At 39.1% G+C, this 72,089-nt stretch overlaps 1 protein-coding gene across 2 annotated transcripts; it reads right to left on the bottom strand.

Annotated features, from left to right (window-relative positions):
- Positions 1-26,351: 26,351 nt before the first annotated feature.
- LOC133643546 (trichohyalin-like) lies at positions 26,352-51,533 on the bottom strand. 2 transcript variants are annotated; one of them, XM_062038181.1, is made up of 3 exons: positions 51,348-51,533; positions 30,750-31,175; positions 26,352-28,803 (listed from the first exon to the last, which is right to left on the bottom strand). In XM_062038181.1, the coding sequence occupies exons 2-3, from the start codon at positions 31,168-31,170 to the stop codon at positions 27,851-27,853; spliced, it is 1,374 nt and encodes a 457-aa protein (XP_061894165.1). In that variant the 5' UTR covers positions 31,171-31,175; positions 51,348-51,533; the 3' UTR covers positions 26,352-27,850. The 2 variants fall into 2 exon arrangements, with proteins under 2 accessions (XP_061894165.1, XP_061894164.1); XM_062038180.1 differs by lacking the exon at positions 51,348-51,533 and adding an exon at positions 35,443-35,583.
- Positions 51,534-72,089: the final 20,556 nt, after the last annotated feature.

The following is a 72,089-nucleotide window of genomic DNA, read 5'->3' as shown; positions in this document are numbered from 1 at the left end:
TTATATTTGGATGTAATTGTTGGTTTATATGATATCATTAAGTAAGACTACGTATTATGTTGAAGGGGGCAGAAAAATTAAAAGATTTTTCTTTATCCTGCTCCTTCTCAGGCATTGGTGTGTAAATGTATAATTGAATAATTGAGGTATAATTGTCTATCGACCAAAGATGCACATCAATGAAGGAGATAAATAAAAATGAAATGAAATAAGACACGTCGGGGTGCCCCTGTGCTCAACAAAGAAATATTGCATCAAAAATCGTCTCTGTCTGGAGCCAACGGGAGGGGGAGTGGGAGGGGGGCGGCTCGCCGTGGAGTTTACAGTTACGGTAGCACAATTAGCCCCGAACGGGCTAACTTCACCACTATTGTGTTACACGTCTGATTCGCCCAGCGACTCTCTGTCGGAGTATCAGCGCTGGGGTCCAGTGCACCACACTTTTGTATTGTCGCTCGCTCCTTCGGCGGAGTGCTCGTCTTCCCCGCCCGCACTGTTTACAACGGGGGCGGGAGCGAGCAGGCGAGCGAGCGAGGGCGGCAGAGCGTGTGCGGGTGTCGTGAAAAAGCGGCAAAATGTTTCTCTGCTTGCATCACGCAAGTGACGTCAATGCATACTTGCCAACCTTGAGACCTCCGAATTCGGGAGATGGGGGGGTTGAGGTTGAGGTGTGTGTCGGGGGGTTGAGGTGGGCGGGGTTGGGGGTAGCGGGGGTTTTTGTAGCCCGGAAGAGTTAGGGCTGCAAAGGATTCTGGGTATTTGTTCTGTTGTGTTTAGGTGCGGATGTTCTCCCGAAATGTGTTTGTCATTCTTGTTTGGTGTGGGTTCACAGTGTGGCGCATATTTGTAACAGTGTTAAAGAATAAATAAAATAAAATATGACCACCCTCAGTGTGAAATGTATGGCTGTTCTTCAAGTATGTGTTGGAGAACATACTTGAAGAACAAGCCTCACACAACATGTGTCTGGGCCGGCATGCTGTTAATATGGAGATGTTAGTATGGTGAAAAAGATGATGCGGTGACATTTTTTAGAGGACACTAAGGACGCCCTCAAGAGTCTGATACCACACCGTGATTGGTAGAATCCTTCAGCTCCGCACACAATGCTGACAAGCGGCATTCATTTAAAACTCGCGGGCCGCACTACCATTAAACTGTCATATGAAGGTGGGGGCCGCAAAATAACGTCTCGCGGGCCTCAGTTGGTCCGCGGGCCGCGTGTTTGAGACCCCTGATTTACGGGTTTAGTCGGGACTCCTGATGACGTTTTGAGACATCTCCTACAACTACAGCACCAGAATTGTGCTGCTGAAGCAAGTCCGTTTTTTGGCATTTTTACGACAGGGTCCCCCCTTACGACATTTTAGCAAAAAATGTTTTTCTTAAAAAATGCATTTTCTTACATTTACGGGTTTAGTCGGGACTCCTGATGACGTTTTGAGACATCTCCTACAACTACAGCACCAGAATTGTGCTGCTGAAGCAAGTCCGTTTTTTGGAATTTTTACGACAGGGTCCCCCCTTACGACATTTTAGCAAAAAATGTTTTTCGTAAAAAATGCATTTTCTTACATTTTCGGGTTTAGTCGGGACTCCTGATGACGTTTTGAGACATCTCCTACAACTACAGCACCAGAATTGTGCTGCTGAAGCAAGTCCGTTTTTTTGAAATTTTTTTACGGCATTTTGCAAAATATTTTTTTTCCGTAAAATATGCATTTTCTTCCAATTTCTTCCATTTTCGGGTTTAGTCGGGACTCCTGATGACGTTTTGAGACATCTCCTACAACTACAGCACCAGAATTGTGCTGCTGAAGCAAGTCCGTTTTTTGGAATTTTTTTTACGACATTTTGCAAAATATTTTTTTCCCGTAAAATATGCATTTTCTTCTAATTTCTTCCATTTTCGGGTTTAGTCGGGACTCCTGATGACGTTTTGAGACATCTCCTACAACTACAGCACCAGAATTGTACTGCTGAAGCAAGTCCATTTTTTGGAATTTTTACGACATTTTAGCAAAAAATGTTTTTCTTAAAAAATGCATTTTCTTACATTTACGGGTTTAGTCGGGACTCCTGATGACGTTTTGAGACATCTCCTACAACTACAGCACCAGAATTATGCTGCTAAAGCAAGTCCATTTTTTGGAATTTTTACGACATTTTAGCAAAAAATGTTTTCCGTAAAAAATGCATTTTCTTACATTTTTAGGTTTGTCGGGACTCCTGATGACGTTTTGAGACATCTCCTACAACTACAGCACCAGAATTGTGCTGCTGAAGCAAGTCCGTTTTTTGGAATTTTTACGACAGGGTCCCCCCTTACGACATTTTAGCAAAAAATGTTTTTCGTAAAATATGCATTTTCTTACATTTTCTTACATTTACGGGTTTAGTCGGGACTCCTGATGACGTTTTGAGACATCTCTTACAACTACAGCACCAGAATTGTGCTGCTGAAGCAAGTCCGTTTTTTGTAATTTTTACGACAGGGTCCCCCCTTACGACATTTTAGCAAAAAATGTTTTCCTTAAAAAATGCATTTTCTTACATTTACGGGTTTAGTCGGGACTCCTGATGACGTTTTGAGACATCACCTACAACTACAGCACCAGAATTGTGCTGCTGAAGCATGTCCGTTTTTTTGAATTTTTTTACGACATTTTGCAAAATATTTTTTTTTCCCGTGAAATATGCATTTTCTTTTAATTTCTTCCATTTTCGGGTTTTGTCGGGACTCCTGATGACGTTTTGAGACATTTCCTAAAACTACAGCACCAGAATTGTGCTGCTGAAGCAAGTCCGTTTTTTGGAATTTTTACGACAGGGTCCCCCCTTACGACATTTTAGCAAAAAAAATGTTTCGTAAAATATGCATTTTCTTACATTATCTTACATTTACGGGTTTAGTCGGGACTCCTGATGACGTTTTGAGACATCTCCTACAACTACAGCACCAGAATTGTGCTGCTGAAGCAAGTCCGTTTTTTGGCATTTTTACGACAGGGTCCCCCCTAGCGACATTTTAGCAAAAAATGTTTTTCTTAAAAAATGCATTTTCTTACATTTTCTTACATTTACGGGTTTAGTCGGGACTCCTGATGACGTTTTGAGACATCTCCTACAACTACAGCACCAGAATCGTGCTGCTGAAGCAAGTCCGTTTTTTGGAATTTTTACGACAGGGTCCCCCCTTACGACATTTTAGCAAATTTTTTTTTCCGTAAAATATGCATTTTCTTACATTTTCTTACATTTACGGGTTTAGTCGGGACTCCTGATGACGTTTTGAGACATCTCCTACAACTACAGCACCAGAATTGTGCTGCTGAAGCAAGTCCGTTTTTTGGCATTTTTACGACAGGGTCCCCCCTTACGACATTTTAGCAAAAAATGTTTTTCTTAAAAAATGCATTTTCTTACATTTACGGGTTTAGTCGGGACTCCTGATGACGTTTTGAGACATCTCCTACAACTACAGCACCAGAATTGTGCTGCTGAAGCAAGTCCGTTTTTTGGAATTTTTACGACAGGGTCCCCCCCTTACGACATTTTAGAAAAATTTTTTTTTCGTAAAATATGCATTTTCTTACATTTACGGGTTTTGTCGGGACTCCTGATGACGTTTTGAGACATCTCCTACAACTACAGCACCAGAATTGTGCTGCTGAAGCAAGTCTGTTTTTTGGAATTTTTTTTAGTAAAAAAAAAGTTTTCCTAAAAAAAGCATTTTATGCCATTTTTAGGTTTTGTAGGGACTCCTGATGACGTTTTGAGACATCTCCTACAACTACAGCACCAGAATTGTGCTGCTGAAGCAAGTCCGTTTTTTGGAATTTTTACGACAGGGTCCCCCCTTACGACATTTTAGCAAAAAATGTTTTTCTTAAAAAATGCATTTTCTTACATTTTCTTACATTTACGGGTTTAGTCGGGACTCCTGATGACGTTTTGAGACATCTCCTACAACTACAACACCAGAATTGTGCTGCTGAAGCAAGTCTGTTTTTTGGAATTTTTTTTAGTAAAAAAAAAGTTTTCCATAAAAAAGCATTTTATGCCATTTTTAGGTTTTGTAGGGACTCCTGATGACGTTTTGAGACATCTCCTACAACTACAGCACCAGAATTGTGCTGCTGAAGCAAGTCCGTTTTTTGGAATTTTTACGACAGGGTCCCCCCCTTACGACATTTTAGCAAAATGTTTTTTTCGTAAAATATGCATTTTCTTACATTTTCTTACATTTACGGGTTTTGTCGGGACTCCTGATGACGTTTTGAGACATCTCCTACAACTACAGCACCAGAATTGTGCTGCTGAAGCAAGTCCGTTTTTTGGCATTTTTACGACAGGGTCCCCCTTACGACATTTTAGCAAAAAATGTTTTTCTTAAAAAATGCATTTTCTTACATTTTCTTACATTTACGGGTTTAGTCGGGACTCCTGATGACGTTTTGAGACATCTCCTACAACTACAGCACCAGAATTGTGCTGCTGAAGCAAGTCCGTTTTTTGGCATTTTTACGACAGGGTCCCCCCTTACGACATTTTAGCAAAAACTGTTTTTCTTAAAAAATGCATTTTCTTACATTTACGGGTTTAGTCGGGACTCCTGATGACGTTTTGAGACATCTCCTACAACTAAAGCACCAGAATTGTGCTGCTGAAGCAAGTCCGTTTTTTGGAATTTTTACGACAGGGTCCCCCCTTACGACATTTTAGCAAAAAATGTTTTTCTTAAAAAATGCATTTTCTTACATTTACGGGTTTAGTCGGGACTCCTGATGACGTTTTGAGACATCTCCTACAACTACAGCACCAGAATCGTGCTGCTGAAGAAAGTCCGTTTTTTGGCATTTTTACGACAGGGTCCCCCCTTACGACATTTTAGCAAAAAATGTTTTTCTTAAAAAATGCATTTTCTTACATTTTCTTACATTTACGGGTTTAGTCGGGACTCCTGATGGCGTTTTGAGACATCTCCTACAACTACAGCACCAGAATTGTGCTGCTGAAGCAAGTCCGTTTTTTGTAATTTTTACGACAGGGTCCCCCCTTACGACATTTTAGCAAAAAATGTTTTTCTTAAAAAATGCATTTTCTTACATTTACGGGTTTAGTCGGGACTCCTGATGACGTTTTGAGACATCACCTACAACTACAGCACCAGAATTGTGCTGCTGAAGCATGTCCGTTTTTTTGAATTTTTTTACGACATTTTGCAAAATATTTTTTTTTCCCGTGAAATATGCATTTTCTTTTAATTTCTTCCATTTTCGGGTTTTGTCGGGACTCCTGATGACGTTTTGAGACATTTCCTAAAACTACAGCACCAGAATTGTGCTGCTGAAGCAAGTCCGTTTTTTTGATTTTTTTTTACGACATTTTGCAAAATATTTTTTTTCCGTTAAATATGCATTTTCTTCTCATTTCTTCCATTTTCGGGTTTAGTCGGGACTCCTGATGACATTTTGAGACATCTCCTACAACTACAGCACCAGAATTGTGCTGCTGAAACAAGTCCGTTTTTTGGAATTTTTACGACAGGGTCCCTCCCCCCTTACGACATTTTAGCAAAAAATGTTTTTCGTAAAAAATGCATTTTCTTACATTTACGGATTTAGTCGGGACTCCTGATGACGTTTTGAGACATCTCCTACAACTACAGCACCAGAATTGTGCTGCTGAAGCAAGTCCGTTTTTTGGAATTTTTACGACATTTTAGCAAAAAATGTTTTTCGTAAAAAATGCATTTTCTTCCTTTTTTTTTACATTTAGGGTTTAGTCTGGACTCCTGATGACGTTTTGAGACATCTCCTACAACTACAGCACCAGAATTGTGCTGCTGAAGCAAGTCCGTTTTTTGGAATTTTTTTTACGACATTTTAGCAAAAAATGTTTTTCGTAAAAAATGCATTTTCTTACATTTTCGGGTTTAGTCGGGACTCCTGATGACGTTTTGAGACATCTCCTACAACTACAGCACCAGAATTGTGCTGCTGAAGCAAGTCCGTTTTTTTGAATTTTTTTTACGACATTTTGTAAAATATTTTTTTTCCGTAAAATATGCATTTTCTTCCAATTTCTTCCATTTTCGGGTTTAGTCGGGACTCCTGATGACGTTTTGAGACATCTCCTACAACTACAGCACCAGAATTGTGCTGCTGAAGCAAGTCCGTTTTTTGGAATTTTTTTTACGACATTTTGCAAAATATTTTTTTCCCGTAAAATATGCATTTTCTTCTAATTTCTTCCATTTTCGGGTTTAGTCGGGACTCCTGATGACGTTTTGAGACATCTCCTACAACTACAGCACCAGAATTGTGCTGCTGAAGCAAGTCCGTTTTTTGGAATTTTTACGACAGGGTCCCCCCTTACGACATTTTAGCAAAAAATGTTTTTCGTAAAAAATGCATTTTCTTACATTTTCGGGTTTAGTCGGGACTCCTGATGACGTTTTGAGACATCTCCTACAACTACAGCACCAGAATTGTGCTGCTGAAGCAAGTCCGTTTTTTTAAATTTTTTTTACGGCATTTTGCAAAATATTTTTTTTCCGTAAAATATGCATTTTCTTCCAATTTCTTCCATTTTCGGGTTTAGTCGGGACTCCTGATGACGTTTTGAGACATCTCCTACAACTACAGCACCAGAATTGTACTGCTGAAGCAAGTCCGTTTTTTGGCATTTTTACGACAGGGTCCCCCCTTACTACATTTTAGCAAAAAATGTTTTTCTTAAAAAATGCATTTTCTTACATTTACGGGTTTAGTCGGGACTCCTGATGACGTTTTGAGACATCTCCTACAACTACAGCACCAGAATTATGCTGCTAAAGCAAGTCCATTTTTTGGAATTTTTACGACATTTTAGCAAAAAATGTTTTTCGTAAAAAATGCATTTTCTTACATTTTTAGGTTTGTCGGGACTCCTGATGACGTTTTGAGACATCTCCTACAACTACAGCACCAGAATTGTGCTGCTGAAGCAAGTCCATTTTTTGGAATTTTTACGACAGGGTCCCCCCTTACGACATTTTAGCAAAAAATGTTTTTCGTAAAATATGCATTTTCTTACATTTTCTTACATTTACGGGTTTAGTCGGGACTCCTGATGACGTTTTGAGACATCTCTTACAACTACAGCACCAGAATTGTGCTGCTGAAGCAAGTCCGTTTTTTGTAATTTTTACGACAGGGTCCCCCCTTACGACATTTTAGCAAAAAATGTTTTTCTTAAAAAATGCATTTTCTTACATTTACGGGTTTAGTCGGGACTCCTGATGACGTTTTGAGACATCACCTACAACTACAGCACCAGAATTGTGTTGCTGAAGCATGTCCGTTTTTTTGAATTTTTTTACGACATTTTGCAAAATATTTTTTTTTCCCGTGAAATATGCATTTTCTTTTAATTTCTTCCATTTTCGGGTTTTGTCGGGACTCCTGATGACGTTTTGAGACATTTCCTAAAACTACAGCACCAGAATTGTGCTGCTGAAGCAAGTCCGTTTTTTGGAATTTTTACGACAGGGTCCCCCCTTACGACATTTTAGCAAAAAATGTTTTTCTTAAAAAATGCATTTTCTTACATTTTCTTACATTTACGGGTTTAGTCGGGACTCCTGATGACGTTTTGAGACATCTCCTACAACTACAGCACCAGAATTGTGCTGCTGAAGCAAGTCCGTTTTTTTGATTTTTTTTTACGACATTTTGCAAAATATTTTTTTTCCGTTAAATATGCATTTTCTTCTCATTTCTTCCATTTTCGGGTTTAGTCGGGACTCCTGATGACATTTTGAGACATCTCCTACAACTACAGCACCAGAATTGTGCTGCTGAAACAAGTCCGTTTTTTGGAATTTTTACGACAGGGTCCCCCCTTACGACATTTTAGCAAAAAATGTTTTTCTTAAAAAATGCATTTTCTTACATTTTCTTACATTTACGGGTTTAGTCGGGACTCCTGATGACGTTTTGAGACATCTCCTACAACTACAGCACCAGAATTGTGCTGCTGAAGCAAGTCCGTTTTTTTGATTTTTTTTTACGACATTTTGCAAAATATTTTTTTTCCGTTAAATATGCATTTTCTTCTCATTTCTTCCATTTTCGGGTTTAGTCGGGACTCCTGATGACGTTTTGAGACATCTCCTACAACTACAGCACCAGAATTGTGCTGCTGAAACAAGTCCGTTTTTTGGAATTTTTACGACAGGGTCCCCCCTTACGACATTTTAGCAAAAAATGTTTTTCGTAAAAAATGCATTTTCTTACATTTACGGATTTAGTCGGGACTCCTGATGACGTTTTGAGACATCTCCTACAACTACAGCACCAGAATTGTGCTGCTGAAGCAAGTCCGTTTTTTGAAAAAAAATTTCTAAAAAAAAAGTTTTCCCAAAAAAAGCATTTTATGCCATTTTTAGGTTTTGTAGGGACTCCTGATGACGTTTTGAGACATCTCCTACAACTACAGCACCAGAATTGTGCTGCTGAAGCAAGTCCGTTTTTTGGAATTTTTACGACAGGGTCCCCCCTTACTACATTTTAGCAAAAAAATTTTTTCTTAAAAAATGCATTTTCTTACATTTACGGGTTTAGTCGGGACTCCTGATGACGTTTTGAGACATCTCCTACAACTACAGCACCAGAATTGTGCTGCTAAAGCAAGTCCATTTTTTGGAATTTTTACGACATTTTAGCAAAAAATGTTTTTCGTAAAAAATGCATTTTCTTACATTTTTAGGTTTGTCGGGACTCCTGATGACGTTTTGAGACATCTCCTACAACTACAGCACCAGAATTGTGCTGCTGAAGCAAGTCCATTTTTTGGAATTTTTACGACAGGGTCCCCCCTTACGACATTTTAGCAAAAAATGTTTTTCGTAAAATATGCATTTTCTTACATTTTCTTACATTTACGGGTTTAGTCGGGACTCCTGATGACGTTTTTAGACATCTCCTACAACTACAGCACCAGAATTGTGCTGCTGAAGCAAGTCCGTTTTTTGGAATTTTTTGTAAGGGTTCCCCCTTACGACATTTTAGCAAAACATTTTTTTTTTTGTAATTTAGTGTTAAAAAGGTAATAATGTACTGTACTGTACATATTAATTTGCCACCGCCATCATCACCACCGTGCACTTACATTATGCGAGGGTGCTCTCGGTCCATTTGAACTTTTAATAGGATCCAAAGTGCACGACCTTTGACTGAACATCACACTGTGAAATTGGATTGTGGACTTTTTTGATGTTATTATCAAATCACACAGCATGTGAGAGTTAGCAGGCACACTTCCACTTTTCCCACTGCTCTATATCTAAGGGTGACCAGATCCCAATTCAGCAGGGGCCTCGTGTTATGTTGTGCTTATGCACAAAAACCTGGCGTACGTCCTTTTTTCCATGGTAAAGATGAAAGGTATGGAGACCGAACTTGACGTTGAATTGTGCGCTGTTTCACTCCAGGTTCGTTCTTCACATACTCACATTTGCTTTGCCGACATTTCAACAATGTAAAATAGATCGCGGCGAGGACACACAATGCACTTTTTGGCCAATGCGTTTACCGTAATTTCCGGACTATAAGGCGCATTTAAAATCCTTTTTTATTTCTCAGTGCGCCTTACACAGTTGCGCCTAATGTAATGAACAAGTTTGGTTGAGCTTACCCACCTCGAGGCTATTTTATTTGGTACATGGTGTAATTATAAGTGTGAGCAGTAGATGGCAGTCAAACATAAGAGATACGTGTAGCCTGCACTATGATGGGTTTTAAGTAAACAACAGCAACATTTGAAATGTTCCGTTGAAAATATAGAACATTAGACACGGCGCTCAAAAATCTATCCAAATGTTTTAGCACGACTTTGGTCAGCTATGAAGCCGCACCGCTTGAAGGATTGTCGGCGCATTAAACATACCACTATTATTATGGTGTGTGTATAAGGTAAGACATTATCTGGCGTTTTGTTTCGCAATATTATGCAACTTTTCTTAACTTCTGGTACCTGCTGATCTGTATTTGGGATCTGCATGAGTCCTGAAAAACGGTGTGTCTGCCTTTGTAGTTAATAAGCTTCTTCTTTTTCTCTATCTTCTTGTTATGTGACATTCATCCTCCGCTGTTGCCATTTCTAATATAAAGTAGTGTCAAGTTCTCACTTATATCTGTCAGTAAACTTGCCATGAAAGCGCTAAAACATACCGGTGTAGTGAGTTTACATTATTCACCCAAGGAAGTTTAGTTATGAGAGAGTTCCGGTCGAACGGTTTTTCACGGGACACATTTCCGGTGTGGTTGTTTCCGGATGAGGAGATGCTGCTCCATTATTGATTTGATTTTATTTCGTGTAGACCGCAATATGACTCAAGTAAACAACACCAACATTGTATATGCTCCATTGAAAATATAGAACATTACACACGGCGCTCAAAAATCTATCAAAATGTTTTAGTAGGACTTTGGTCAGCTATGAAACTGCACCGCTTGATGGATTGTACTGTGCTTCAACATAGGAGTATTATTATGCTGTGTGTATAAGGTAAGACATATTTTCTGGTGTTTTGTTTGGCAATATTATGCAAAAGCAACTTTTCTTACCCTCTGGTACCTGAAAATGTGTGCAGGTCCGCCTTTGTAGTCCGTGCCGACACCGTAGTCGATAAGCTTCTTCTTTTTCTCCACCTTCTTGTTATGGGACATCCATCCTCTGCTGTTGCCATTTCTAATAAAAAGCAGTGTAAAGTTATTACTTATTTCAGTCAGTAAACTCGCCATGAAAGCCCTAAAACATACCGGTGTAGTGAGTTACCATTATTCACCCAAGGAACTTTAGTTATTAGAGTTCTGGTCGGACGGTTTTTTCACGGGACACATTTCTGGTGTTGTTGTTTCTGGATGAGGAGATGCTGCTCCGTTATTGATTGAAGTAAAGTCTGAATGTCATTAAAACAGTTAGCTCCATCTTTTGACACTTCACAACAAAGATGACGGGGAGAAGACGCTGCCGAAGGTGAGCCACGTAAATAAGACCGCCCACAAAACGGCTTGAAGATGATGTGTAAAACATCATCTATGCAACATTTTGAGCAAAGAACCACCATTACATGTTATGTAGACCCCAAGGAAGTCTTTTACATTTAGAAAAAAATATATATATTATGACTCCTTTAATGCGCCTTATAATCCGGTGCGCCTTATATATGAAAAAAAGATCCAAAATAGAGCATTCATCGGCAGTGCTCCTTATAATCCGGTGTGCCCTATGGTCCGGAAAATACGGTAATGCTTTATATCAATATTTGTGAGGATGTTTACCAATTTATCTAGGCCAGAGGTGTCAAAGTCATTTTAGATCGGGGGCCACATTGAGAAAAATCTACTCCCAAGTGGGCCGGACTGGTAAAATCACGGCACGATAACTTCAAAATAAAGACAACTTCAGATTGTTTTCTTTGTTTAAAAATAGAATTTCTCAAAAATAAACAAATCGTGTTGTTTTTTTAAAACTTACATGTTGCAGTTAATAGTGTTCTACCTTTAATTGTCGTTATTTATACTTTCTGAATAAATGACGTGATAATGTTCATCAGTCAACTCATTGGTGTTCATTTTCAATCTAACAAGATACAAAAAAAAATATCAAAATCAAATTACAGGATGTTATTTATGTAGTTTGCTCATTTTCTTCGACTGTTGCACTAACATCATGTGTTTTATTTTTTTTGTACATACTGTATGTAGCATCATCTACAAAGAATTGCCATTGCCACATCTAGTGGACACATTTAAAACAGCAGTTTCTTTCATACAAAAATGTCAGCTCATTTGTATACTTAGCAAATTCATCCGGATAGAACCTGTTCACGGGCCTGATCCCTTTCATCTCAGCGATCGTATTTGTCACGTTTCACGTGTCAGGTAAAGCGCAATGAATGACTCCGCTTCCTAGTGTAAGAGTGAGCTTTTAGAAGTGTGCCATGACAGCAGACTCTCTAATCGGTGATTAAAAGAGCTGAAAGTCTTCCAGAGATGGGCACAGTCTACACTACCTGCTGTCTGAGGCGAGTGCACAGCATCCTGCGTGACCAACAACACCCTGCTCCTCACCTGCGGCCCTCAGGTAGAAGGAACAGGTCTATACGTGCCAGGACAACTTGCCAACAGCTCGTCTGTATCCTCAGGCAGTGACCCTCTCTCACATCCCACCCATGAACTGCAACGTCTAATTATCACTTCTATTGATCCGCCCTTTATACTGTACACTGCATCCGGAAAGTATTCACAGCGCTTCATTTTTTGCCACATTTTGCTATGTTACAGCCTTATTCTAAAATGGTATCCATTCATTTTCGTCCTCAAAACTCTGCGTTTCTGGGTGTTGTTGATAAATGCAACAACACCCAGAAACGCCGCCGGCTTCGCTCGGCCCGAGCTCATCTAAGATGGACTGATTGGTTGGAATCTGCGCTTTTGCATGATATACTAGTTACTACGGTAATCTTCTCAGAAAGCATGTCGTTTCAAAGTCGTATTTGTGTTGGTACTGCATCAAAAAGCGACATCAGTGTGTAAAGGATATCACCACATGGACTCAGGAACACTTCAGAAAACCACTGTCGGTAACTACAGTTGGTCGCTACATCTGTAAGTGCAAGTTAAAACTCTACAATGCAAAGCGAATGCCATTTATCAACAACACCCAGAAACGCCGCCGGCTTCGCTCGGCCCGAGCTCATCTAAGATGGACTGATTGGTTGGAATCTGCGCTTTTGCGTGATATACTAGTTACTACGGTAATCTTCTCAGAAAGCACGTAGTTTCAAAGTTGTATTTGTGTTGGTACTGCGTCAAAAAGCGACATCGGTGTGTAAAGGATATCACCACATGGACTCAGGAACACTTCAGAAAACCACGGTCAGTAACTACAGTTCGCCGCTACATCTGTAAGTGCAAGTTAAAACTCTACAATGCAAAGCGAATGCCATTTATCAACAACACCCAGAAACGCCGCCGGCTTCGCTCGGCCCGAGCTCATCTAAGATGTACTGATGCAAACTGGAAAAGTGTTCTGTGGTCTGACAAGTCCACATTTCAAGTTGTTTTTGGAAACTGTGGACGTCGTGTCCTCCGGTCCAAAGAGGAAAAGAACCATCCGGATTGTTCTAGGCGCAAAGTTGAAAACCCAGCGTCTGTAATTGTATGGAAAACTTGTTTTGTTTAGTTTTGAATGTATGTTTTTATTGTTTTGTTTTTGAATGTATTATATTCTGTTTTTATATGTTTAAATGGTCTGCAATAAAGATTGATGATATGGGGGTGTATTAGTGGGTAACTTACACGTTTGTGAAGGCACCATTCATGCTGAAAGGTACATACAGCTTTTGGAGCAACAAAAGTTGCCATCCAAGCGACGTCTTTTTCATGGCCGCCCCTTCTTATTTCAGTAAGATATCGCCGAGCCACATTCTGCACGTGTTACAACAGCGTGGCTTCGTAGTAAAAGAGTGCGGGTACTAGACTGGCCTGCCTGTAGTACGAACTGTGCTCTGTAAATAAACTCGCCTTGCCGACCGTTTTCTGTCGTGGACGACGACAATTTCAATCAACTACAAGTTCAAAAAAAGGCATGAACATTTCCCTCTTTTGGGTATTGAAAAAATGTATGGAACGGCGCCGCTCAAGTACCGATCCATACCAGACTGTGAATGTTGTGCATCGTTCGTGGCACCCTTTGTGTTGACGCCGTGTTTCATGGGTCAGGATTGCACCACCTAAGGCATTTTTGCTACATGGTTACTATGCAGTGTGTGTGTTATTCACTATGACAATGACAATAAATGCATTGAACTGAATACAAATCATGTTAGAGTAAATGAATACTTCTCTGATTTGAGGGCGAAGGCTTGTTCATGTGTCCTGTGATGAACTGGCGGCCAGTCTCGGGTGTAGGCCGGGGGTCAGCAACCCGCGTCTCTTTAGCACCGCCCTCGTGGCTCCCTGGACCTCTTTCAGAGATGTGTGGAAATGGAAAAAGATGAAGAAAATTGTTATTAGAATATATTTTGTGTAGGAGAACAAACATGACACAAACCTTCCTAATTGTTAGAAGTCCCACTGTTTATGTTCAACATGCTTCACTGATGAGAGGATTTAGCAAGCACTGTTTTGTCCTACTCATTTCAGCCATCCTTGAACTCATTGTTGTTTGTTTACATGTACAACTTTCTCCGACGCTGCCACAGAAAGACGTGTTTTATGCCACTTCTGCTTTGTCTCATTTTGTCCACCAAACGTTCTACGCTGTGCGTGAATGCACAAAAGGTGAGCTTTGTTGATGTTATTGACTTGTTGGAGTGCTAATCAGGCATATTTGGTCAGAGCATGACTGCAAGCTAACATGCTATTTAAGATAGCTGTATGTACATATTGCATCATTATGACTCGTTTGTAGGAATATTTGAGCTCATTTAATTTCCTTTACTTATGTCCTCTGTGCATTTCATTTATATTTGCATGTCTCATGACACATGATCTGTACGTAATGTTGGCTGCATTTCTGATAGTTGTTTGTGCGCCATGTTGTTCCAGACCACAGCAAACGTTGTAAAGATTGTAATAAATCCATTAGAAGAAGACAGCCTGCCTTTTCCTTTAACTTGGACACACACATTTATACCTTTGACCCTTATGAGCCAGTCATTTCCAGAAGTTATCTCATCATGTGAGAAGCCTCCATTTAAATAACATATTATTATTTCATCTTAATAGATTAAAAATGAACACCAATGAGTTGACTGATGAACATTATCACATCATTTCATCAGAAAGTATACATATCGACAAATAAAGGTAGAATACTATTAACCGCAACATGTAAGTGTAAAAAAAAAAAACATTATGATTTGTACATTTTCAGAATGTGCTTGCTCTATTTTTAACAAAGAAAAAAACTAACAATCTGAAGTTGTCTTTATTTTTAAGTTATCGTGCCTTGATTTGACCAGTCCGGCCCACTTGGGAGTAGATTTTTGTCCATGTGGCCCCCGATCTAAAATGAGTTTGACACTTCTACATTAGAACTTAGGAATAATGGATTGGTAGGTTCATCGTAGCCAGCCTTGTGTATTATTCTAATGACCCTTTTTTCAAGTTGAATTATTGAGCCTGTGTTTGTTCTAGAAACATTTCCCCAAAGTTCAACACAGTATGTTAGATATGGAAAAATAAAAGAATAATATAACTACAGCTATGGAATATTTTAGTAATAGAGTATTCTATCGAATATCTCGATCGATTAATCGAATAAATCATCATTTTGTTTAATTATACACGTTAAGATGTGCCCTCAATTATTGTGGTTGGCCTAATCGTCTTATTTCCTAAACGCCTGTTTTCATGATTGAAGGCTGACACGCACAGCTAAAAATGTGTATGTGCTAATAAAAACAGGTGCGCTCACAGCCCTATGTGCTGTGTGGTGTGACCGCATAAACAAAGTTCTTGTCTCTCGTGCGTTTTTGATGATTATCATACGGTGCCGTTTAAAGGTTTTCTAAACTGGAGCGTACTTAAAAGAGCGGTGTCGTGCAGTGCAAGGGGGGGATGATCTGTGACGTAAACACGCTGTGCAACAACTAAACAGTCTGTGCGAAACGTGAGCTTTGACTACTGTTTAGTGAACCAGGCAAAATGCAGTGAAAAAAAATATATATACGACACCTCGAGGCAGCAACAATTCCTCCAATGTATTTTGTAATCCAATTACTCAAGGAATCATGTGCAGATATTTCTTATTCAGCATGTGTCTTACTTTATATAAAGAATAGCAATGGATTTGGATGTTTTTAGAATAGAAAGTACTTTATTGATCCCTCGGGGAAATTCAGCACCACAGTTCGCTCACAATAAAAATAAACACTAAGGTATTTTTTACATGTGAATAATATAAATACAGTCTATTATACAGCATTATTCACTTGTGAATAATATAAATACAGTCTATTATACAGCATTATTCACTTGTGAATCATATAAATACAGTCTATTATACACAGTGTTGGGTTAGTTACTGAAAACCAGTAACTAGGTACGGTTACTAGTTACTTTATTTCAAAAGCAACTCAGATACTAACTCAGTTACTTACACCAAAAAGTAATGCGTTATTGTGAAAAGTAACTATTTAGTGACTTGTTTTTTTCTTCTTCTTTTTTTAAAGCTACCATTAATGCCCTTTAAGCCTTCATTTAAGTACTGTTATTGCACTGGAGAATAATACAATCTGTTGATCAGCGCTAGGAATTTTCAAAATGGGGTCCCAGGGACCCCATCAAGTCATAAAAATGGGGTCCTACAGTAAATTTTTGGGGTCCCACTTTTTGGTAAGCGTTTTGACAACAAAAAAGATAAACGTATGCATTATCCTGTTATATCTCACATTATATATTGTGTTTTGGAAAAAGGTTGTCATAAACGTTACTTCATTCATAAAAAAAATAATAAAGAAAGAAAACAAATTTGTATACATATGTAAATGTATTCAGTTATAAACATTCATTCACTTTCTTCTTTCCTTCATGGATCTAAACTTTACCGCTGCTGGTAGTTTTTTCTATGTTTGTATTGAATAAGTTGTAGGTGTATTTATTTCAGTATAAAAGTGTAAAAAGTGTTTTGCTTGGGTCATGAAATGATGATAATGGTGTGCCAGGGCATACAAACATTTGATATTTAACGCTTCAATCTCTGGAGTCTACATCAACTTCAGATCTATCCCTCATTTCAAAATGTTTTAGTTATGTTGTTTTTTTGTTTGTTTGTTTTCCGCCCTTTTTTTGTCAAACAAAACTATGTTTTTAATGGCAAACACACAAAATATGCAAAATCTTCCACCAGAAATATTTTTCAAAGTGGAATATTTGATGTGAAGTAATGTGAACCTTGGATAGGTCAATCATTCATAATAACATTGATTTTGATTCAATATTATGTTTTGAGCAATGACAGTTTGAAATAAATGGATTAACGTGGACCCCGATTTAAACAAGTTGAAAAACTTATTGAGGTGTTACCATTTAGTGGTCAATTGTACGGAATATGTACTGTACTGTGCAATCTATGAATAAAAGTCTCAATCAATCAATCCACTCCCTCGCTCTCTCTGTCCCTCCCTCACGAATGCTGCTGCGTGTGCACAATTAGTTTTGTTTTTAACCCCATCTTAACCCTGAACGTACATTGAAAATATATGCAACCCTGCCGGACATTTGAGGCATTTAAGAAACTCCGCCCGGACAGCCCCGCAAAAGAAGACACATGGTCAGTCTAGAATATCTCCATGTTAAGAAACTCGGCTTCAGCTCCACCATGATGTCTTGTAAGTAAACACAGACACGCCCCCCTCCACACACACACACTTACATGTCTTGCCTACTTTGTGTGGACCCACGTTTGGTTAGTGGGTTGTGAGGGCCCCCCTTTCCACTATAGCTAGAATGATGAAAACATATATATCTAGCCCTAGATGGGAGTAGAGAGTTGCAACTAGGGATGTCAGATAATGGCTTTTTGCCGATATCCAATATTCCGATATTGTCCAACTCTTTAATTACCGATACCGATATCAACCGATACCGATATATGCAGTTGTGGAATTAACACATTATTATGCCTAATTTGGACAACCAGGTATGGTGAAGATAAGGTACTTTTAAAAAAAATAAAATAAAATAAGATAAATAAATTCAAAACATTTTCTTGAATAAAAAAGAAAGTAAAACAATATAAAAACAGTTACATAGAAACTAGTAATTAATGAAAATGAGTAAAATTAACTGTTAAAGGTTAGTACTATTAGTGGAGCAGCAGCACGCACAATCATGTGTGCTTACGGACTGTATCCCTTGCAGACTGTATTGATATGTATTGATATATAATGTAGGAAGCAGAATATTAATAACAAAAAAGAAACAACCCTTTTGTGTGAATGAGTGTGAATGGGGAGGGAGGTTTTTTGGGTTGGTGCACTAATTGTAAGTGTAACTTGTGTTTTTACGTTGATTTAATAAAAAAAAAAACAACAAAAAACAACAACAACAACAAAAAACGATACCGATAATTTAAAAAATGATACCGATAATTTCCGATATTACATTTTAAAGCATTTATCGGACATCCCTAGTTGCAACCTCACTTCAGAATGCAAAACACACAAAGTAAAAAAAATATTTTACTTTTGTAGTTGTGAGGACCAGGCAAATGTCCTCACAAGTCAAAAGATCCTCACAGAAAGGGTGCTTTATCAAGTGTATGTCCACAAGTGCACACACACACACACACACACACACACACACACACACACACACACACACACACACACACACACACACACACACACACACACACACACACACACACACACACACACACACACACACACACACACACACAGCGCCTCTTCTCTTGTCACCGTTGTGACACAGGAAGAATGAAGTTAAGTTCAAGTTAAAGTACCAATGATTGTCACACACACACTAGGTGTGGTGACATTTGTCCTCTGCATTTGACCCATCCCCTCAGGGAGCAGTGGGCAGCAGCGGCGCCGCGCCCGGGAATCATTCAGAAGGACTACTAGTTACTTTGTAACGCGTTAGTCCCAACACTGATTATACAGCATTATTCACATGTCAATAACATAAATACAGTCTATTATACAGCATCATTCACATTTGAATAATATAAATACATTTAAGTACTGTTTTCCCTTGAACATCACAAATGAGTTTGACATTTGAAGTTAATTGCTGACATGAATGGACTTTTCCAGCATATTATGTGTGTATGACTTTCACCTGTGTAATAGAATGACTTCATGCAACTTTTCTCGGAGGACAATTGAACACTCACCTACCGAAAATGCAAACTTCGTCGCTGCTCGGTGACCTTCGTCTAGCGGCAGAATGTCTCTCTCGTCGTGTTGATGTAAATGAGAAGGAATGAATGACATTGGAACAAATACCAGCGCTGACATGATAGGAGGCGTGTTAGCTAGCAAGCTGTTGTATTCTGATGACGTGCTAGCGTCACTTCCGCTGGGACGACACCGGAGCGGTTAAAAAACGTGACTTTCATTTATAATAATTGAATGGTGTATGTTCAAATAACCCTCCTCGGCCTTATAATTGTTACAAGTCGCGCTGTTGACATCTTTTCTTGGGAAATGGAGTCGACTCCAGGGGGTCTTTCCGCGGGCTCTGCCATTTTGAAATATGACGTCACGACGCGACGTCATCACCACCCGGAAGTGTGGATCTTCTTCTTCTTCTTCTTTTGTTTTTATAGCAGGTTGGCAAGCAACCTTCTGGTGTGCATTACCGCCACCTACTGACATGGAGTGTGGACCACTTCTAGAGATCACCTTAGCACAGACCTGGGCAAATGAACGTCCGGGGGCCACATGCGGCCCTTTAAAGGCCTACTGAAAGCCACTACCAGCGACCACGCAGTCTGATAGTTTATATATCAATGATGAAATCTTAACATTGCAACACATGCCAATACAGCCGGGTTAACTTATAAAGTGACATTTTAAATTTGCCGCTAAACTTCCGGTTCGAAACGCCTCTGAGGATGACGTATGCGCGTGACGTAGACCGGGGAACACGGGTATGCCTTCCACATTGAAGCCAATACGAAAAAGCTCTGTTTTCATTTCATAATTCCACAGTATTCTGGACATCTGTGTTCGTGAATCTGTTTCAATCATGTTCATTGCATTATGGAGAAGGAAGCTGAGCAAGCAAAGAAGAAAGTTGTCGGTGCGAAATGGACGTATTTTTCGAACGTAGTCAGCCACAACAGTACACAGCCGGCGCTTCTTTGTTTACATTCCCGAAAGATGCAGTCAAGATGGAAGAACTCGGATAACAGAGACTCTAACCAGGAGGACTTTTGACTTCGATACACAGACGCCTGTAGAGAACTGGGACAACACAGACTCTTACCAGGATTACTTTGATTTGGATGACAAAGACGCAGACGTGCTTCTGTGAGTATGCAGCTTTGGCTTCTAAACATTTGATCGCTTGACCGTATGTGCGCAACTTTTTTTTGCGTATGTACGTAACTTTTTTAAAATATATAAGCTTTATGAACCTTGGGTTAGGTGAACGGTCTTTTGGGCTGAGTGATTGTGTGTGTTGATCAGGTGTTTGAATTGTATTGGCGTGTTCTATGGAGCTAGGAGCTAGCATAGGAGCTAGGAGCTAGCATAACACGTACCGTACCGTACGTGCGCGTCACGTACGTAACTTTTTAAAAATATATAAGCTTTATGAACCTTGGGTTAGGTGAACGGTCTTTTGGGCTGAGTGATTGTGTGTGTTGATCAGGTGTTTTAATTGTATTGGCGTGTTCTATGGAGCTAGGAGCTAGCAGAGGAGCTAGGAGCTAGCATAACAAACACGCAGGTGTTATTATGCAGGATTAATTTGTGGCATATTAAATATAAGCCAGGTTGTGTTGTGGCTAATAGAGTATATATATGTCTTGTGTTTATTTACTGTTGTAGTCATTCCCAGCTGAATATCAGGTACCGTGAGTATGCAGCCTTGGCTGCTAAACATTCGATAACTTGACCGTATGTGCACGTCACGTACGTAACTTTTAAAAAATATATAAGCTTTATGAACCTTGGGTTAGGTGAACGGTCTTTTGGGCTGAGTGATTGTGTGTGTTGATCAGGTGTTTGAATTGTATTGGCGTGTTCTATGGAGCTAGGAGCTAGCAGAGGAGCTAGGAGCTAGCATAACAAACACGCAGGTGTTTTTATGCAGGATTAATTTGTGTCATATTAAATATAAGCCTGGTTGTGTTGTGGCTAATAGAGTATATATATGTCTTGTGTTTATTTACTGTTGTAGTCATTCCCAGCTGAATATCAGGTCACCCCCGGCTCTCACAGCATCTTCCCTATCTGAATAGCTTCAACTCCCCACTAGTCCTTCACTTGCACTTTACTCATCCACAAATCTTTCATCCTCGCTCAAATTAATGGGGAAATTGTCGCTTTCTCGGTCCGAATCTCTCTCACTTCATGCGGCCATCATTGTAAACAATAGGGAACTTTGCGTATATGTTCAACTGACTACGTCACGCTACTTCCGGTAGGTGCAAGCCTTTTTTTTATCAGATACCAAAAGTTGCAATCTTTATCGTCGTTGTTCTATACTAAATCCTTTCAGCAAAAATATGGCAATATCGCGAAATGATCAAGTATGACACATAGAATAGATCTGCTATCCCCGTTTAAATAAAAAAAATTCATTTCAGTAGGCCTTTAAGCTTTTCAATCTGAATAATATGAATAACATCATTAAAAGTTCAGTTAAAGTGCCAATGATTGTCACACACACACACCAGGTGTGGCAAAATTATTCTCTGCATTTGAACCATCACCCTTGATCACCCCCAGGGAGGTGAGGGGAGCAGTGAGCAGCAGCGGTGGCCGCGCCCGGGAATCATTTTGGTGATTCAACCCCCAATTCCAACCCTTGATGCTGAGTGCCAAGCAGGGAGGTAATGGCTCCCATGTTTATATAATAAAATACATGAATAAATCTTATTCATACACTCTTATTCATACACTCTTATTCATATAATCTTATTCATACACTCGTATTCATGCATTCTTATTCATACACTGTTATTCATATAATCTTATTCATATAATCTTATTCATACACTCTTATTCATATACTCTTATTCATCGTCGGCGGTCACTCGAAACGAGTATGACTGTCCTCCGTAGGAGGACGCCTGTGCGTGGAATCTTTTAATGTGGGGAGACTGGTGCACGGTCAGCCACCACACAGTCCTTGGCATTGAGCGGGCCAGGGTCCAGTGGCATGGAGACCAAGACGACTGGGGACCCGTCTTTGCTGCAGCCTTCATCCGCCTTCCCAGCCGTTGTGGTGCATTCCGCTGCCGCCATCTTCCGCCTGGTCCACCGTTGAGGCGGTTTTCACTATTCGCCCATAGCTGGGGTTATTTACCCATAGCTGGGACAGGGGTTGACTGGGCACCAGGGCATGTCCACACACCGGTGGGCCTGCATGCCCCGTCTCTGGGGCCCCCTGCTGCTCCGAGATCCCGTACAACTTAGCCTGGAACCGCGAGGTTCCAGTTACCGTGTGTGGCCACGAGGAGGCATGTACGAGTCTTGACAATGGAGAGGCTATGTACCGGCTGAGGAGGCTTATGCACTCGGCTCCTCTTTTCGCCCTCTGAGACAGAGGGCTAGCCGGCGGCACTAGCTGAAAGCAATGAGTATCAGGCAGAAGCAGCATGCAGCATAGCAAGCAAAAGCGGCATGCAGCATGCACTAACTACAGGTACTACTACTCCAAGGCTACTGCACTAGACGCATCACATCGCCCTGTGCGATGTTTTCTGCACACACACACACTCTTATTCATACACTCTTAGTCATACACTCTTATTCATACACTGTATTTCATACACTCTTATTCATGCATTCTTATTCATACACTGTTATTCATATAATCTTATTCATTGACTCTTATTCACACACTCTTAGTCATCCACTCTTATTCATACACTCTTAGTAATACACTGTTATTCATATACTCTTAAGCAATCGGGCAGTGACTAAACATCGGTGGCTTCACTGTGCGACACACAACACCGGAAATGTGTATCGTAAAAACCTGTAAGACCGGAAGTCTAACAAAAAATGTTCCGTGGGTGAATATATATATATATATATTTTTTTTAAAATAGGATCTAAACACAGCTTGTTGGGCGCTTGCCTCAGTCGCAGGTACTCGCTGTTCCTCTTGCTTAAATGACGGGGAGACTATAGACATGGTGTAAGTAGACGCAGCATTGGCGGTTGTGACGCGTGAAATTGGGCCGCCATCTTGAAGTGGTGACGAGGAGCCGGCGAGCAGCCTAAACTGACAGTTGACAGGTAGAAAACAAAGATGGTGTTCAGCGTTTTCCTGCTCAAATGAGCGGACTGTTGAAAATAGGAATCGGGGGGATTACTTTTCACAAGTAAGATTGAACATTAACGTACTATTGCTTGTATTTTGTGAAAAGAATATTAGCACAGAGTTGAGAAGGAGCAAAGATCTTCAATAGTACTGAAATCGTAGCCGCTAGCAAACAAGAGTATGACCCTAATAGAATTGTTTGTCAATTAAATTAAAAAATGTCATACTTTAATAATATAAAGTTGAAATAAATGAAGATAAAGATTGTAAAAGCCAACAGGGGTAAAAGTTAGGACCACAGTCCAGATTGTGTAGGGGTGAGGGGGGCGGGGGGTAATATATAATAAGATATAAAGTATAAGACAATACTTTCTTAACAGTATCATTGTAACCAGGAATAAGTCTTCAAGTAGCAATATACAAATACTAACATTGTTCGGTAAAACAATTTGGTTTTATTCTGAATCCAGTGAAACAGATCGGTGGTTGTAGCTGATATAAAGACTTTCAGGTGTTTATATATGTTTATGTTTAATTATTTGGCAGACGCTTTTATCCAAAGCGACATACATACAAAATACATATAAAACAATCACTGTAAACATGATCATTTAAGGGAAGAATGCAATACAAAGTGTCAAGACAGAATAAACTCTCTGCTGCTGCAGCAACAGAGTACATTGTGTGAAAATATGGCGATAACTTTGTTTCCTTAAGCTATCAGGCAGTGACTAAACATCGGAGGCTTCACTGTGCGACACACAACACCGGAAATGTGTCCCGTAAAAACCTGTCCGACCGGAAGTCTAACAAAAAAAGTTCCGTGGGTGAATACATATATATATTTTTAAATAGGATCTAAACAACTTGTTGGACGCTCGCTTCAGCCGCAGGTACTCGCTGTTCCTCTTGTCTAAACGCCGCCATGAGTCGCAGGACGGGGAGACGACAGGGCGCCGAAACAAGTTCGCTAGTTAGCATCCAGCTAGGTTACTTGTTGTCGCTTGCGTTCGCTCTCCTGTCCACAACGTTGAAGGCTTACTACGTTTCTGCTAATCATATTTGGATTAATACAATCCCAAAAATGTTAGTTCCCAACCAGTTGTAGTTCTAGAGCAGTTATTAGTAGCCAGCGGCTACATGACTGATATAAACATAGACATGTTCTAAGGGTACGCAGCATGGAGCGCTACTGCCTACTGGCGCTGACGAGACGCGGGGCCGCCATCTTGGAGTGGTGGTCCGCTCCACTCAGTGCAAGTCATTTGGCAGGAGCAATGAACTGTCAGCGCATTTAATTAATCTTACCTCACTGAATACCACTGATTTTCACCCACTTTTTTTGTCATACGTGTAGCTATGACAAAAGACACATGTTTTATTATTCATAGTCTGTTTAACAGTAATATAATATTCTTATATGCTACAAGTGACCAGACGTCCGAGATCAAAACTGGGAATATAAGCCCAGAGAAGGGGAGCTATTTTTAAGTTGAAGAAACAATATGATTAGGTTATATATACATGCTACATAAACAATGTATGAATACATTAGATATCTATATATCTTATAGACTGTATCTGTGCTATTGCAGCAGCAGAGTTTATTCTGTTTGACACTTTGTATTGATATTTTGTATTACATTCTTCCCTTAAATGATCATGTTTACAGTGATTGTTATATATGTATTATTTATGTATGTCGCTTTGGATAAAAGCATCTACCAAATAAACAAACATATATAAACACCTGAAAGTCTTTATATAAGCTAAAACCACAAATCTGTTTCACTGGATTCAGAATTATTATTATTATGGTTACTATTATGGTCATACTCTTGTTTGCTGGCGGCTACGATTTCAGTACTATTGAAGATCTTTGCTCCTTCTCAACTCTGCGGTAATATTCTTTTCACAAAACACAAGCAATAGTACGTTAATGTTCAATCTTGCTTGTGAAAAGTATTCCCCCGATTCCTATTTTCAACAGTCCGCTCATTTGAGCAGGAAATCGCTGAACACCATCTTTGTTTTCTACCTGTCAACTGTCAGTTTAGGCTGCTTGCCCGGCTCATCACCACTTCAAGATGGCGGCCCAATTTCTCGCGTCACAGCAGCCAATGCTGCGTCTACTTATAACATGTCTATGGATGTAAACAGTAGTCACAACACCGGCAGTGTATTTCCCGAGGAGGCGTGGCTATAGGATAGACACCGGAAGTGTATTTCCCGAGGAGGCGTGGCTACAAGACAGACACCAGAAGTGTATTTCCCGAGGAGGCGTGGCTACAGGACAGACACCAGAAGTGTATTTCCAGAGGAGGCGTGGCTATAGGATAATGTTGCTAACGTTTGCATGCTTGTCATAGAATTTTACATGACATTTTCAATGATGATAATGTTATTAAATTACCAAAAAACACATTAAATTGGACATGTCATTGTCAAAAATCTAAACAAAGTAGGTTGTTAGATGAAAATAAATCTAAAAGGTGAAATATAGCGAAGAAATTCACCCAATTGCAGGAAATGTAGTCTTGATTTTCAAAATGTCCTTTTGGGGCAGCACTTTGTGCTTATAGAAATGTTCCTCTTTTTTTCCCCCTCAAAAGGTGCTCACATGCCTGCCGTTTGGAAGTTGGAGTCGAAGAAAAGAAACACAGACTTAGCAATTTATCGATGACTGCAAATTTATTGAGTCCATTTTCATTTACCGTTCGATGGATTGACTTACTACTATCGGCCAGGTCCTATCAATCAATCACTCAAAAGTTTATTCATATAACCCTCAATCACAATTGTCTCAAAGGGCTGCACAAGCCTCAACAACATCCTGGGCTCAGATCCCACATCAGGGCAAGAAAAAACCTTGGAGGGTCCAACAATTGTACAAACATGTTTAATGCCCCTGGACATCGAATTTAATGCTTTTTATTCCCATTTCAGGCCTTCATTTTCGCAAAATCCATTTAATGACCATTAATTTTTGTTAATGCCCTGCGAAAACCATGAGTTATTAACGACTTATGATTCATAACCCCCCCGTCCCACCTTCTCAAAATCTCCCCAAACCATCCCAATTGTTTTTGCTGAAAATAATTTCGGTCTAACTATTAATAATTTTTAAGTTATTAACATTTTGTGGTGCTGGTTATGAATCAAATTTGTTAATAAAGTAATTACTATAATAGTTTTTTGGAGCAAACATGCTTTTTGACGACGATTAATCAATGTTGGGTTCTGACGTTGATTTGACCATTGAATTTTGGTCATTTCCCAACCAATATTCAACACAAATACAACGTTGAAACATGCTTTTTGACGACGATTAATCAATGTTGGGTTCTGACGTTGATTTGACCATTGAATTTTGGTCATTTCCCAACCAATATTCAACACAAATACAACGTTGAAACAACATGCTTTTTGACGTTTAATCAATGTTGGGTTCTGATGTTGATTTGACATTGAATTTGTGTCATTTTCCCAACCAATATTCTACAACACAAATACAACGTTGAAACATGCCTTTTGACGACGTTTAATCAATGTTGGGTTCTGACGTTGATTTGACCATTGAATTGTGGTAATTTCTCAACCAATATTCAACACAAATACAACATTGAAACAACATGCTTTTTAACGTTTAATCAATGTTAGGTTTTGACGTTGATTTGACCATTGAATTGTGGTCATTTTCCAACCAATATTCAACACAAATACAACGTTGAAACATGCCTATTGATGACGATTAATCAATGTTGGGTTCTGACTAGGGCTGCAACTAACGATTAATTTGATAATCGATTAATCTGTTGATTATTACTTCGATTAATCGATTTATAATCGGATAAAAGACACAAATTACATTTCTATCCTTTCCAGTATTTTATTGGGGGGAAAAACCAGCATACTGGCACCATACTTATTTAGATTATTGTTTCTCAGCTGTTTGTACATGTTGCAGTTTATAAATAAAGGTTTAAAAAAAATGTAAAAATAAATTTAAAATAAAAAAAATAAAAAAATTTGCTTCTGCGCATAGCATAGATCCAACAAATCGATGACTAAATTAATCGCCAACTATTTTTATAATTGATTTTAATCGATGTAATCGTTTAGTTGTTGCAGCCCTAGTTCTGACGTTAAATTGACCGTTGAATTTTGGTCATTTCCCAACCAACAACGTGGATCCAACGTCAATTTACCAACACAACTATATTGCAACGTTGTTTCAAAGTCATTTTAAAGGACACGCACGTTTAATCGACGTGGTATCATTATGTCTCGTGCCTGCTGGGCTCCTATGAGGAAACTTTCATACTGGAAATACCATTAATTTGCTTCATCCCTTACAATCTCCTTGCTAGAAAGGTTAGGTGAGGAGAGTTGGAGAACATCTAACTCCTGCACTCTGCTAAACCCGACCATTAACAAATACGTGCCACACCCTTTAATGCTACAACTTGCTGCTGTTGTCGCAATGCAAATAAGGTGTTTGCAACTCATGAATAAAAAACAAAACAAACAAGTGTCGAGTTTCACTTCCTGTTGACGCTCAAACAGGAAGTGACATTTCTCACCTGGGCTCACGTTTGCCAAGTTGATGAAGCAACGTGACGCGCTCCTCCCTGCAGAACCTGAAGGTGTCACCGGGGAGGCAACCATCCGCCTCAAAGCTTAGAGCAGCAAGAAGAACTCAACATCTTGAGGTTCTACTGGAGCAAAGAAGCTGATGGCAGGATCACTGGTTGCTATGGCGACAACTTCAATCTATTCAAACGCGTGGATGTTGCAGTGTGACGTCTATGTCCAGTCTACACTCAGTCATTGTCCAGTTCCTGTTTCACAAGCCCCGCCCACTGTGCTCCTTCCTCGGCCGTTTCCTGTGCTCCTTCTTCGGCCGTTTCCTGTTTCACAAGCCCCGCCCACTGCGCGCCGTCACCTGTGAGCTTCTGCAGTCTGTCTTTGAGCGCTTTGTGTCTGGCTTGAAGTTTCCCCCTCCGGGCGTGCAGCCTGGCGTGGTCCCTCTGCAGGCAGTGGATGCAGCTCGTGGCCTTCTGCAGGATCACGACCTTGGGCGTCCTGTCGTTGGAGGACGGCCCCCACACCTTCTCGCGCAGTCTGTCGAAGCTGCTCCTCTGCTCGTTGCGCCGCCAGCGCTCCAACACGGTGTGCGTCCACCGCCGCTCATCCTCCCCCTCCTCCTCCGACGACGAGTCCGCGGAGCTCCGAGACGAGCTCTGCTGGTCGCGGTGGCGTGTGGGCGGCGAGGAGGAGGAGGATGAGGAGGAGGAGGAGGAGCTGTGAGGGGGACACGACACATCCTTGTTGGATGAGCAGGGTGACATGGAGGGCAGAGGAGCAGCGTAGTTGTGCTGCTGCTGGATCACTAACAGCTGGAAAGCACTCTGCTCCTCCCTCTGCTGCTGCTCCTTTTCCCTCTGCTGCTGCTCCTCCCTCTGCTGCTGCTCCTTTTCCCTCTGCTGCTCCTTCTTCTTCTTCCTCTGCTGCTCCTTCTTCTTCTTCTTCTTCCTCTGCTGCTGCTCCTTTTCCCTCTGCTGCTGCTCCTTCTTCCTCCTCTGCTGCTCCTTCTTCTTCTTCTTCCTCTGCTGCTCCTTCTTCTTCCTCTGCTGCTGCTCCTTTTCCCTCTGTTGCTGCTCCTTCTTCTTCTTCCTCTGCTGCTGCTGCTCCTCCTCCTCCTCCTCCTGCTGCTTCATCTGGCAGGCCGAGAGTGAAGAGCAATGTCCCAGCGTCACAACGTCAATCTCTTGGTCTGCGAGACACAATCACACATTGGTGACCAGTATAGGCCACATGTCAAACTCACGGCATGGGGCCAAGTTTGGCCCGCAACGTCATTTAATGTGGCCCGCCACGTCATTCTAATGTGGACCGCCACTTAAACATCATTTTAATGTGGTACACCACAAAATTCTTAGGCGGCCCGCCACATAATTTTAAGTGGGCCACAATATCATTTTATTGTGGCCCACCTTGTCATTTTGTTGTCCCCCTCATCATTTTATTGTGGCCCACCTCATCATTTTAAGTGGGCCATGATATCATTTTATTGTTGTGCCCCACATAATTTTATTGTGGCCCACCTCATTTTAAGTGGGCCATGATATCATTTTATTGTTGTCCACCTCATCATTTTAAGTGGGCCATGATATCATTTTATTGTTGTCCCCCACATCATTTTATTGTGGCCCACCTCATTTTAAGTGGGCCATGATATCATTTTATTGTTGTCCACCTCATCATTTTAAGTGGGCCACAATATCATTTTGTTGTCCCCCACATAATTTTATTGTGGCCCACCTCATCATTTTAAGTGGGCCACAATATCATTTTGTTGTCCCCCACATAATTTTTTTGTGGCCCACCTCATCATTTTAAGTGGGCCACAATATCATTTTATTGTTGTCCCTCACATTATTTTACAATGGCCCACCTCATCATTTTAAGTGGGCCACAATATCATTTTATTGTGGCCCACCTCATCATTTTAAGTGGGCCATGATATAATTTTATTGTTGTCCCTCACATCATTTTATTGTGGCCCACCTCATAATTTTAAGTGGGCCATGATATCATTTTATTGTTGTCCACCTCATTTAAAGTGGGCCACGATATCATTTTATTGTTGTCCCTCACATCATTTTATTGTGGCCCACCTCATCATTTTAAGTGGGCCATGATATAATTTTATTGTTGTCCCTCACATCATTTTATTGTGGCCCACCTCATAATTTTAAGTGGGCCATGATATCATTTTATTGTTGTCCACCTCATTTAAAGTGGGCCACGATATCATTTTATTGTTGTCCCTCACATCATTTTATTGTGGCCCACCTCATCATTTTAAGTGGGCCACGATATCATGTTGTTGTCTCCCACATCATTTTATTGTGGCCCACCTCATCATTTTAAGTGGGCCACGATATCATTGTATTGTTGTCCCCCACATCATTTTAAGTGGGCCACAATATCATTGTATTGTTGTCCCCCACATCATTTTGTTGTCCCCCACATTTTATTGTGGCCCACCTCATCATTTTAAGTGGGCCACAATATCATTTTATTGTTGTCCACCTCATCATTTTATTGTTGTCCCCCACAATTTTATTGTGGCCCACCTCATCATTTTAAGTGGGCCACAATATCATGTTATTGTTGTTCCCCACGTCATTTTATTGTGGCCCACCTCATCATTTAAAGTGGGCCACAATATCATTTTATTGTTGTCCACCTCATCATTTTATTGTTGTCCCCCACAATTTTATAGTGGCCCACCTCATTATTTTAAGTGGGCCATAATATCATGTTATTGTTGTCCCCCACATCATTTTATTGTGGCCCACCTCATCATTTTAAGTGGGCCACAATATCATTCTATTGTGGTCCTCACATCATTTTATTGTGGACTGCCACTTAATTTAAACATGGCAAGTAACATAATTTTAAGGTGGCACGCCACAAAATACTAATGTGCCATTTTATTGTGGACTGTCACTTCATGTAAGTATGGCCTGTCCCATAATTTTAATGTGGCAGCCACGTCATTTTATGTAGCCCCCCACCCCCACCACCATCATTATAAAGTGGCCCGTCACATTATGGTGAAGCTGGATTTTCATTTGCACTTGAACCCCTTTGACGCGTGATGCTCGTTAGGCCGCTCTGAAGCGTGTCGCGATTAAAAGTGCTTCATCTCACCTGAGTCGCTGGACAAGTACTGGGACAGCTGGCCGCCACTGGCCGACATGGTCTCGCTGGAATCATGCGTCGCCGTCAGGTTCTGGTCGTCCAGCCCCTCGACGTCGATGTCCGACGGCACGGTGGACGCCGGCTTGTCCTCGCCGCTCCTCGCCAGGGGGGACGGCGGCTTGGCGGCGGACGCCCCGTCAGCGCGGTAGACGCTGCAGTTCCAGTCGAGCTGCATGCTGTGGTCGTCCGGCAGGACTTTTGAGACGTAGTCCAGCTGGTCGTCATCGCCGCCCGTCTTCTTGGAGGGGGACTGGGGGGGCGTCACCATGGACTGGAGGTCCTTCAACAATTTTTCGAAGAACTCTTCGTCGAAGAAGTAGGAGACGTAAGGCAGACCCTCCATGACTCCTTCTGCTTTGCTGATAAACATTGTTCCTACGAGGACAGGAAACATCTTAGGTCAGTGGTCCCCAACCTTTTTGTAGCTGCGGACCGGTCAACGCTTGAAAATTTGTCCCACGGACCGGTGGTGGTGGTGGTGGGGGAGGGGGGGGGGGGTGTATTTCCAAAAAAAAAATTTTTTTTTTTTTTTTTTTACATAAATAAATACAATCATGTGTGCTTACGGACTGTATCCCTGCAGACTGTATTGATCTATATTGATATATAATATATATGTTGTGTTTTTTATGTTGATTTCATAAAAAAAAATAAATAAATAAAAAAAATAAAAAATTTGTTTTTGTTTTTTTTGTTTAATTTCTTGTGCGGCCCGGTACCAATCGGTCCGCAGACCGGTGGTGGGGGGGGGGTGTGTATTTATGTAAAAAAAAAAAAATTTTTTTTTTTTTACATAAATAAATACAATCATGTGTGCTTACGGACTGTATCCCTGCAGACTGTATTGATCTATATTGATATATAATGTATATGTTGTGTTTTTTATGTTGATTTCATAAAAATAAAAATAAAAATTCAAAAAATAAATTTTTTTTGTTTTTGTTTTTTTTGTTTAATTTCTTGTGCGGCCCGGTACCAATTGGTGGTTGGGGACCACTGTCTTAGGTCACCCTAGACCAGGGGTCACCAACCTTTTTGAAACCAAGAGCTACTTCTTGGGTACTGATTAATGCGAAGGGCTACCAGTTTGATACACACTTAAATAAATTGCCAGAAATAGCCAATTTGCTCAATTTACCTTTAACTCTATGTTATTATTAATAATTAATTATATTTACACTTAATTGAACGGTTTAAAAGAGGAGAAAACACGGGAAAAAAATTACAATTAAATTTTGAAACATAGTTTATCTTCAATTTCGACTCTTTAAAATTCAAAATTCCACCGAAAAAAGAAGAGAAAAACTAGCTAATTTGAATCTTTTTGAAAAAATAAAAAAAATAATTTATGGAACATCATTAGTAATTTTTCCTGATTAAGATTAATTTTTGAATTTTGATGACATGTTTTAAATAGGTTAAAATCCAATCTGCACTTTGTTAGAATATAGAACAAATTGGACCAAGCTATATTTATAACAAAGACAAATCATTATTTCTTCCAGAACAAAAATTTTTAAAAAAATTCAAAAGACCTTGAAATAAGATTTAAATTTGATTCTACAGATTTTCTAGATTTGCCAGAATACATTTTTTGAATTTTAATCATAATAGGTTTGAAGAAATATTATTCGTCAAAAAAACAGAAGCTAAAATGAAGAATTAAATTAAAATGTATTTATTATTCTTTACAATAAAAAAAATAAATTTACTTGAACATTGATTTAAATTGTCAGGAAAGAATAGGAAGGAATTTAAAAGGTAAAGGTATATGTGTTTAAAAATCCTAAAATCATTTTTAAGGTTGTATTTTTTCTCTAAAATTGTCTTTGTGAAAGTTATAAGAAGCAAAGTAAAAAAAATGAATGAATTTCTTTAAACAAGTGAAGACCAAGTCTTTAAAATATTTTCCTGGATTTTCTAATTCTATTTGAGTTTTGTCTCTCTTAGAATTAAAAATGTCGGGCAAAGCGAGACCAGCTTGCTAGTAAATAAATACAATTCAAAAAATATTTGAGCTACTTTTAGAACAGGCCAGCGGGCTACTCATCTGGTCCTAACGGGCTACCTGGTGCCCTAGACATTTTTGAAGACAACCGGAGTGGGATGCCCCAAAAAGCACCCGCCCTATTTAGGGGTCAGCATCCTTCGAAGGTCCCAGCCTATGCAGTCAATAAGGCTGGGTCCTTTCGGTAGTCCAGTGTCGTGAACTGGGTCGGTCTACCATTCAGAAAGAACACTCCCTGGTTTTTCATTGCCCTGATGTGGGATCTGAGCCGAGGATGTCGTTGTGGCTTGTGCAGCCCTTTGAGACACTGGTGATATAGGGCTATATACGTAAACATTGATTGATTGGTTGGGTCACATGTTCACATCCCTTACGCCGGTGTTCATTCACCATAGGACTCTCACACTATTATGTTAGATCCACTATGGTTTTATCCGGCCCGCGGGATGAGTTTGCTAAGTATAAAAATTAGCCGAAATTTTTGAATGAAAGAAACAGCTGTTCTAAATGTGTCTACCTGATGTCGCAATAGCAATTCTTTGTATCTTTGTAGATGACGCTACATATGTAAAAAAATAAAATAAACCACATGTTAGTGCACCAGTCGAGGAACATGAGCAAACTACATAAATAACAACCTGTACTTTGATTTTGATACTATTTTTTTATCTTGAAAAATTGAAATTCAACACCAATGAGTTGACTGAGGAACATTAACACATAATTTATTAAGAAAGTATAAATAACGACAAATAAAGGTAGAATAATATTAACCGCAACATGTAAGTGGAAAAAAAACAAAACAACAAAATTATGATTTGTACATTTTCAGAATGTGCTTGTTCTATTTTTAAACAAAGAAAACAATCTGAAGTTGTCTTTATTTTTAAGTTATTCTGCCGTGATTTTACTCCCACTTGGAAGTAGATTTTTCTCCATGTGGCCCCCGATCTACAATGACTTTAACACCTCTGCTCTAAATGATGTCCTAAAAGGAAATCCTGTTGTAAATGGTTGTGCTTTGGAAAGTACTTGTTAACGTTAACAGTGTTTCCCATAAACTGCCAAGATAACTGTGGCGGTGGGGGCGTGGCTATGGGCGTGGTCACCATGACACCATCAAATAATTTGCATAATTTACTACAATGATATGATTTTCTCTAAAAAGGCTCAAAAAATGTATACTTACTAATTAATAATAACAGTTTTGTTTTAAACGTCCATCCATTCATCCATTTTACAATATAATTACAACACGTTATGTACATATTTATATACAGATTTGAACAATAAGTTATTCACTGAAATATATTTATTAGTTGTGGTTCTTACAAAAAATATGTCTTATAAAATATAAAAGTTAAAATGTCTCTTAAAGCTCTGCCCTTTTAATTAGTGCATACTAAATAATTGAACTTTAGCCTACTACTACAACCATATTATTTACCAGCAACATAAAGTGAAACAGAGGCAGAGGTGTCCTGCCACAGTCAGTAACAAATAAACAGAAAACAGTAGTGGTCAAATACAAATAAGGCAACAAGAGAAGTATCCTACACTTCTCTTTTGTAAAGTAAATCTGAACAGCCTATATGGGCATCTACATCAACTAGGACAGCTAGGACAAAATATATATATATATATACAGTGGGGCAAAAAAGTATTTAGTCAGCCACCCATTGACAATCAATGGGTGGCTGACTAAATACTTTTTTGCCCCACTGTATATATTTATTTATTTTTTTAATTTGTGGCGGACGTAATTATTTCGTGGCGGGCCGCCACAAATAAATGAATGTGTGGGAAACACTGGTTAATTTCAATTTTAAATTGTGTATTTTTGTCTCATAATGATTGTGAATGAGAGGCAAAATTCCCCCAAAAAAGTGCAGTTCCACATGATTTTACTCAGATTTTTTTTTAAAAAGCATGGGATTGTATAAAAAGATATGAACGATGGAGGGATATAAACACAATAGCACTAGTGAGCACGCAAGTATGATCAAGACGCCATATTGGAAGGGGCGGAAATGCACCAATGTGATGGATGCCAACCATGTAAACAATAATAAGTTAAACAAATTGAAGAATAATAGAAGTAGTAAAAATAATAGAAGTAGAAGAATAATGAGTAAAAGTAGTAATAAGTATAAAGTAGACGTCGACGAAAAAAAACTATTTTTCAGAGCTGGGCGCGCAAAGGATCTTGGGATATGGAAAGCCGGGAAGGCTAGTCAACAATACGCACACTTTGTGCTCCCACGCACTTTGGTCACGTTAGTGGGTCGTGTTCGAAGGACTATAGAACGCAGAACCCGAATTGGGACAAAGCGAACATTTCTCAGTTCGAAGGACCCGTTTTAAGGTTCGACAGCCTTGGCGCAGCGCGATGACGTCACGACTCCACAAAATGCGCACTGCGAAGGGAAAAAGACCCCCCAAACAACTCCTGTCAAGTGTGAGCAAGTCACTTTATTCCCTCGCGCAGCGTGGCCGTCGTTTAGCGTGTGGACACTTCCACTCGGAGCTGCCCGTCACGCGTGGGTGCGAGCAGGTGATATAGATAACTAATAAACACATGGCTAAGCTAGCTATAGTGAGTTAGCACGTCGGAGAAACAAGCTGCGTCCTTACCGGCTAGTTGACAGAAGAGGACAAAAAGTGTCAGAAGTGTCCCTAGGAGGTCCACGGCGGAGGGTGGGAGTGATTACTACATCGTGGGGAGAATAATTCCGCGTGGAAAGTTCACGAAGAAGCGAAAGGTAGCGCACCAAGTAGGCGTGGTCTGTGGGGAGCTGGGCCGCAGCACTCCTCTTTTGCGGGATCTCCTTACGCGGCGAAAGGTGTCTAATCCCAACATCTCCCGCTCGCCTAATCGAAATGTATCGATTAAAAAAGATGTAAAATATATATATGTGGATTGTTCCTCCGATTAGGTCCAGGCTCACATCTGTTTGTAATGTGTCGTACAACCAGGCTTTAGCTCGCAGGGTCGGCGGAAGGATATGAGCGGCCATGTGAAAAGTATTACTAATTATATATAATAATATGTATTTATAAAATTATTATTATTACAATTATATTTGTGTATTTAAAGTTTTGGGAACTCGAGTGTGTATTAGTTACACTCATTGAACGATTAAAGCATATCAAACTTTTTTTCCTGGCAGTTACCACACGGTGGTGCTGTTGACCAACCCTAAAGTTTGACCCCGGAAGTCAGATTCTCTCACAGCTCAACTCTAAACTTTAAAAGTCTTACATCATGTGTTGCCTTCATTATAACACTTATATAAGACTTTTAAAGTCAATTTGATAGTAGGCTAATATAGCTAATATAGACACTTACATCATGTGTTGCCTTCATTATGACACTTATACAAGACTTTTAAAGTCAATTTGATAGTAGGCTAATATAGACACTTACATCATGTGTTGCCTTCATTATAACACTTATATAAGACTTTTAAAGTCAATTTGATAGTAGGCTAATATAGCTAATATAGACACTTACATCATGTGTTGCCTTCATTATGACACTTATACAAGACTTTTAAAGTCAATTTGATAGTAGGCTAATATAGACACTTACATCATGTGTTGCCTTCATTATAACACTTATACAAGACTTTTAAAGTCAATTTGATAGTAGGCTAATATAGACACTTACATCATGTGCTGCCTTCATTATAACACTTATACAAGACTTTTAAAGTCAATTTGATAGTAGGCTAATATAGACACTTACATCATGTGTTGCCTTCATTATAACACTTATATAAGACTTTTAAAGTCAATTTGATAGTAGGCTAATATAGACACTTACATCATGTGTTGCCTTCATTATAACACTTATACAAGACTTTTAAAGTCAATTTGATAGTAGGCTAATATAGACACTTACATCATGTGTTGCCTTCATTATAACACTTATACAAGACTTTTAAAGTCAATTTGATAGTAGGCTAATATAGACACTTACATCATGTGTTGCCTTCATTATAACACTTATACAAGACTTTTAAAGTCAATTGGATAGTAGGCTAATATAGCTAATATAGACACTTACATCATGTGTTGCTTTCATTATAACACTTCTATAAGACTTTTAAAGTCATTTTGATAGTAGGCTAATATAGCTAATATAGACACTTACATCATGTGTTGCCTTCATTATAACACTTATATAAGACTTTTAAAGTCATTTGATAGTAGGCTAATATAAACACTTACATCATGTGTTGCCTTCATTATGACACTTATATAAGACTTTTAAAGTCATTTTGATAGTAGGCTAATATAACTAATATAGACACTTACATCATGTGTGGCCTTCATTATAACACTTATATAAGACGTTAAAGTCAATTTGATAGTAGGCTAATATAGACACTTACATCATGTGTTGCCTTCATTATAACCCTTATATAAGACTTTTAAAGTCAATTTGATAGTAGGCTAATATAGCTAATATAGACACTTACATCATGTGTTGCCTTCATAATAACACTTATATAAGACTTTTAAAGTCATTTGATAGTAGGCTAATATAGACACTTACATCATGTGTTGCCTTCATTATGACACTTATATAAGTGTCTATATTAGTTATATTAGCCTACTATCAAATTGACTTTAAAAGTCTTATATAAGTGTTATAATGAAGACAACACATGATGTAAGTGTCTATATTAGTTATATTAGCCTACTATCAAATTGACTTTAAAAGTCTTATATAAGTGTTATAATGAAGACAACACATGATGAAAGTGTCTATATTAGTTATATTAGCCTACTATCAAAATGACTTTAAAAGTCTTATATAAGTGTTATAATGAAGACAACACATGATGTAAGTGTCTATATTAGCTATATTAGCCTACTATCAAAATGACTTTAAAAGTCTTATATAGTGTTATAATGAAGACAACACATGATGTAAGTGTCTATATTAGCCTACTATCAAAATGACTTTAAAAGTCTTATATAAGTGTTATAATGAAGACAACACATGATGTAAGTGTCTATATTAGCTATATTAGCCTACTATCAAAATGACTTTAAAAGTCTTATATAAGTGTTATAATGAAGGCAACACATGATGTAAGTGTCTATATTAGCTATATTAGCCTACTATCAAAATTACTTTAAAAGTCTTATATAAGTGTTATAATGAAGACAACACATGATGTAAGTGTCTATATTAGCTATATTAGCCTATTATCAAAATTACTTTAAAAGTCTTATATAAGTGTTGTAATGAAGGTAACACATGATGTAAGTGTCTATATTAGCTATATTAGCCTACTATCAAAATTACTTTCAAAGTCTTATATAAGTGTTATAATGAAGGCAACACATGATGTAAGTGTCTATATTAGTTATATTAGCCTACTATCAAAATGACTTTAAAAGTCTTATATAAGTGTTGTAATGAAGGCAACACATGATGTAAGTGTCTATATTAGCCTACTATCAAAATGACTTTAAAAGTCTTATATAGGTCTTATAATGAAGACAACACATGATGTAAGTGTCTATATTAGCTATATTAGTCTACTATCAAATTGACTTTAATAGTCTTATATAAAGAGACGCAAGCTGGTGGTCCAGGAGATACGTCGGGAAGAGGAAGCAAGAAGGTGCGCACAAGCTGTGGCGCAGGCAAAACAAGGGCAGTGGATGACATGGGAAGGAGTAGAGAAGAGGAAGATCTCCTGGAAAGAGCTGTGGGAGATGGAGGCATTCAGGGCAAGCTTTACCATCAGGGCTGCCTACGATGTCCTGCCTTCTCCAAAAAACCTCAGCCAGTGGTATGGTGAAGACCCCACATGCCCTCTGTGTCCGAGTCCAGCAACACTGAAGCACATCCTGGTGGGCTGCAAGACCAGCCTCACCCAAGGCCGTTACACCTGGCGGCACAACCAGGTGCTAAAGTGTCTTGCAGCAGTGCTGGAAAGTCGACGGACAAGTGTCAATGCCCTTCCTCCTTCGTCATCCCGTTGGCAAGCAACAACATTTGTCCGGGAGGGCGAGGGTCAAGCCAACCTCACCCCCACAAGACCAGACACTGGACAGCTAGGCGGGGCACGGGACTGGAGACTGCTGGCAGACCTGGGCCAGAGACTCTGCTTCCCAGGTGAGATTGCGTCCACCAACCTGCGGCCAGATCTTGTTCTGTGGTCAGCTTCGCTCAGGCTCGTGTACATCATAGAGCTCACGGTGCCCTGGGAGAGTGCAATGGAGGAGGCCTACGAGCGCAAGAAGTTGAGGTACACTGAGCTTGCAGCCGATGCGCAACAACAAGGCTGGAAAGCGAGGGTACGCCCAGTAGAAGTAGGCTGCAGAGGATTCGTGGCCACCTCAACATCCAGGCTCCTCAGGGAAATGGGAGTGCGAGGGAAGGCCCATCGACAGGCAGTGAAAGACCTCTCAAAAGCCGCTGAAAAGGGGAGTCAGTGGCTGTGGGTCAAGCGAAGGGACTCCACCTGGGCTTTCAAGTGAGTGATGCCATCTAGAGAGTGATCCTGGGACGCTGGGACTCACTGCTGAACCCTCTGGAGGTGTCGTGGGCCTATCAGCGAAACACTGAGGATGGGGGGCGCCCACTTGATAACCCAGAGGATGCCTTCACTCACTTGACCATCCCACTAAGTCGCATAGGTGTCTCAAGTATGCATTAGGGGATTGTAACATCTAGTCCTACACAACAGATCTGATCATCTGGTGAACCAGTGACTGCTGTGAAAGGGCAGCTGACAACAAGGGAAAGACCTTGCGACGGCATGGAAAGACAGCTGGCAGGAGGGAATAGACCCCAACGGGGCTGCCATGGGCTAGCTACCCGTGGTGGCAGGATCCAGCACGAACGGTGTATGGGTTCCACCCAAACATGGCTACGAAAAGTTCTAAGAAGAAAATACCCCCTGAGTCAGCGAGAGCGGGGGCGGAAGATGGCTCATCGGCAGAACACCCGGTAACGAACACAGGAACGGAACAGACTACGAGTTTGATGATCAGCATACCTGAGGCTCCAACAGCCACAGCAGGACACAAGCTTCAGAGCTGCGTATGTGGTTGGACAAAGGTTACTTCCACCCAAGGCCTGAAAATACACCAAGGCAAGAAAGGGTGCCTAAAGAAGGGTCAACAGGGAACTCGCATCGACAGCTACTTTCTGAGAAGCAGGTCGAGTCAGTCGACTGAAGTTCAGCAGCAGGACAAACCCCACAGTCTGCAGGACATCAACACCCCTGTCCCTGAGGAGGCAGAACTAGGCACGGGAGAACAACCTGAACCCAACCCACTACGACCTGCAACGGAAAAGAAGATCCGGGGACGAAGGCCATTTGTCAAGTGGCCAAAATCCTGCGACGGGACACTGTGGAAGGAGGTCAACACTGATCTCTGCAACATCATAGAAGGGATCAGAGGCACCGCCATGAAGAAGTTGGAGAGAATGGGGGATCTAATCTATGCCTATGGAGTGGAACGGTTTGGAGTGGTCGAAGGAAAACGATCTGCTCCATCAATCCCCACTAAGTCCAGAAGACAGACAGAAATAGACCGCCTAGTCAAGGAGAGGAGACAGCTGAAGAAGCAATGGAGGAAGGCCACAGAGGAGGAGAAGGAGGGCATAAACCTGCTGCAGGGAGAGATCCAGAGTAGACTTGCAACACTGAGGAGAGCGGAAAACCTTCTGAGGAAGCGCAGAAGGAAGGAGCAAACAAGAACACGCTTCTACAAAGACCCCTTCAAATTTGTGAAGAGTCTGTTCACAAAGGAGAAGTCTGGAAGTCTCTCAGTGTCAAAGGCCAACCTGGAAGAACATCTGCAAAAATCCAGCACAGACGACCGACACCATGAAGAGGTTACACTCCCACCTGACATGCCACCAGTCAATCCACCAGAGCACGATCTAGACATCAGCCTACCCAGATGGAGTGAAGTAGACAAAACCGTGCGTAGAGCAAGGGCCGCATCAGCTCCAGGTCCCAACGGAGTTCCATACAGGCTCTACAAAAACGCACCAGATGTCCTGCGCTTCCTCTGGAAGCTGATGAGAGTCGTGTGGCAAAAGAAGGAGATACCAACTTCCTGGCGAAGAGCCGGTGGAATCCTTATCCCCAAGGAAAAGGACTCATCAGAAATCGGCCAATTCCGCCAGATCAGCCTTCTAAATGTCGAGGGAAAAATATTCTTCAGCGTGGTTGCTCATAGGCTGGCAGGATATCTGCAAAGAAACAACCTGATTGACACATCAATCCAGAAAGCAGGCATCTCAGGCTTCCCCGGTTGCATGGAACATACAAGTGTCATCTGGCATCAGATCCAGGTTGCCAAGAAGGAGAGAACAGACCTTTATGTGGTTTTCCTGGATCTCGCCAATGCCTTTGGCTCAGTCCCTCACAACCTCCTGTGGACAGCTTTCGACTACTTCAGGGTCCCAGCAGCTCTCACAACCCTTGTCAAGGCCTACTTCCAGGACGTCCAGCTATGCGTGACAACTGCCGAGTACACCACAGCATGGCAACACCTGGAGGTGGGAATCATGGCCGGCTGCACCATCTCCCCGCTGGCCTTCACCATGGCCATGGAGGTGATCATCCGGGCATCGCGATGGGTGGTTGGGGGACAGCTAATAAGACCTGGCCTGAGGCTGCCGCCTGTCAGAGCCTACATGGATGACCTCACAACACTCACCACAACCAAGGCTTGCACTGTACGGCTTCTGAGAAAGCTCCAAGAAAACATCGAGCTGGCTCGCATGAAGATCAAGCCAAGCAAGTCCAGAAGCATCTCTATTGACAAGGGGAAACTGTCACACCACCGCTTTCACATTGGTGAGGAACCTATTCCAACAGTCTCCGAGAAGCCTGTGAAGTCCCTAGGTCGTTGGTATGATGCCTCCCTCAAAGACAAAGAGCAGGTAGATCAGCTCAGGAAGGAGGTAGCCAGCGGCCTGGAGAACATCGACAGAACCCTGCTTCCTGGCAAGCTGAAGCTCTGGTGCATGCAGTATGGACTACTTCCACGCCTATTGTGGCCACTAACCCTCTATGAAGTCCCGCTCTCTAAGGTGGAAAAGCTGGAGAGACTGGTTAGCTCATATGCAAGGAAGTGGCTTGGCCTTCCCAGGTGCCTCAGCAGTATTGGACTCTACGGCAAAGGAATGTTAGAACTGCCCATTTCCAGTCTCTCAGAGGAGTTTAAGTGCGCCAAAGTCAGACTGGAGATGATGCTACTGGATTCGAGTGATCCATTTGTAGCCCAAGCTGCCCCCATTCTGGCTACTGGGAGGAAGTGGACCCCACTGGCTGCAACTGAGCAGGCTAAAGCAGCACTCAGGCACAGAGACATTGTGGGCCGAGTACTGCAGGGGAGGAGTGGTCTTGGCCTTGGGGCCAATACACCAGCCTGGAGCAAGGCCACTCCATCTCAGAGACGCAAGCTGGTGGTCCAGGAGATACGTCGGGAAGAGGAAGCAAGAAGGTGCGCACAAGCTGTGGCGCAGGCAAAACAAGGGCAGTGGATGACATGGGAAGGAGTAGAGAAGAGGAAGATCTCCTGGAAAGAGCTGTGGGAGATGGAGGCATTCAGGGCAAGCTTTACCATCAGGGCTGCCTACGATGTCCTGCCTTCTCCAAAAAACCTCAGCCAGTGGTATGGTGAAGACCCCACATGCCCTCTGTGTCCGAGTCCAGCAACACTGAAGCACATCCTGGTGGGCTGCAAGACCAGCCTCACCCAAGGCCGTTACACCTGGCGGCACAACCAGGTGCTAAAGTGTCTTGCAGCAGTGCTGGAAAGTCGACGGACAAGTGTCAATGCCCTTCCTCCTTCGTCATCCCGTTGGCAAGCAACAACATTTGTCCGGGAGGGCGAGGGTCAAGCCAACCTCACCCCCACAAGACCAGACACTGGACAGCTAGGCGGGGCACGGGACTGGAGACTGCTGGCAGACCTGGGCCAGAGACTCTGCTTCCCAGGTGAGATTGCGTCCACCAACCTGCGGCCAGATCTTGTTCTGTGGTCAGCTTCGCTCAGGCTCGTGTACATCATAGAGCTCACGGTGCCCTGGGAGAGTGCAATGGAGGAGGCCTACGAGCGCAAGAAGTTGAGGTACACTGAGCTTGCAGCCGATGCGCAACAACAAGGCTGGAAAGCGAGGGTACGCCCAGTAGAAGTAGGCTGCAGAGGATTCGTGGCCACCTCAACATCCAGGCTCCTCAGGGAAATGGGAGTGCGAGGGAAGGCCCATCGACAGGCAGTGAAAGACCTCTCAAAAGCCGCTGAAAAGGGGAGTCAGTGGCTGTGGGTCAAGCGAAGGGACTCCACCTGGGCTTTCAAGTGAGTGATGCCATCTAGGGAGTGATCCTGGGACGCTGGGACTCACTGCTGAACCCTCTGGAGGTGTCGTGGGCCTATCAGCGAAACACTGAGGATGGGGGGCGCCCACTTGATAACCCAGAGGATGCCTTCACTCACTTGACCATCCCACTAAGTCGCATAGGTGTCTCAAGTATGCATTAGGGGATTGTAACATCTAGTCCTACACAACAGATCTTATACTGAAGACAACACATGATGTAAGTGTCTATATTAGCCTACTATCAAAATGACTTTAAAAGTCTTATATAAGTGTTATAATGAAGACAACACATGATGTAAGTGTCTATATTAGCCTACTATCAAAATGACTTTAAAAGTCTTATATAAGTGTTATAATGAAGACAACACATTAAGTAAGTGTCTATATTAGCCTACTATCAAATTGACTTTAATAGTCTTATATAAGTGTTATAATGAAGACAACACATGATGTAAGTGTCTATATTAGCTATATTAGCCTACTATCAAAATGACTTTAAAAGTCTTATATAAGTGTTATAATGAAGGCAACACATGATGTGTCTATATTAGCTATATTAGCCTACTATCAAAATTACTTTAAAAGTCTTATATAAGTGTTATAATGAAGACAACACATGATGTAAGTGTCTATATTAGCTATATTAGCCTACTATCAAAATTACTTTAAAAGTCTTATATAAGTGTTGTAATGAAGGCAACACATGATGTAAGTGTCTATATTAGCTATATTAGCCTACTATCAAAATTACTTTCAAAGTCTTATATAAGTGTTATAATGAAGGCAACACATGATGTAAGTGTCTATATTAGTTATATTAGCCTACTATCAAAATGACTTTAAAAGTCTTATATAAGTGTTGTAATGAAGGCAACACATGATGTAAGTGTCTATATTAGCCTACTATCAAAATGACTTTAAAAGTCTTATATAAGTGTTATAATGAAGACAACACATGATGTAAGTGTCTATATTAGCTATATTAGCCTACTATCAAAATGACTTTAAAAGTCTTATATAAGTGTTATAATGAAGACAACACATGATGTAAGTGTCTATATTAGCCTACTATCAAAATGACTTTAAAAGTCTTATATAAGTGTTATAATGAAGACAACACATGATGTAAGTGTCTATATTAGCTATATTAGCCTACTATCAAAATGACTTTAAAAGTCTTATATAAGTGTTATAATGAAGGCAACACATGATGCAAGTGTCTATATTAGCCTACTATCAAAATGACTTTAAAAGTCTTATATAAGTGTTATAATGAAGGCAACACATGATGTAAGTGTCTATATTAGCCTACTATCAAAATGACTTTAAAAGTCTTATATAAGTGTTATAATGAAGGCAACACATGATGTAAGTGTCTATATTAGCCTACTATCAAAATGACTTTAAAAGTCTTATATAAGTGTTATAATGAAGACAACACATGATGTAAGTGTCTATATTAGCTATATTAGCCTACTATCAAAATGACTTTAAAAGTCTTATATAAGTGTTATAATGAAGACAACACATGATGTAAGTGTCTATATTAGCCTACTATCAACATGACTTTAAAAGTCTTATATAAGTGTTATAATGAAGACAACACATGATGTAAGTGTCTATATTAGCCTACTATCAAAATGACTTTAAAAGTCTTATATAAGTGTTATAATGAAGACAACACATGATGTAAGTGTCTATATTAGCTATATTAGCCTACTATCAAAATGACTTTAAAAGTCTTATATAAGTGTTATAATGAAGACAACACATGATGTAAGTGTCTATATTAGCCTACTATCAAAATGACTTTAAAAGTCTTATATAAGTGTTATAATGAAGACAACACATGATGTAAGTGTCTATTTTAGCTATATTAGCCTACTATCAAAATGACTTTAAAAGTCTTATATAAGTGTTATAATGAAGGCAACACATGATGTAAGTGTCTATATTAGCCTACAATCAAAATGACTTTAAAAGTCTTATATAAGTGTTATAATGAAGGCAACACATGATGTAAGTGTCTATATTAGCCTACTATCAAAATGACTTCAAAAGTCTTATATAAGTGTTATAATGAAGACAACACATGATGTAAGTGTCTATATTAGCCTACTATCAAAATGACTTTAAAAGTCTTATATAAGTGTTATAATGAAGGCAACACATGATGTAAGTGTCTATATTAGCCTACTATCATAATGACTTTAAAAGTCTTATATAAGTGTTATAATGAAGACAACACATGATGTAAGTGTCTATAGTAGCTATATTAGCCTACTATCAAAATGACTTTAAAAGTCTTATATAAGTGTTATAATGAAGACAACACATGATGTAAGTGTCTATATTAGCCTACTATCAAAGTGACTTCAAAAGTCTTATATAAGTGTTATAATGAAGACAACACATGATGTAAGTGTCTATATTAGCCTACTATCAAAATGACTTTAAAAGTCTTATATAAGTGTTATAATGAAGACAACACATGATGTAAGTGTCTATATTAGCCTACTATCAACATGACTTTAAAAGTCTTATATAAGTGTTATAATGAAGACAACACATGATGTAAGTGTCTATATTAGCCTACTATCAAAATGACTTTAAAAGTCTTATATAAGTGTTATAATGAAGACAACACATGATGTAAGTGTCTATATTAGCTATATTAGCCTACTATCAAAATGACTTTAAAAGTCTTATATAAGTGTTATAATGAAGACAACACATGATGTAAGTGTCTATATTAGCCTACTATCAAAATGACTTTAAAAGTCTTATATAATGATAAATAAATGATAAATGGGTTATACTTGTATAGCGCTTTTCTACCTTCAAGGTACTCAAAGCGCTTTGACAGTATTTCCACATTCACCCATTCACACACACATTCACACACTGATGGCGGGAGCTGCCATGCAAGGCGCTAACCAGCAGCCAAGGGTGAAGTAAGTGTTATAATGAAGACAACACATGATGTAAGTGTCTATTTTAGCTATATTAGCCTACTATCAAAATGACTTTAAAAGTCTTATATAAGTGTTATAATGAAGGCAACACATGATGTAAGTGTCTATATTAGCCTACTATCAAAATGACTTCAAAAGTCTTATATAAGTGTTATAATGAAGACAACACATGATGTAAGTGTCTATATTAGCCTACTATCAAAATGACTTTAAAAGTCTTATATAAGTGTTATAATGAAGGCAACACATGATGTAAGTGTCTATATTAGCCTACTATCATAATGACTTTAAAAGTCTTATATAAGTGTTATAATGAAGACAACACATGATGTAAGTGTCTATATTAGCTATATTAGCCTACTATCAAAATGACTTTAAAAGTCTTATATAAGTGTTATAATGAAGACAACACATGATGTAAGTGTCTATATTAGCCTACTATCAAAATGACTTCAAAAGTCTTATATAAGTGTTATAATGAAGACAACACATGATGTAAGTGTCTATATTAGCCTACTATCAAAATGACTTTAAAAGTCTTATATAAGTGTTATAATGAAGGCAACACATGATGTAAGTGTCTATATTAGCCTACTATCAAAATGACTTTAAAAGTCTTATATAAGTGTTATAATGAAGACAACACATGATGTAAGTGTCTATATTAGCTATATTAGCCTACTATCAAAATGACTTTAAAAGTCTTATATAAGTGTTATAATGAAGACAACACATGATGTAAGTGTCTATATTAGCCTACTATCAAAATGACTTTAAAAGTCTTATATAAGTGTTATAATGAAGGCAACACATGATGTAAGTGTCTATATTAGCCTACTATCAAAATGACTTCAAAAGTCTTATATAAGTGTTATAATGAAGACAACACATGATGTAAGTGTCTATATTAGCTATAGTAGCCTACTATCAAAATGACTTTAAAATTCTTATATAAGTGTTATAATGAAGACAACACATGATGTAAGTGTCTATATTAGCTATAGTAGCCTACTATCAAAATGACTTTAAAAGTCTTTTATAAGTGTTATAATGAAGACAACACATGATGTAAGTGTCTATATTAGCTATATTAGCCTACTATCAAAATGACTTTAAAAGTCTTATATAAGTGTTATAATGAAGACAACACATGATGTAAGTGTCTATATTAGCCTACTATCAAAATTACTTTATAAGTCTTATATAAGTGTTATAATGAAGACAACACATGATGTAAGTGTCTATATTAGCTATATTAGCCTACTATCAAAATGACTTTAAAAGTCTTATATAAGTGTTATAATGAAGACAACACATGATGTAAGTGTCTATATTAGCTATAGTAGCCTACTATCAAAATGACTTTAAAAGTCTTTTATAAGTGTTATAATGAAGACAACACATGATGTAAGTGTCTATATTAGCTATATTAGCCTACTATCAAAATGACTTTAAAAGTCTTATATAAGTGTTATAATGAAGACAACACATGATGTAAGTGTCTATATTAGCCTACTATCAAAATGACTTCAAAAGTCTTATATAAGTGTTATAATGAAGACAACACATGATGTAAGTGTCTATATTAGCCTACTATCAAAATGACTTTAAAAGTCTTATATAAGTGTTATAATGAAGGCAACACATGATGTAAGTGTCTATATTAGCCTACTATCAAAATGACTTTAAAAGTCTTATATAAGTGTTATAATGAAGACAACACATGATGTAAGTGTCTATATTAGCTATAGTAGCCTACTATCAAAATGACTTTAAAATTCTTATATAAGTGTTATAATGAAGACAACACATGATGTAAGTGTCTATATTAGCCTACTATCAAAATGACTTTAAAAGTCTTATATAAGTGTTATAATGAAGGCAACACATGATGTAAGTGTCTATATTAGCCTACTATCAAAATGACTTTAAAAGTCTTATATAAGTGTTATAATGAAGACAACACATGATGTAAGTGTCTATATTAGCTATAGTAGCCTACTATCAAAATGACTTTAAAATTCTTATATAAGTGTTATAATGAAGACAACACATGATGTAAGTGTCTATATTAGCCTACTATCAAAATGACTTTAAAAGTCTTATATAAGTGTTATAATGAAGACAACACATGATGTAAGTGTCTATATTAGCCTACTATCAAAATTACTTTAAAAGTCTTATATAAGTGTTATAATGAAGGCAACACATGATGTAAGTGTCTATATTAGCCTACTATCAAAATGACTTTAAAAGTCTTATATAAGTGTTATAATGAAGACAACACATGATGTAAGTGTCTATATTAGCTACGGTATATTAGCCTACTATCAAAATGACTTTAAAAGTCTTATATAAGTGTTATAATGAAGACAACACATGATGTAAGTGTCTATATTAGCCTACTATCAAAATGACTTCAAAAGTCTTATATAAGTGTTATAATGAAGACAACACATGATGTAAGTGTCTATATTAGCCTACTATCAAAATGACTTTAAAAGTCTTATATAAGTGTTATAATGAAGGCAACACATGATGTAAGTGTCTATATTAGCCTACTATCAAAATGACTTTAAAAGTCTTATATAAGTGTTATAATGAAGACAACACATGATGTAAGTGTCTATATTAGCTATAGTAGCCTACTATCAAAATGACTTTAAAATTCTTATATAAGTGTTATAATGAAGACAACACATGATGTAAGTGTCTATATTAGCCTACTATCAAAATGACTTTAAAATTCTTATATAAGTGTTATAATGAAGGCAACACATGATGTAAGTGTCTATATTAGCCTACTATCAAAATGACTTTAAAAGTCTTATATAAGTGTTATAATGAAGACAACACATGATGTAAGTGTCTATATTAGCTATAGTAGCCTACTATCAAAATGACTTTAAAATTCTTATATAAGTGTTATAATGAAGACAACACATGATGTAAGTGTCTATATTAGCCTACTATCAAAATGACTTTAAAATTCTTATATAAGTGCTATAATGAAGGCAACACATGATGTAAGTGTCTATATTAGCCTACTATCAAAATTACTTTATAAGTCTTATATAAGTGTTATAATGAAGGCAACACATGATGTAAGTGTCTATATTAGCCTACTATCAAAATGACTTTAAAAGTCTTATATAAGTGTTATAATGAAGACAACACATGATGTAAGTGTCTATATTAGCTATAGTAGCCTACTATCAAAATGACTTTAAAAGTCTTTTATAAGTGTTATAATGAAGACAACACATGATGTAAGTGTCTATATTAGTCATATTAGCCTACTATCATAATGATTGTGTGCCATAGGCTGACGCAAATCTTTGTTGACAGAAATGTTGAAATGTAAAAGTTATTTTACACATTCTTACAACATTGGAAACAATTAGTAAAATGGAGGCTTCTCAGAGGGTGAGATAACTCCTGGAAATGAGGGTGAGATAACTCCTGGAAATGAGGGTGAGATAACTCCTGGAAATGACTGGCTCAGAATGGCCAAAGGTATAGATGTGTGTGTCCAAGTTAAAGGTAACATCTTCCAATGGATTTATTACACGCTTTGCAAGCTGGGTATTGTTTGCTGTGGTCTGGAACAACATGGCACACAAACAACTATGAGAAATACAGCCAATATTACATACAGATAATGTGTCATGAGACATGTAAATATAAATAAAATACACAGAGCACATACAGTAAGTAGAGGAAATTAAATGAGCTCAAAGATAGCTACAAACGAGGCATGATGATGCAATATGTACACACAGCTAGCCTAAATAGCATGTTAGCATTGATTAGCTTGCAGTCATGGATTGACCAAATATGCCTGATAAGCACTCCACACAAGTCAATAACATCAACAAAGCTCACCGTTAGGAATTCACGCAGAGCTTTAAAACATTTGGTGGACAAAATGAGGGGAGCAGTGAGCAGCAGCAGGTTAATTTTTGGTGATTTAACCCCCAATTCCAACCCTTGATGGGTTAGGGTTGGTGTTAGGGTTATGGTTGAGGTTTTTATAGTCTTTGGTTTGAACTCACAACCTGCCAATCTCAGGGCGGACACTCCAACCACAAGCAGGTTAGGGTTAGAGCTAGGGCCAGGGTTAGGGTTGAGGTTTTTATAGTCTTTGGTATGACTCGGCCGGGGTTTGAACTCACAACCTACTGATCTCAGGGCGGACACTCTAACCACAAGAAGGTTAGGGTTAGGGCTAGGGCCAGGATTATGGTTAGGGTTGGGGTTAGGGTTAGGGTTGAGGTTGAGGTTGGGGTTGAGATAGGGGTTAGGGTTGGATTCCAACCCTTGATACTGAGTGCCAAGCAGGGAGGTAATGGCTCCCATTTTTATAGTCTTTGGTATGAGTCGGCTGGGGTTTGAACTCACGACCTACCCATCTCAGGGCGGACACTCTAACCACAAGCAGGTTAGGGCCAGGGTTAGGGTTGAGGTTTTTATAGTCTTTGGTATGACTCGGCCGGGGTTTGAACTCACAACCATCTCAGGGCGGACACTCTAACCACAAGCAGGTTAGGGTTAGGGCTAGGGCCAGGGTTATGGTTAGGGTTGGGGTTAGGGTTAGGGTTGAGGTTGGGGTTAGGGTTGGATTCCAACCCTTGATGCTGAGTGCCAAGCAGGGAGGTAATGGCTCCCATTTTTATAGTCTTTGGTATGACTCGGCCGGGGTTTGAACTCACGACCTACCCATCTCAGGGCGGACACTCTAACCACAAGCAGGTTAGGGTTGGGGTTAGGGCTAGGGTTAGGGTTATGGTTTGGGTTGAGGTTTTTATAGTTTTTGGTATGACTCGGCCGGGGGTTTGAACTCACAACCTACCGATCTCAGGGCGGACACTAACCACAAGCAGGTTAGGGTTAGGGCTAGGGCCAGGGTTAGGTTTGGGGTTAGGGTTAGGGTTGAGGTTGGGGTTGAGATAGGGGTTAGGGTTGGATCTCCACCTGGGTAAGAAATTCAATATTAGTCCCTCTATTTGCTGGAAGTCACTAAAAAAAAGGTTAGTGTTAGGGTTGGGATCAGGGTTAGGGTTAGGTATAGGGCTAGAGAAGCCAAAGAATACAGAAAGAGTGTTGGTTAGGTTTAGGGCTAAGGGTTGGGGTGGGGCGATAGAAAAGAGTGCAAGAGAAGTCCATCTATGGTCCAACGGGCTCGCACTCACGTCTCGTTAAGGCCCCCCTTTCTTTTTGTCCTTCTTCCTGGCTGGATAGGACATATTGGGGAGAATAAAAAAGAATAGAGTTTAGGACACGCCCTTCAGACGTGAGTCAGGACAAGGTGCGATGAGTTAAACGTTCCCGTCGTGGTCGCTATAGTCCCACAGACTGGCTGAGAGAGACAGAGGACTTGTCGTCGTCGTCGTCTTCCCATCCTTCCCCTCAAATTACGTCTCTCGCCGCACGATCTGGCCAGAGAACGTAATGACAGACTTTTACTGACAGACGCTCACTTTGCTCCAAATTCCCGTGTCAGCGCGTCCTGAGAAAAGTCCAAATCCAGAGACAGTCACGTGGTGGAAATGAAGAAAACAACGTGATCTTCATCTCTTCATACGCACAAGTACTACAAGTCAGTACTACAAGTCAGTACTACAAGTCAGCACTACAAGTCAGCACTACAAGTCAGGACTACAGGTCAGTACTACAAGTCAGCACTACAAGTCAGGACTACAGGTCAGTACTACAAGTCAGGACTACAGGTCAGTACTACAAGTCAGTACTACAAGTCAGTACTACAAGTCAGGACTACAAGTCAGTACTACAGGTCAGTACTACAAGTCAGTACTACAAGTCAGTACTACAGGTCAGTACTACAAGTCAGTACTACAAGTCAGGACTACAGGTCAGTACTACAGGTCAGTACTACAAGTCAGGACTACAGGTCAGTACTACAAGTCAGTACTACAAGTCAGTACTACAAGTCAGGACTACAAGTCAGTACTACAAGTCAGTACTACAAGTCAGCACTACAAGTCAGCACTACAAGTCAGGACTACAGGTCAGTACTACAAGTCAGCACTACAAGTCAGGACTACAGGTCAGTACTACAAGTCAGGACTACAGGTCAGTACTACAAGTCAGTACTACAAGTCAGGACTACAAGTCAGTACTACAAGTCAGTACTACAAGTCAGCACTACAAGTCAGCACTACAAGTCAGGACTACAGGTCAGTACTACAAGTCAGGACTACAGGTCAGTACTACAAGTCAGTACTACAAGTCAGGACTACAAGTCAGCACTACAAGTCAGCACTACAAGTCAGCACTACAAGTCAGCACTACAAGTCAGCACTACAAGTCAGTACTACAAGTCAGCACTACAAGTCAGTACTACAAGTCAGTACTACAAGTCAGTACTACAAGTCAGCACTACAAGTCAGTACTACAAGTCAGTACTACAAGTCAGGACTACAGGTCAGTACTACAAGTCAGCACTACAAGTCAGCACTACAAGTCAGCACTACAAGTCAGTACTACAAGTCAGTACTACAAGTCAGCACTACAAGTCAGTACTACAAGTCAGTACTACAAGTCAGTACTACAAGTCAGCACTACAAGTCAGCACTACAAGTCAGCACTACAAGTCAGTACTACAAGTCAGCACTACAAGTCAGCACTACAAGTCAGTACTACAAGTCAGCACTACAAGTCAGTACTACAAGTCAGTACTACAAGTCAGCACTACAAGTCAGCACTACAAGTCAGTACTACAAGTCAGCACTACAAGTCAGCACTACAAGTCAGTACTACAAGTCAGTACTACAAGTCAGTACTACAAGTCAGCACTACAAGTCAGTACTACAAGTCAGTACTACAAGTCAGTACTACAAGTCAGCACTACAAGTCAGCACTACAAGTCAGCACTACAAGTCAGTACTACAAGTCAGCACTACAAGTCAGCACTACAAGTCAGCACTACAAGTCAGTACTACAAGTCAGTACTACAAGTCAGTACTACAAGTCAGCACTACAAGTCAGTACTACAAGTCAGCACTACAAGTCAGCACTACAAGTCAGCACTACAAGTCAGTACTACAAGTCAGTACTACAAGTCAGTACTACAAGTCAGCACTACAAGTCAGCACTACAAGTCAGCACTACAAGTCAGTACTACAAGTCAGCACTACAAGTCAGCACTACAAGTCAGCACTACAAGTCAGCACTACAAGTCAGTACTACAAGTCAGCACTACAAGTCAGCACTACAAGTCAGTACTACAAGTCAGCACTACAAGTCAGCACTACAAGTCAGCACTACAAGTCAGTACTACAAGTCAGGACTACAAGTCAGGACTACAAGTCAGTACTACAAGTCAGGACTACAAGTCAGTACTACAAGTCAGCACTACAAGTCAGCACTACAAGTCAGCACTACAAGTCAGTACTACAAGTCAGGACTACAAGTCAGGACTACAAGTCAGTACTACAAGTCAGGACTACAAGTCAGTACTACAAGTCAGTACTACAAGTCAGTACTACAAGTCACTCAATGCAAATACTTTGTTGCCAGCACACCTTCTCCTGTGCACTTTGGAACATCCAAACCACCTTTTGTTGCATTTTTGCTTTTTAATAGAGGAGGATTTTTGTATGTAAACTAGTGTTGTCCCCATACCAATATTTTGGTACTGGTACCAAAATTATTTCGATACTTTTCTGTACTTTTCTAAATAAAGGGGACCACAAAAAATGTCATTATTGGCTTTATTTGAACAAAAAAATCTTAGTGTACATGAAACATATGTTTATTATTGTCATTTTAGTCCTTAAATAAAATAGTGAACATACTAGACAACTTGTCTTTTAGTAGTAAGTAAACAAACAAAGACTCCTAATTAGTCTGCAGTAACATATTGTGTCATTTATACACCTATTATTTTGTACACATTATGAAGGACAAACTGTAAAAATTGACTTTTAATATACTTGTTCATTTACTGTTAATATCTGCTTATTTTCTCTTTTAACACATTCTATCTACACTTCTGTTCAAATGTAATAATCACTTATTCTTCTCTCCTTTGATACTTGACATTAGTTTTGGATGATACCACGAATTTGGGTATCAATCCGATACCAAGTAGTTACAGGAGCATACATTCAGGCCTGGCCCTAACCAATCTGGCGCCCTAGGCAAGATTTTAGGTGCCCCCCCCCCCCCCCCCCACATCGACAGTGAAGTGTATATACTCACAAGAAACCGAATAGCTTTGTCTTTGACCTTTTTTTTTTACTTAAAGAAAGCAAATTAACATATTATATGAGAATGTTATGTTATGATTATCTTTAACCGAATCACAGCAGTGCTCAAATTAAAGAACAGCATTCCCTCTCATGTGATATTGCTTAATTAACATTAATGATGTGCACTTTAACAACTAGCCTTACAACTATACCTAATATATAAAGGGGTGGAAAAGTGACTATTACCTGCAGGGCAAACATTAGCTAACCAGAAGGCAATAACAATGTAAACAAAAAACACCTGCTTAAAAGATCTAATACAAATGTCCCTGAGGAATGTAAGGTGGGAGTACTGTAATTACCTAACAATACATTATTATTTTCCATAACAATTTAGCCCCCTCCACAATATTAACCCGACGTTAAAACAGAACTAGCTATTTATTGATTAGCAATTGCCGAATCATGTAACATTAGCTTAATGCTAAAAAGCCAGGTTACTATCACATTCTGTAACAGACAAATAATTTAATGTAGGCTAACGTTACATACCTGCTACCTCTGTCTTTTTCTCGTTTCTCCTCTTCTTTTCTCTTTTCTCTTCCCTGGGCACCTGACAGTTTTGGCCGTTTTGACATCTTGTGTTGATTTTTTGATGTGGTGACGTCCAAAAAGAGTCATGATACGGGAAGGGAGGGGGCGCACCGTGCGGGGGGAGGGGGGGCGTAATGTTGTAACAAATAATATTTCTATTAAATAGGCTTTACTTTGCATTTTAATTAACGTGGGATTATTTTTTGTATTTAGAAATAATAGTACCAACTATTTTTTTTTTTTTTTTCCCTCCAACATTTGTGCCACTGGCGTGGCGCCCCCTGATGGACGGCACCCTTAGCATTTGCCTATACGGCCTATGCCACGGCCGGCCCTGCATACATTGGTCATATTCAAAGTCCTCATGTGTCCAGGGACGTATTTACCGTATTTTTCAGAGTATAAGTCGCACCGGCCGAAAATGCATAATAAAGAAGTAAAAAAACATATATAAGTCGCACTGGAGTATAAGTCGCATTTTTTGGGGAAATGTATTTGATAAAATCCAACAGCAAGAATAGACATTTGAAAGGCAATTTAAAATGTCTATATCAGGGGTCACCAACGCGGTGCCCGCGGGCACCAGGTAGCCCGTAAGGACCAGATGAGTAGCCCGCTGGCCTGTTCTAAAAATAGCTCAAATAGCAGCACTTACCAGTGAGCTGCCTCTATTTTTTAAATTGTATTTATTTACTAGCAAGCTGGTCTCGCTTTGCCCGACATTTTTAATTCTAAGAGAGACAAAACTCAAATAGAATTAGAAAATCCAAGAAAATATTTTAAAGACTTGGTCTTCACTTGTTTAAATAAATTTAATTTATTTTTTTACTTTGCTTCTTATAACTTTCAGAAAAACAATTTTAGAGAAAAAATACAACCTTAAAAATGATTTTAGGATTTTTAAACACATATACCTTTTTACCTTTTAAATTCCTTCCTCTTCTTTCCTGACAATTTAAATCAATGTTCAAGTAAATTTATTTTTTTTATTGTAAAGAATAATAAATAAATTTTAATTTAATTCTTCATTTTAGCTTCTGTTTTTTCGACAAAGAATATTTGTGAAATATTTCTTCAAATTTATTATGATTAAAATTCAAAAAAATTATTCTGGAAAATCTAGCAAATCTGTAGAATCAAATTTAAATCTTATTTCAAAGTCTTTTGAATTTCTTTTAAATTTTTTGTTCTGGAAAATCTAGAAGAAATAATGATTTGTCTTTGTTAGAAATATAGCTTGGTCCAATTTGTTATATATTCTAACAAAGTGCAGATTGGATTTTAACCTATTTAAAACATGTCATCAAAATTCTAAAATTAATCTTAATCAGGAAAAATTACTAATGATGTTCTATAAATTATTTTTTAAATTTTTTCAAAAAGATTCGAATTTGCTAGTTTTTCCCTTCTTTTTTTCGGTTGAATTTTGAATTTTAAAGAGTCGAAATTGAAGATAAACTATGTTTCAAAATTCAATTGTCATTTTTCTTCGTGTTTTCTCCTCTTTTAAACCGTTCAATTAAGTGTAAATATCATTAATTATTAATAATAACATAGAGTTAAAGGTAAATTGAGCAAATTGGCTATTTCTGGCAATTTATTGAAGTGTGTATCAAACTGGTAGCCCTTCGCATTAATCACTACCCAAGAAGTAGCTCTTGCTTTCAAAAAGGTTGCTGACCCCTGCTGTAAAGAATAGTGAACAACAGGCTGAATAAGTGTACGTTATATGAGGCATAAATAACCAACTGAGAAGGTGCTGATATACGCCTAGTTTCTTACGTGAATGAGGTAAATAATCATATTTGATATTGTTAATAATTTCACACATAAATCGCTCCAGAGTATAAATCGCACCCCCCGGCTAAACTATGAAAAAAACTGCGATTTATAATCTGAAAAATACGGTACTGACTTTATAAACATAATAAGAATTCTTAAAAAAGGGGAAAAAATGGTGTGATGCTAAAAAAAACCATTATATAATATCGACTAGATACGCTCTTGTACTTGGTATCATTACAGTGGATGTCAGGTGTCGATCCACCCATGGCATTTGTTTACTGCGGGTTCAGATCAGGAGATCAATCAATCAATCAATCAATGTTTATTTATATAGCCCTAAATCACAAGTGTCTCAAAGGGCTGTACAAGCCACAACGACATCCTCGGTTAATTGAGCTTGGATGGGTAGGTTGTGAGTTCAAAGCCCGGCCGAGTCATACCAAAGACTATAAAAACGGGAGCCGTTACCTCCCTGCTTGGCACTCAGCATCAAGGCTTGGAATTGGGGGTTGAATCACCAAAAATGATTCCCGGGCGTGGCCGCCGCTGCTGCTCACTGCTCCCCTCACCTCCCAGGGGGTGATCAAGGGTGATGGGTCAAATGCAGAGAATAATTTTCGCCACACCTAGTGTGTGTGTGTGACAATCATGGGTACTTTATTTGAACTTATATGGAAAATATTTTAAATACATTTATGGCTTATACACGACCGTTCAAAAGTTTGGGGTCACCCAAACAATTTAGCGGAACAGCCTTCATTTCTAAGAACAAGAATAGACTGTCGAGTTTCAGATGAAAGTTCTCTTTTTCTGGCCATTCTGAGGTGTTTAATTGACCCCACAAATGTGACGCTCCAGAAACTCAATCTGCTCAAAGGAAGGTCAGTTTTGTAGCTTCTCACGGTCACATGACCCACTGTCCAGCGCGTCCATGTCGCCTGCTGACTCGTGACATTCCACGCGGGAGCTGAGATGGTGTGTGTGTGTGTGTGTGTGTGTGTGTGTGTGTGTGTGTGTGTTCTGCAAGCGTTGCTGTTTTAGCTGCTTGGCCTCATGATGGATGGCGCTCACGCCGCCCCCACCACACGATGCTTCCCAGGGCGCCGCCCTACCTACCTACCTCCATCCCCCCACTCTCATCCCCAACCCGACACTTTGTCACCAGCGTCACCTGCCGCCGCTGATGTTGATGCAGAAGCAGCAGACGGACCCCTCCCCCTTCCTTGTCAAGCCCCGCCCCTCCACCGCCTCAAAGGCGCTGACAGTGTCCTCCATCACTCAGGTGGTCTCGGGGGAGTCTGCTATGGTGCCATGGTGACTACATGTTGATGCTGCACCTCACTTTTCATCCTCTTCTCACCATTGTGTGTGTGTGTGTAAGTGTGTGTGTGTGTGTGTGTGTGTGTAAGTGTGTGTGTGTAAGTGTGTGTGTGTAAGTGTGTGTGTGTAAGTGGGGGGTGTGTCCCATACATCATGTCCAGATTATTAAACCCAGATGAATTTTTTTCCCGCTTAACAAGGCATCTCCTACCAGTTCACATGTTGCTCATAGCACATATTCATAGCACATATTCATAGCACATATTCATAGCACATATTCATAGCACATATTCATAGGACATATTCATAGCACATATTCATAGCACATATTCATAGCACATATTCATAGGACATATTCATAGCACATATTCATAGCACATATTCATAGCACATATTCATAGGACATATTCATAGCACATATTCATAGCACATATTCATAGCACATATTCATAGGACATATTCATAGCACATATTCATAGCACATATTCATAGCACATATTCATAGGACATATTCATAGCACATATTCATAGGACATATTCATAGCACATATTCATAGGCCATATTCATAGCACATATTCATAGCACATATTCATAGGACATATTCATAGCACATATTAATAGCACATATTCATAGCACATATTCATAGGACATATTCATAGCACATATTCATAGCACATATTCATAGGACATATTCATAGCACATATTAATAGGACATATTCATAGCACATATTCATAGCACATATTAATAGCACATATTCATAGGACATATTCATAGCACATATTCATAGGACATATTCATAGCACATATTCATAGCACATATTCATAGCACATATTCATAGCACATATTCATAGGACATATTCATAGCACATATTCATAGGACATATTCATAGGACATATTCATAGGACATATTCATAGCACATATTCATAGCACATATTCATAGCACATATTCATAGGACATATTCATAGCACATATTCATAGCACATATTCATAGGACATATTCATAGCACATATTCATAGGACATATTCATAGCACATATTCATAGCACATATTCATAGCACATATTCATAGAACGGCAATTTTCGGCCAATCCGAGGCCTCTCAGCTGCAAAGCCACGCCCACATATCTGCTGGTTACTTCTGACTGTGCACATGCAAGTTTGAAGTATTAGTTATTTCATACTTCTGTCCTCCATTAAGGATTTTCCTGAATAAATCTTGTTGTTTATTTCCTTTTTCTTTAAAGGGGCACCGCACCTTTTTTTATTTTTTTTAATTTTTTTTAAGAATTTTGCCTATTGTTCACAATTATTATGAAAGATATGACAATGGATGTTTTAAAAAAATTTTTTTTATGTATTCTAAATATTACCACTTTTTTTTTTTTTCAAATTCTGGCAAACGAGCTGCCAATTTTTATTGTAAAATAATGAAGTACCATTTTTCCATTTACAGTAATACAGCGTAAAAACTACAACCGATGTAAAAAAAAAAAAATGGCTGGAATTTTACAGTAAAATATGCAGTGTTTTTCTTTCTTTATTAATTATTTATTTTTTTACAATGTATTACTGTAAACGTAAAAAACACAGTTTTTTTTACGGGAAAAACTGGCAGCTTAGTCGCCAGAATTTTACTGTAGAATTTGTCAACATATTACTGTAAATAGAAAAACACTACCACTTTTTTTTTTTTTTTTATTCTGGCAACCGAGCTGCCAATTTTTATTGTAAAATATTGAGGGACCGTTTTTCCATTTACAGTAATACACCGTAAAAACTACAACCGATGTAAAAAAAAAAAAAATGGCTGGAATTTTACAGTAAAATATGCAGTGTTTTTCTTTCTTTATTAATTATTTATTTTTTTACAATGTATTACTGTAAACGTAAAAAACACTGTTTTTTTACGGGAAAAACTGGCAGCTTAGTCGCCAGAATTTTACTGTAGAATCTGCAGTATTTGTCAACATATTACTGTAAATAGAAAAACACTACCACTTTTTTTTTATTTTTTTATTCTGGCAACCGAGCTGCCAATTTTTATTGTAAAATATTGAGGGACCGTTTTTCCATTTACAGTAATACACCGTAAAAACTACAACCGATGTAAAAAAAAAAAAAAATGGCTGGAATTTTACAGTAAAATATGCAGTGTTTTTCTTTATTATTCTTTTTTTTTTTACAACGTATTACTGTAAATGGAAAAAACACTTTTTTTACGGGGGAAAACGGGCATCTTAGTCGCCAGAATTTTACTGTAAAATTTAAAGTATTTTTCAACATATTACTGTGAATAGAAAAACACTACCACTTTTCTTTTTTTTTTATTCTGGCAACCAAACTGCCGGTTTTTATTGTAAAATAATGAGGGACCGTTTTTACATTTACAGTAATACACCGTAAAAACTACAACCAATGTAAAAAAAAAAATGGCTGGAATTTTACAGTAAAATATGCAGTGTTTTTCTTTATTTATTATTTATTTTTTTACAACGTATTCCTGTAAATGGAAAAAACACTTTTTTTTTTACAGGAAAAAACTTCCCTATAATTTTACTGTAAAATTTACAGTATTTTTCAACATATTACTGTAAATAGAAAAACCCTACCACTTTTTTATTTATTTTTTTAATTCTGGCAACTGAGCTGCCAATTTTTATTGTAAAATAATGAAGTACCATTTTTCCATTTACAGTAATACACCGTAAAAACTACAACCGATGTAAAAAAAAAAACTGGCTGGAATTTTACAGTAAAATATGCAGTGTTTTTCTTATTATTTATTTTTTTACAACGTATTACTGTAAATGGAAAAAACACCGTTATTTTACGGGGGAAAACTGGCGGCTTAGTCGCCAGAATTTTACTGTAAAATTTAAAGTATTTTTCAACATATTACTGTAAATAGAAAAACACTTACACTTTTTTTTTTTTTTAATTCTGGCTACCGAGCTGCCGGTTTTTTATTGTAAAATAATGAGGGACCGTTTTTACATTTACAGTAATACACCGTAAAAACTACAACCAATGTAAAAAAAAAACTGGCTGGAATTTTACAGTAAAATATGTAGTGTTTTTCTTATTATTTATTTTTTTACAACGTATTACTGCAAATGGAAAAAACACCGTTATTTTACGGGGAAAAACTGGCGGCTTAGTCGCCAGAATTTTACTGTAAAATTTAAAGTATTTTTCAACATATTACTGTAAATAGAAAAACACTTACATTTTTATTTTTTTTTAATTCTGGCTACCGAGCTGCCGGTTTTTTATTGTAAAATAATGAGGGACCGTTTTTACATTTACAGTAATACACCGTAAAAACTACAACCAATGTAAAAAAAAACTGGCTGGAATTTTACAGTAAAATATGCAGTGTTTTTCTTATTATTTATTTTTTTACAACGTATTACTGCAAATGGAAAAAACACTGTTTTTTTATGGGGAAAAACTGGCAGCTTAGTCGCCAGAATTTTACAGTAAAATTTACAGTATTTTTCAACATATTACTGTAAATAGAAAAACACTACCACTTTTTTATTTATTTTATTCTGGCTACCGAGCTGCAGATTTTTTATTGTAAAATAATGAGGGACCGTTTTTCCATTTACAGTAATACACCGTAAAAACTACAACCGATGTAAAAAAAAAAAAACTGGCTGGAATTTTACAGTAAAATATGCAGTGTTTTTCTTTATTTATTATTTATTTTTTTACAACGTATTACTGTAAATGGAAAAAACACTTTTTTTACGGGGGAAAACTGGCATCTTAGTCGCCAGAATTTTACTGTAAAATTTACAGTATTTGTCAACATATTACTGTGAATAGAAAAACACTACCACTTTTCTTTTTTTTTTATTCTGGCAACCAATCTGCCGGTTTTTATTGTAAAATAATGAGGGACCGTTTTTACATTACAGTAATCCACCGTAAAAACTACAACCAATGTAAAAAAAAAAAAAACTGGCTGGAATTTTACACTAAAATATGCAGTGTTTTTATTTATAAATGTTTTTTTTTATTTTTTTACAACGTTTTACTGTAAATGGAAAAAACACTGTTTTTTACGGGGGGAAACTGGCAGCTTAGTCGCCAGAATTTTACTGTAAAATTTACAGTATTTGTCAACATATTACTGTAAATAGAAAAACACTACCACTTTTTATTTTATTTTATTCTGGCTACCGAGCAGCCGGTTTTTTATTGTAAAATAATGAGGGACCGTTTTTCCATTTACAGTAATACACCGTAAAAACTACAACCAATGTAAAAAAAAAAAACTGGCTGGAATTTTACAGTAAAATATGCAGTGTTTTTCTTATTATTTATTTTTTTACAACGTATTACTGTAAATGGAAAAAACACCGTTATTTTACGGGGAAAAACTGGCGGCTTAGTCGCCAGAATTTTACTGTAAAAATTTAAAGTATTTTTCAACATATTACTGTAAATAGAAAAACACTTACATTTTTTTTTTTTTAAATTCTGGCTATCGAGCTGCCGGTTTTTTATTGTAAAATAATGAGGGACCGTTTTTACATTTACAGTAATACACCGTAAAAACTACAACCAATGTAAAAAAAAAACTGGCTGGAATTTTACAGTAAAATATGCAGTGTTTTTCTTATTATTTATTTTTTTACAACGTATTACTGCAAATGGGAAAAAACACTGTTTTTTATGGGGAAAAACTGGCAGCTTAGTCGCCAGAATTTTACAGTAAAATTTACAGTATTTTTCAACATATTACTGTAAATAGAAAAACACTACCACTTTTTTTATTTTTTTATTCTGGCTACCGAGCTGCCAATTTTTATTGTAAAATATTGAGGGACCGTTTTTCCATTTACAGTAATACACCGTAAAAACTACAACCGATGTATAAAAAAAAAAAAACTGGCTGGAATTTTACAGTAAAATGTATTTATTAATTATTTATTTTTTTACAACGTATTACTGTAAATGGAAAAACAATACTACTGTTTTTTTACGGGGTAAAACTGGCAGCTTCGTCGCCAGAATTTTACTGTAAAATGTCCAGTATTTGTCAACATATTACAGTTGAAAAACACTCATTTCAAATCCAAACAGCTTTGATTTGAGGATCGATATCAGCGCGTGAAGATGTGGTATCGATATTTCAGTGTCGATCCGAGAAGTCATTTCCGTGCAATAATATTTGGACGACGCACGCTAACCAAGACGCTGTATGAAAAGCGGCCTTGAATTTTGGACAGTTAGGATGTTACTGAGTGCTGTGTGAGAAATTTCAAGTCAGTCCCCCACGTCGGTTAGGGCGCGTGTGTCAGTGGACTCGCGGTATCGCGAGCGACACGCGTGCGCCTACACGTACGGTGTGACCCACGACCTCTCTGGAACACTTTCCCAGGCGGGAGGAGCCAGTGGGCGGAGCCTCATAACTCACACACACACACACACCTGTGCGGCCCCGGCCATGACATCATCGCACGAATGAGAGGAGGGAAGGAGGCGAGGAAGGAGGCGAGGAAGGAGGGGCCCGAGGGAGAATGAAAAGGGGCCCTCGGCTCCTTTTTCTGCTTTCGTGACTTAAGAAAAGTGAAAAGAAGAGAATTCCTTTCAAGCTTCTCTGAGAAGTCTTTGGGCTTTTCTGGGAAAACAGAAGCTCTTTTGTGCGCGGCAATAAAAGAAAGTTTGAGGTTGAATGTAAATAAATGATAAGGACAGGAAGCTAGCAGCACTAGCGTAGCCACAATGCTAACAGGGCACCTGTGATCGCCAGGTGAGCGTGACCAAGGTGAGCTCCCACGTATTATATTTACATCTAACACAATGTCCAGACTCATATGGAAACGGGGTTTGTATATATATATATATATATATATATATATATATATATATTTCTTTAAAAAAGTCAATAAAATAAAAGTGAAAATACAAATAAATCTTTGTATGATATGGTCATTACTGCCACAAGTGGTGGAAAAGTGTATTACAAGTGAGTACTCCATACGGAACATAGCTGAGAAACAAGACATTTTTTTTGGTGGCCAAACCAGCGACCCTCAAACTGTGACACGTGGACCACCACCTCAAACTGTGACACGTGGACCACCACCTCAAACTGTGACACGTGGACCACCACCTCAAACTGTGACACGTGTACCACCACCTCAAACTGTGACACGTGGACCACCACCTCAAACTGTGACACGTGTACCACCACCTCAAACTGTGACACGTGTACCACCACCTCAAACTGTGACACGTGGACCACCACCTCAAACTGTGACACGTGTACCACCACCTCAAACTGTGACACGTGGACCACCACCTCAAACTGTGACACGTGGACCACCACCTCAAACTGTGACACGTGGACCACCACCTCAAACTGTAACACATGGACCACCACCTCAAACTGTGACACGTGGACCACCACCTCAAACTGTGACACGTGTACCACCACCTCAAACTGTGACACGTGGACCACCACCTCAAACTGTAACACGTGGACCACCACCTCAAACTGTGACACGTGGACCACCACCTCAAACTGTGACACGTGGACCACCACCTCAAACTGTGACACGTGTACCACCACCTCAAACTGTGACACGTGGACCACCACCTCAAACTGTGACACGTGGACCACCACCTCAAACTGTGACACGTGTACCACCACCTCAAACTGTGACACGTGTACCACCACCTCAAACTGTGACACGTGGACCACCACCTCAAACTGTGACACGTGGACCACCACCTCAAACTGTGACACGTGGACCACCACCTCAAACTGTGCCTTGTTGTTTAATGAATACTTAGGCCTACTTTGCTACTGTATTTGAATGGTGCTCATTATGGTGGTACTTTTCTGAGGTGGTACTTGCTGAAACAAGTTCCAGTACCACTGGTCTATAGTGTCCAATAGTATACTTCATCACTATCTAAGTAGAAGTAGTACTACTGTACATGATCCACGTACAGTAGTACTTGGTATACAGTAGTACTTGGTATACAGGAGTATTTGGTATACAGTAGTATTTGGTATACAGTAGAACTTGGTATACAGTAGTAGTACTTGGTATACAGTAGTAGAACTTGGTATACAGTAGTAGAACTTGGTATACAGTAGTATTTGGTATACAGTAGTAATTGGTATACAGTAGTAGAACTTGGTATGCAGTAGTAGTACTTGGTATACAGTAGTAGAACTTGGTATACAGTAGTACTTGGTATACAGTAGTAGTACTTGGTATACAGTAGTATTTGGTATACAGTAGTAGTACTTGGTATACAGTAGTAGTACTTGGTATACATTAGTACTTGGTATACAGTAGTACTTGGTATACAGTAGTAGTACTAGGTATACAGTAGTACTTGGTATACAGTAGTAGTACTTGGTATACAGTAGTACTTGGTGTACAGTAGTAGTACTTGGTATACAGTAATAGTACTTGGTATACAGTAGTAGAACTTGGTATACAGTAGTATTTGGTATACAGTAGTATTTGGTATACAGTAGTACTTGGTATACAGTAGTAGAACTTGGTATACAGTAGTAGTACTTGGTATACAGTAGTAGAACTTGGTATACAGTAGTACTTGGTATACAGTAGTATTTGGTATACAGTAGTAGTACTTGGTATACAGTAGTAGTACTTGGTATACATTAGTACTTGGTATACAGCAGTAGTACTAGGTATACAGCAGTAGTACTAGGTATACAGTAGTACTTGGTATACAGTAGTAGTACTTGGTATACAGTAGTAGTACTTGGTATACATTAGTACTTGGTATACAGTAGTACTTGGTATACAGCAGTAGTACTAGGTATACAGTAGTACTAGGTATACAGTAGTAGTACTTGGTATACAGTAGTAGTAATTGGTATACAGTAGTAGAACTTGGTATACAGTAGTAGTACTTGGTATACAGTAGTATTTGGTATACAGTAGTAGTACTTGGTATACAGTAGTAGTACTTGGTATACATTAGTACTTGGTATACAGTAGTACTTGGTATACAGCAGTAGTACTAGGTATACAGTAGTACTTGGTATACAGTAGTAGTACTTGGTATACAGTAGTAGTACTTGGTATACAATAGTACTTGGTATACAGTAGTACTTGGTATACAGTAGTACTTGGTATACAGTAGTAGTACTAGGTATACAGTAGTACTTGGTATACAGTAGTAGTACTTGGTATACAGTAGTACTTTGTATACTTGGTATACAGTAGTATACAGTAGTACTTGGTATACAGTAGTACTTGGTATATAGTAGTAGTACTTGGTATACAGTAGTATACAGTAGTACTTGGTATACAGTAGTACTTGGTATACAGTAGTAGTACTTGGTATACAGTAGTATACAGTAGTACTTGGTATACAGTAGTATACAGTAGTACTTGCTATACAGTAGTAGTACTTGGTATACAGCAGTAGTATACAGTAGTGTACAGTAGTACTTGGTATACAGTAGTATACAGTAGTATACAGTAGTAGTACTTGGTATACAGTAGTAGTACTTGGTATACAGTAGTATACAGTAGTAGTACTTGGTATACAGTAGTATACAGTAGTAGTACTTGGTATACAGTAGTATAAAGTAGTATTTTGTATACAGTAGTAGTACTTGGTATACAGTAGTATACAGTAGTAGTACTTGGTATACAGTAGTATACAGTAGTACTTGGTATACAGTAGTAGTACTTGGTATACAGCAGTAGTATACAGTAGTATACGGTAGTACTTGGTATACTGTAGTATACAGTAGTAGTATTTGGTATACAGTAGTATACAGTAGTACCTGGTATACAGTAGTATACAGTAGTAGTACTTGGTATACAGTAGTATACAGTAGTAGTACTTGGTATACAGTAGTAGTACTTGGTATACAGCAGTAGTATACAGTAGTACTTGGTATACAGTAGTATACAGTAGTAGTGCTTGGTATACAGTAGTATACAGTAGTACTTGGTATACAGTAGTAGTACTTGGTATACAGTAGTACTTGGTATACAGTAGTAGTACTTGGTATACAGCAGTAGTATACAGTAGTACTTGGTATACAGTAGTATACAGTAGTAGTACTTGGTATACAGTAGTATACAGTAGTAGTACTTGGTATACAGTAGTACTTGGTATACAGTAGTAGTACTTGGTATACAGCAGTAGTATACAGTAGTACTTGGTATACAGTAGTATACAGTAGTAGTACTTGGTATACAGTAGTATACAGTAGTAGTACTTGGTATACAGTAGTATACAGTAGTACTTGGTATACAGTAGTAGTACTTGGTATACAGCAGTAGTATACAGTAGTATACAGTAGTACTTGGTATACAGTAGTATACCGTAGTAGTACTTGGTATACAGTAGTATTTGGTATACAGTAGTATACAGTAGTATACAGTAGTATTTGGTATACAGTAGTATTTGGTATACAGTAGTATACAGTAGTAGTATTTGGTATACAGTAGTATACAGTAGTATTTGGTATACAGTACTATACTGTAGTAGTATTTGGTATACAGTAGTATACAGTAGTATACAGTAGTAGTATTTGGTATACAGTAGTAGTATTTGGTATACAGTAGTATACAGTAGTATTTGGTATACAGTAGTAGTATTTGGTATACAGTAGTATACAGTAGTAGTATTTGGTATACAGTAGTATACAGTAGTAGTACTTGGTATACCGTAGTATACAGTAGTAGTACTTGGTATACAGTAGTATACAGTAGTATACAGTAGTAGTACTTGGTATACAGTAGTATACAGTAGTATACAGTAGTATACATTAGTAGTACTTGGTATACAGTAGTAGTACTTGGTATACAGTAGTATACAGTAGTATACAGTAGTAGTACTTGGTATACAGTAGTATACAGTAGTACTTGGTATACAGTAGTATACAGTAGTAGTACTTGGTATACAGTAGTATACAGTAGTATACAGTAGTAGTACTTGGTATACAGTAGTATACAGTAGTACTTGGTATACAGTAGTATACAGTAGTAGTACTTGGTATACAGTAGTATACAGTAGTATACAGTAGTAGTACTTGGTATACAGTAGTATACAGTAGTACTTGGTATACAGTAGTATACAGTAGTAGTACTTGGTATACAGTAGTATACAGTAGTAGTACTTGGTATACAGTAGTATACAGTAGTAGTACTTGGTATACAGTAGTATACAGTAGTATACAGTAGTAGTACTTGGTATACAGTAGTATACAGTAGTACTTGGTATACAGTAGTATACAGTAGTAGTACTTGGTATACAGTAGTATACAGTAGTATACAGTAGTAGTACTTGGTATACAGTAGTATACAGTAGTACTTGGTATACAGTAGTATACAGTAGTAGTACTTGGTATACAGTAGTATACAGTAGTACTTGGTATACAGTAGTATACAGTAGTAGTACTTGGTATACAGTAGTATACAGTAGTATACAGTAGTAGTACTTGGTATACAGTAGTATACAGTAGTACTTGGTATACAGTAGTATACAGTAGTAGTACTTGGTATACAGTAGTATACAGTAGTACTTGGTATACAGTAGTATACAGTAGTAGTACTTGGTATACAGTAGTATACAGTAGTATACAGTAGTATACAGTAGTAGTACTTGGTATACAGTAGTATACAGTAGTATACAGTAGTGTGCACACGGCAGTGAAAAGAAGAGAGAGTGAATGAGCCTGCTGAGAAAACATGAGAGCTGAACATGAATGAGACTTCCTGTGTTGTTACAGACTCGTGTGTGTGTGTGTGTGTGTGTGTGTGTGTGTGTGTGTGTGTGTGTGTGTGTGTGTGTGTGTGTGTGTGTGTGTGTGTGTGTGTGTGTGTGTGTGTGTGTGTGTGTGTGTGTGTGTGTGTGTGAATGAATGAATGGTGGCTGGGACGGGCTCCACTGAGGAAGCAATTCCGGTTGTTATCAGGGCGGAGTCACGTGATGGAGCAACATTCCGTCCCATGGTGGTGAAAAAGGTCCATGGTGGTGAAAAAGGTCCATGCTGGTGAAAAAGGTCCATGCTGGTGAAAAAGGTCCGTGGTGGTGAAAAAGGTCCATGGTGGTGAAAAAGGTCGGCGGTGGTGAAAAAGGTCCATGGTGGTGAAAAAGGTCCATGGTGGTGAAAAAGGTCGGCGGTGGTGAAAAAGGTCCATGGTGGTGAAAAAGGTCGGCGGTGGTGAAAAAGGTCCATGGTGGTGAAAAAGGTTTGCGGTGGTGAAAAAGGTCCATGCTGGTGAAAAAGGTGCATGCTGGTGAAAAAGGTCAATGGTGGTGAAAAAGGTCTATGGTGGTGAAAAAGGTCCATGGTGGTGAAAAAGGTCCATGGTGGTGAAAAAGGTCCGCGGTGGTGAAAAAGGTCCATGCTGGTGAAAAAGGTGCATGCTGGTGAAAAAGGTCAATGGTGGTGAAAAAGGTCTATGGTGGTGAAAAAGGTCGGCGGTGGTGAAAAAGGTCGGCGGTGGTGAAAAAGGTCCATGCTGGTGAAAAAGGTGCATGCTGGTGAAAAAGGTCAATGGTGGTGAAAAAGGTCTATGGTGGTGAAAAAGGTCCATGGTGGTGAAAAAGGTCGGCGGTGGTGAAAAAGGTCGGCGGTGGTGAAAAAGGTCCATGCTGGTGAAAAAGGTCCATGGTGGTGAAAAAGGTCCATGCTGGTGAAAAAGGTCCGTGGTGGTGAAAAAGGTCCATGGTGGTGAAAAAGGTCGGCGGTGGTGAAAAAGGTCCATGGTGGTGAAAAAGGTCCATGGTGGTGAAAAAGGTCGGCGGTGGTGAAAAAGGTCCATGGTGGTGAAAAAGGTTGGCGGTGGGGAAAAAGGTCCATGGTGGTGAAAAAGGTCCGCGGTGGTGAAAAAGGTCCATGCTGGTGAAAAAGGTGCATGCTGGTGAAAAAGGTCAATGGTGGTGAAAAAGGTCTATGGTGGTGAAAAAGGTCCACGGTGGTGAAAAAGGTCCATGGTGGTGAAAAAGGTCCGCGGTGGTGAAAAAGGTCCATGCTGGTGAAAAAGGTGCATGCTGGTGAAAAAGGTCAATGGTGGTGAAAAAGGTCTATGGTGGTGAAAAAGGTCCATGGTGGTGAAAAAGGTCGGCGGTGGTGAAAAAGGTCGGCGGTGGTGAAAAAGGTCCATGCTGGTGAAAAAGGTGCATGCTGGTGAAAAAGGTCAATGGTGGTGAAAAAGGTCTATGGTGGTGAAAAAGGTCCATGGTGGTGAAAAAGGTCGGCGGTGGTGAAAAAGGTCGGCGGTGGTGAAAAAGGTCCATGCTGGTGAAAAAGGTCCATGGTGGTGAAAAAGGTCCATGCTGGTGAAAAAGGTCCATGCTGGTGAAAAAGGTCCATGCTGGTGAAAAAGGTCCATGCTGGTGAAAAAGGTCTGCGGTGGTGAAAAAGGTCCATGGTGGTGAAAAAGGTCCATGGTGGTGAAAAAGGTCCATGCTGGTGAAAAAGGTCTGCGGTGGTGAAAAAGGTCCATGGTGGTGAAAAAGGTCCATGGTGGTGAAAAAGGTCGGCGGTGGTGAAAAAGGTCCATGGTGGTGAAAAAGGTCCATGGTGGTGAAAAAGGTCGGCGGTGGTGAAAAAGGTCCATGGTGGTGAAAAAGGTTGGCGGTGGTGAAAAAGGTCCATGGTGGTGAAAAAGGTCCGCGGTGGTGAAAAAGGTCCATGCTGGTGAAAAAGGTGCATGCTGGTGAAAAAGGTCAATGGTGGTGAAAAAGGTCTATGGTGGTGAAAAAGGTCCACGGTGGTGAAAAAGGTCCATGGTGGTGAAAAAGGTCCGCGGTGGTGAAAAAGGTCCATGCTGGTGAAAAAGGTGCATGCTGGTGAAAAAGGTCAATGGTGGTGAAAAAGGTCTATGGTGGTGAAAAAGGTCCATGGTGGTGAAAAAGGTCGGCGGTGGTGAAAAAGGTCGGCGGTGGTGAAAAAGGTCCATGCTGGTGAAAAAGGTGCATGCTGGTGAAAAAGGTCAATGGTGGTGAAAAAGGTCTATGGTGGTGAAAAAGGTCCATGGTGGTGAAAAAGGTCGGCGGTGGTGAAAAAGGTCGGCGGTGGTGAAAAAGGTCCATGCTGGTGAAAAAGGTCCATGGTGGTGAAAAAGGTCCATGCTGGTGAAAAAGGTCCATGCTGGTGAAAAAGGTCCATGGTGGTGAAAAAGGTCCATGCTGGTGAAAAAGGTCTGCGGTGGTGAAAAAGGTCCATGGTGGTGAAAAAGGTCCATGGTGGTGAAAAAGGTCCATGCTGGTGAAAAAGGTCTGCGGTGGTGAAAAAGGTCCATGGTGGTGAAAAAGGTCCATGCTGGTGAAAAAGGTCCATGGTGGTGAAAAAAGTCCATGGTGGTGAAAAAGGTCCATGCTGGTGAAAAAGGTCCATGGTGGTGAAAAAGGTCCATGGTGGTGAAAAAGGTCCATGGTGGTGAAAAAGGTCCATGCTGGTGAAAAAGGTCCATGGTGGTGAAAAAGGTCCATGGTGGTGAAAAAGGTCCATGGTGGTGAAAAAGGTCCATGCTGGTGAAAAAGGTCCGCGGTGGTGAAAAAGGTCCATGGTGGTGAAAAAGGTCCATGCTGGTGAAAAAGGTCCATGCTGGTGAAAAAGGTCCATGGTGGTGACATTGTAGTTTAAAAGAGAATAATGTCGTAATATTACGAGAAATATAGCATTTTACAAGATTAAAAATATTAATTTTAGGAGAATAAAAATTGTTATTTAAAATAGAATAATGTTGTGATATTACAAGAAATATGACAGAATTTTAGGAGATTCAAAATCTTAATTTAGGAGAATGACATTGTCATTTAAAAGAGAATAATGTTGTGATATTACAAGAAATATGACAGAATTTTAGAAGATTAAAAATATTCATTTTAAGAGTGACGTAATTTAAAGAGGAATAATGTCATAATATTACGAGAAATATGAGATAATTTTTGGAGGTTCCTAATTTTAGGTGAATAAAATTGACATTTAAAGGAAAATGATGATGTAATATAGTAATGTAATGTAATATAATGTATCGTA

This window comes from Entelurus aequoreus, linkage group LG26 (assembly GCF_033978785.1).
Source record: "Entelurus aequoreus isolate RoL-2023_Sb linkage group LG26, RoL_Eaeq_v1.1, whole genome shotgun sequence".
NCBI classification, from domain to species: domain Eukaryota; kingdom Metazoa; phylum Chordata; class Actinopteri; order Syngnathiformes; family Syngnathidae; genus Entelurus; species Entelurus aequoreus.
This window is presented reverse-complemented; position numbering and strand designations above follow the sequence as displayed.

Excerpts from the sequence above, each read along its gene's own strand:
- LOC133643546 (XM_062038181.1), bottom strand. The coding sequence starts at position 31,170 with ATGTTTATCAGCAAAGCAGAAGGAGTCATGGAGGGTCTGCCTTACGTC. Across the intron at positions 28,804-30,749 it reads GTACTTGTCCAGCGACTCAG|ACCAAGAGATTGACGTTGTG; the intron begins GTGAGATGAAGC and ends TGTGTCTCGCAG.